The following is a 72089-nucleotide window of genomic DNA, read 5'->3' on the forward strand; positions in this document are numbered from 1 at the left end:
CTTACCTCGCATGGTCACGCGGAGAAAGTCGGTCGGAAGTTCACCTTCCCGATTCGGTGAAGCCATGTCTTTCTTCTTAACCCGTCGCGCTTACCGGACGGTATCGCGTACAGACTCTTGCCTTTGTTAAAACTATATTGGCATCCGAACGCGCAGCAGGTCACGGTCACAGACAATGACGTGAAGCGACGTCGCACTTGCCACAAAACATCCTTCAAGGCGTTCGCAAAATCAAGACAACACAGAATCGGAACGGAAGGAATGGCGCCAAGAAGCACCGCTTCTCGAGAAAAAATGGCACTGAAGCGCGAATGTAAACAAACGAAGCCGGCGCAAGGGGCCACGTCATGCAATTAGGCCAATAGCGGCGCGGCGTTGCCTTCGGCCAGAGCGCTCGAGGGGGAGGTGGCATTCTTCAAAGCGTGGCACTACTTTACGAAGTTTAAGGGGCTTTAAGCATAATCTGGAAGTTAGGAGGGAGGGAGGGAATGCACTTGTACTTATCAGTGGGGATTCAAATATGAAGAGGTACAAAAGAGCTATAATGGAGCGTGCAAAGGGTGATAAGCGGGTAGCATTCAGGACGTTCCCATGCAGGACAATGGACGCAGTACTGAGAGAAACAAAAAGCGAGCTTTCTGAGAATGTTGCAGAGCGTAATTTGGCAGTGGTAGCGACGGCGCTAAACGATGTCTTGAATGGTGAAGCCACAAAAGTAGTGGAAAGATTAGCGGAGGGAGTTGAAGATTTAAGGGCGATAGCAAAGCAAGTCTAGATCGTGGTATGCGCAGCGCCGGAGGTGCAAGGACGGAACGGAGAAATTGCCAAGGACGTTGTGGCTGTTAATCGTGAGATAAGAATGCTAATTAAAACTTCTTTCTGGGCGAGTTGGTGCATACTTGACATAAAACTGTTTACAGCGCAAACACATGCAACCACAAAGTAAGGGACAGGACACAAGCGCTGACTGTCAACTAACATTTATTAACGGAAGACGGGTGCCTTATATAAGGGGAAAGGCAGAAGCGAAAGGGGAAGGGAATGATACAATCGGGGAAAATGATGATGCGCATCGATAAACGAACATGCCAGCAGTAAACGCATTCAGGCGCGAAGAAACAAGAAAACGATGAAACTAGACAAACACTAACAAACGACGAGGGATACTAAGATACAGTGAAATCAGAAAGCAGCCGCTTCCAAAAAATGAAGCTCTGCCGCAAAAAGCGATACAGAAGGGGTGCTTACGCACTTGCTGCCATATTTGTGTATGTAGAACGTTTCCAAACTGACGCGCGCCGTCTCGTCGGCACTCTTCCCGAGAATCTTCGTCTCTCCCAAACGAGCCTCGCAACCTGTGCATCCAATTACATGCACGACCAAATGTGCGTACTTGTCCTTTAAGTTGCTTAAATTTCGGGCATGTTCCCCCAAGCGTTCATTAATGCAGCGGCCGGTTTGGCCGACATAAGCCTTTCCACACTTCAAGGGAATGGCGTAGACCACTCCTGTGGAACACTTGATGAACGGCTTCTGATGTTTTAGCTGGCAACCTCTGTTTTTAGAGTTGCAGATGCGTGGGCATAACTGCGCCAGCTTGTTGGGTGCCGAAAAAACAACGGAAACACCATGCCTGTTGGCTACCTTCTTAAGACTGTGCGAAGTCTTGTGCAGGTACGGCACAACCAAAGGCTTGTCGGTCTTCCGACGGTCATCTTTTACTCGTGTTCCCAGTTTTAGCTTCTGAAGGAGGGTCTCAGACACCGCAATCAAAACCGAATGGGGGAATCCCGCCGCCACAAGTCGGCTGGCCTGATTCTCAAAACTTGTCTGCATCAGGTGCGGGCACGACTTCTGAAGAGACGATTCCAAACAGTGCGATGCTATAGCTCTTTTTACAGTTTTGGAATGCGCTGAATCATATGGCAGCAAGTCCTTTTTTGCGCGAGGGAAGTAGCCCCAGCAAACGTGGTCTTCATCAAAGGTTAGTCTCAGGTCTAAAAACTGTAAGGCATTTGCGTCAGGTAGTTCGTGGGTAAAATTTAGCCCAAGTGCATGCTTGTCAAATGCGTTTAAAACTTCACCTACTGTAGAGAGGTAGGTGAAGGCCGTCTGCTTTTTTAAAAGCACTAAAAAGTCATCTACGTATCTAAAAACCTTTAAAACGAACCCCCCCAAAAACGACCTATCTAAAAATCTATCTACCTTTGCTAAAAAAATATCGCAAAGAATTGGAGCCACGCAGGACCCAATGCAGATACCGTTGCGCTGCAAAAAAGGCAGGTTGTCATAAACAATAAAAGCAGATTTGAGGTAAAACTGCAACAACAATATAAAATTATCTACTGACAAGCCTGTTGAGTTCCGGAATGACACTTCGCCGTTTGCTTCTACGCATTCTCTAACAGCCAACAAAAGCTGATCCTGAGGCACAGAATAAAACAAGTCTTGTACATCTACAGAAAAACCAAAGCCAATGTTGTCTGTGCTCTCAAGAAACAGCGCGACATCCGTAGATTTTTTTGTTAAGAACGGATCATCCAAAGCAAGCGTTTTGAGATGCTTTTGCAAAAACCGGCTAACGTTTATTTGCCACGAACCTTCTTCACTAACGATAGTCCGGAATGGAATATCTGGTTTGTGGGTCTTGGCTGTAAAAAATGCGTTTAGGCTACTACCTCTGCTATTAGCAATATCCCTCGCAAGTTTGTCAAGATTTAATTCGCTGCAGAAGTTAATAAACTTGGTCTTGACCCTAACGGCACTCTTCTTAATAGGCTCAAAATTCTTATTCATTGCCACTTGCGCTTTTTCATTGAACATTCCCTTTGGTAGAACAACAAACCCTGTCTCTTTGTCTGCTTGAACAAGCATACGGTTATTTCTTTTGAACAAAGAAACCACCCCATTTTAACAAATTTCTATGATTCTGCGCGTCAAGAACGTTTGTTGAGCACTTTCGCAGACAGTCTACACCCTCAAGAAGGCAGCGGTCCCGGTCCTCTTCATTTCTCGCTTTCATGGCCAATTTCCTGTTCGTTGCAATCAGCTCATGGGCTGGGACACCAGGCTCCAAACCATATTTTGGGCCCTTCTGCAGGAGACGTGTTTGTCTACGCTTGTGTTTGTCTATGCATGTCTACGCCATTCCCTTGAAGTGTGGAAAGGCTTATGTCGGCCAAACCGGCCGCTGCATTAATGAACGCTTGGGGGAACATGCCCGAAATTTAAGCAACTTAAAGGACAAGTACGCACATTTGGTCGCGCATGTAATTGGATGCACAGGTTGCGAGGCTCGTTTGGGAGAGACGAAGATTCTCGGGAAGAGTGCCAACGAGACGGCGCGCGTCAGTTTGGAAACGTTCTACATACACAAATATGGCAGCAAGTGCGTAAGCACCCCTTCTGTATCGCTTTTTGCGGCAGAGCTTCATTTTTTGGAAGCGGCTGCTTTCTGATTTCACTGTATCTTAGTATCCCTCGTCGTTTGTTAGTATTTGTCTAGTTTCATCGTTTTCTTGTTTCTTCGCGCCTGAATGCGTTGACTGCTGGCATGTTCGTTTATCGATGCGCATCATCATTTTCCCCGATTGTATCATTCCCTTCCCCTTTCGCTTCTGCCTTTCCCCTTATATAAGGCACCCGTCTTCCGTTAATAAATGTTAGTTGACAGTCAGCGCTTGTGTCCTGTCCCTTACTTTGTGGTTGCCTGTGTTTGCGCTGTAAACAGTTTTATGTCAAGAATGCTAAGCCAGGAGAAAGGATTTGAAGTGGCAGACATAAGCAGAGAAGTGCATAGAGCAGGCTTTGGCGGAAGCTTTACACGAGATGGCATCCACTTTAATGGAAGGCTAGGAGCGGAGATCGGCTGGCGCCTGGCAGGTCGGGCAGTAGCTTCTTTAGGGGGTCCACTGTGCCTCAGGGCGTAGGGGTAGATAGAAACAGTGTAGGAAGTGCAACAATAGAGGCTGACGCCAATAATATGGCCACTAGGAGGTCCAGGAAGAAAACTACAAAAAATTGGTTAACACCAGGATCAGGTACATAAACATGTAAGGCGGTAGAAAGAGAGCGAAGTGGTTAGAAATACAACAGAAGTTAAAGGATGAAGAAGTAGGTGTATATGCGCTATGCAAAACACATCTCAGGGATCTAGAAGACCCACCGTTTATTAAAGGCTACGTCTGGAAGGGAGCAATATATAACAACAACGGAGAGGAAGGGAGGAAAAGGAGGTATGCTGATACATCAAGAAACAAATTGGCAAAGAATAAAGTTAACTTGAAAAAAACATGTCTGGGTAACAGGTACAATTGCCGGTAAAAGACATGGCTATGAGTAGTTTATTTAGGGACAGGGGCCAAATGCAGGCAAGAGAACAAGGATCTAGTGAAGTGTCTCGATGCCGATATAAATCAGTTTGGAGACGGTACCGATATTTGTCTGCTGGGTGACATGAATGGCCACATCGAGGATCTGGATGGATACAGATTGTAGAGGGAGGTTGATGCTAGACTTCTGTGAGCCACACAACCTAGTTACAGTAAATAGAGAAACTAAGTGTGAGGGACAAATCACGTGGGAGTCCCGTAACAGACAAACGACCATGGAGTACTGCTTAATGTCGCAAGGGTTGTATCAGGCACGTACCCAGGGGGGGGGCAGGGGCGCCCCCCCCGAAATCAAGTGGCATACCCCCCCCCCCCCCCCTCCCCACCGATGCCACCACTCCTCACACATTCCTAAAGCGCCGCCAGATCAATGTTGAGACTTGGCAGCTGTTCATCGGTCAGCATTATGCTGCATTTTTCACTACTTTTAGATGGCGGTAGTTATCGGCATTTCTTGTAATGTGAAGGACAATTTTCTCATAGATTCCGCAACCGTGCCATTAACTCGAGATGCGTTCAGTTGTCGCCATCTATTCAACCGTCACGCGCATAGCTGTTGCTTTTGTTAGTTCAACCTTTTTTGTTTAGGCGGATCCTGGGACCAGGAGAGGGATGCGGCTGTTACTCAGCTGGTCTGTACTCTCATGGAACGAGTTGCGCCCGGAGAAAACGCCAATAGCGTTTAACTTTTCCCTTTGCTTCATTATTTCCTCGAGTTATGGCTCGCCGCGACGCTGGCAGATGCCCGGAACCATATACACGTGATATGGGTTAGATAAGGTGGGAAATAAAATAATGTGCAAGAGCGTCCATCATGAAACCCTCCAATAACCCTTAAACTCATAAGCAAGATGACTGTCGCCCGTTACCTCGTCTGTTTTTCCCTAATTGTATGGCACTTTTCGTGCAAAATTGGCAACTGGAAACAAAAATCGCAAGGAGTTGAGAAATTAAGCAATCCACTGAGGGAGAGAGCCAAGGCCACAACCAAACTGCAAGCAAAAGCGAATAATAAAAAAAGTTAACCGTTGTTTATGAGAATATTTATGCATCAACATCTTTTTATATAAAAAGGAAGTAGAGAAAACGCTGCCGGAAGTGGAGAACAATTACATGTTTTAAATGACGCTTCTACAGTTATCGGTCGAACCGCCTCACGTAGCCACTTCTCTACTGTGCTTATGTGGGTGTTTTTCTAACCTTTCGCGGTGAGCGCAGTACGTCTAGAATCGCAGAGTCCTGCGCTCTGTGCGGTTGTATGGGACTGGCGGCCGCGCACGTTACGCAATTCGCGGAACTGTCAAAACTGATCAACAAGGCGAAAATAACTGATATTCGAAACTATAACATAAGAAAGACTGAAGAAGCCGTAAAAAATGAACGCAGCCTGAAATCAGTAAAAAAGAAACCTGGCATAGGACAAACCATGATGTATGCACTAAAAGATAAGAAGGATAATATCATCAGCAATCTCGAAGATATAGTAAAAGCAGCGGAAAAATTCTAAGCTGACCTGTATACACTATACCCAGAGGAGTCACGATACCTGACTTAGGAACAGTAATGAACAGGATACAGAAACTCTTCTATAACTAGCCATGAGGTCAGAAGGGCCCTGCAAGACATGAAATGAAGAAGAGCAGGAGGAAAAGGTGGAATAACAGTCGATTTAATCAAAGATGGAGGAAACATAATGCTGGGAAAACTGCCGGCTCTTTATACGAAGTGTCTATCGACGGCAAGGGTCCCAGAAAACTGGAAGAATGCAGACATACTAATGCACAAAAAAGGATACGTTAAATAATTGAAAAATTATAGGACCATTAGCTTGCTCCCAGTATTACATAAAATATTTGCCCAATTAATATCCAACAGAATATGGGCAACACGGGATTTTGTCAACCAAGGGAACAGGCTGGCTTCAGGAACAGATACTTTACAATGGATCACATCCATGTCATCAATCAGGTTATCGCGAAATCTGCAGAATACAATAAGCCTCTCTTTGTGGCTTATATAGATTACGAAAATGCATTTGATTCAGTAGAGATACCAGCAGTCATAGAGGCACTACGTAATCAAGGAGTACAGAACGCTTACGTAAAAAGCTTGGAAAATATTGCTACATGCGTGTGGTATTTGTTTGTTTGAACGATGCGCGTGGGCGCCATCACTCCAGAAAAGAGAAGGAAGAACGAACTGGGCTCGCGCTGTGAATCTAACCGGTCAGCGCTGCAACCGCTGTTGTAAATATAATCTGTAAATATTTTCTCGTCTTACTGACTCGTCCTTCGCGGAAGAGTATCTGCATAGGTTCTACAGCCACCTTAATTCTATACAAGAAAAGCAGGGAGATACCTATAGAGAAAGGAGTCAGACAGGGAGACAATTTCTCCAAAGCTATTCACTGCATGCTTAGAAGAATTCAAGCTGTTAAACTGGGAAGGCTTAGGAGTACAGATCGATGGCAAATATCTCAGCAACCTTCGGTTTGCCGATGACATTGTTCTATTCAACCACAATGCGGACGAGTTACAACAAATGATTGGATACCTTAACAGAGAGAGTGTAAGAGTCGGGTTGAATATTAATATGCAGAAGATTAAGATAATGATAAATAGCCGGGCAAAGGAACAAGAGATCAGGATCTCCACTCGGCCACTAGAGACTGTGAAGGAGTACGTTTACCTAGGTCAATTAATCACAGGGAACCCTGATCATGAGAAGCAAATTCACAGAAGAATAAAAATAGGTTGGATCGCATACGGCAGACATTGCCAGCTCCTGACTGGAAACTTACCAGTATTATTGAAAAGTAAGTTGTGCAATCAGTGCATTTTCCAGTGCTGACATATGGGGCAGAGACTCGAGAGCAAGTTAAGGACAGCGCAAAGAGCGATCGAACGAAGATTGCTAGGCACAACGTTAGGGGAGAGAAAGATGGCGGTTTCGATCAGAGAGCGAACGGGTATAGACGATATTCAAATTGACATCAAGAGGAAAAAATGTAGCTGGGCAGGTCATGTAATGCGCCGGTTAGATAACCGTTGGACCATTAGGGTTACAGAATGGGTTCCAAGAGAAGGGAAACCGCAATCGAAAACGACAAAACACTAGGTCGAGCGTTGAAATTAGGAAATTCGCGGGCGCTAGTTGGAATCAGTTGGCGCAGGACTGGGGTACTTGGAGGTCGCAGGGAGAGGCCTTCGTCCTGCAGTGCACATAAAACAGGCTGCTGCTGCTGATGATGATGATGATGATGATGATGATGATGGTAGTGCCCCCCCCCCCTGAAAAAAAATCCTGAGTACGTGCCTGGGTTGTATAGCAAGCTCGCAATAATGGAAATAGACGAAGAGGGGAAGTACAGCCTTGGAAGTGATCATAAACGTATTAGTCTACAGTTGGGAGCCCTGCTCAAAAGAGAAATGCAGGGAAGTAAAAAAGAGTACGCAAAATTAAAGGACGAACAAATAGCGCAAATAGCGGCCGGCATACAGCAAGCAATAGAGAAACATCCCAGGTGGGATTATAATCAGTTAGAACTACTCATTAGTACAAAAATAAAAGTAAAAGGAGTAAACCGCTGGAGAGGAAAGAGGAAGCCATGAAGTTGGTGGAATAAGGAAATTAGGGAGGCCAAAGAACAACGACGGTGGACATCTCGGGAACACAGAGAAGCAAAGAGGGCGCAGCTATCTGAAGAGGAAATAGACAAAAAATGGGAATATTATCGACAAAAGAAACAAAAAGTACAGGTGCTCGTCCAGGCTAAAGTAAGGCAGTCCTCTTATCGCTGGCTGGCTGAAGTTCGCGATGCAACTAAAGGGGGGGTCAAGAAAATTCTCGAGCCATATAAGCTGGCTGTGTAAAGCGAATCTCACAAAGAAGGAACAGATGCACAATGCCGAAGGAAATTGTTTAGAGGGAGATGACGCTGTGAACTACATTGGTTCAGTTATAGCAGAGTCATTTAGGAAAGACAATAGGGTAATCGCCCCAAATGAGGAAGCAACAGAGGATAGCATAATAGAAAACAGCTTAGAACTGACCAATCTTAACTGGAAAAAGTCGCAAGAAAATGTTCTAAAATGCACGTCCGCGGGGATAGACGAAATTTTAATCAAGTTATTTAATGAACTTGGCTCTAGAAGCAATGAAACGCTGATAAAAGCATTGGAGGCAGTCATAACAAATAAGCAAATTCCGCACAGCTGGAAACAGAGTAAAATGAATTTGATTTATAAAGGGAAAGGGGATGAACATAAAATCCTTCCGACCAATCACGATACCATCAGTTATATATAGGCTGGCGATGCAGGCGGTGAAATTAAATATGCTGTCATGGGTAGAAAGTAATAGAATACTTGGAGAACTTCAGAACGGATTAAGAAGTGGTAGGCGCTTAGATAATAGCCTGTTCGTGCTTACCCAGTGCATAGAAATAGCTAAGGCGGAAAATAGACCTCTGTATTTAGCCTTCCTGGACATAATCGGTGCATACAACGTGAACAGGGAACTCCTCTGGAACATATTAAAATATGAAGGTATCGGTCATGAGGTAATTGATTTTCTACAGGAAATATATCGAGAAAATTATGTTGAAATAGCATGGGAAGGAATTAAGAGTACGACAACTGTCGAGGTACACAAAGTATTAGGGCAAGGTTGTCCGCTATCACCGCTGCTCTTCATGCTTCATATGACAAGCGTGGAAAGAAGGTCACAACGAAGCAATCTAGGGTATCATCTGTCGTACAGATAAGGCGGAAAGGTTGTTGAGCAACGACTACCGGGTTTAATGTATGCGGACGGTATTGTACTGTTAGCAGAGAGGCAGGAAGGTTTGCAAACTCGCAAGCCTAAACAAACTCTCAAACCTAAACAAACTCTCAAACAAACTCTCAAACAGACCGTTTAGATTTCAGTTTTAGTGCAGCTAAATCCGATGGGATGTTTTTCAACGATACAACTGATCAGGAGCTTACAATACAAGGCCATGAAGTACCCCGAGTGGCCGAATACAAATATCTCGGTGTATGGATAAACAAAGGGCAGATGTACACGGAAAAACACAGTCTCTCATAGCAAAAGGGCGAAGAGATGCCGGGATAATGAAACATAGGGCATTGGGAGGGTACAACAGGTATGAGGTACTGAGAGGCATTTGGAAGGGAGTAATGGTGCCGAGGCTTACTTTCGGGAATGCGGTCCTGTGCTTAAGGGCAGAGGTTCAGAGGTGTGGGAAGTTTAGCACTAGGTGCCCACGGGAAAACCACAAACGAAGCAGTACAGGTAGATATGGGATGGGCATCGTTCGAAGAACGGGAAGCTCAGAGTAAAATCCTATACGAAAAACGTCTGAGGAAATTGGACGATAACAGATGGGCAGCTAAGATATTTAAATACGTATACAGAAAGAACGTTGACTCACAATGGCGGAAAAGAACTAGGAAGCTAACCAGTAAGTATGCCAGACACGAGGACGAAGAAAGACAGAGCATTGAACGACAGGTTAAAAACACGGAAGGTAAAAATTGGAAAATTTCAACGGAAAAGAAGCATAGCGTTAAACTATATCGAGACTGGAAACAGGAGATCAGGAAGGAAGCGTTTTATGATTACTCAACAGGCAGTGCCTTTCTCTTTGAAGCTAGGTCAGGATGTCTTAGAACGCGGAGCTATAAAAAGAAATTTAACGAAGAAGAGGACACATGTACTGTGTGTGGTAAATCTGTAGAAACAATGGAACACTTCATACTAAAATGTGATGGTATCAATCCCGATGTCGATGCGACCACACTCACGCTTCCTGAGGCCCTAGGGTTCAGAGATAATCATAGTCATGTAAATAAACATGCAGTGGAAATTAGCAAAAGGCGATTGGAGGATTGGTGGCTCAAAATCAGAGAGGTGACATAAGGTTAAAAGGGTAGGAAGACGAATTTAAAGAAAATCGAGAATTTCAATAACACACAGCACACACAGACAGACAGACAGACAGACAGACAGACAGACAAAGAACTTAATTACAAGGTCCTGAGAAGCTTTGCCCTAGGGCAAAGCTGCGGGCCGCTCCCACGTGGGGACGGGTAGGCCGAGCCTAACCACCACATCGTCAGCTCTCTGGACAGCCCAGGTTTGACGTGAAAGTTCTGAGCTCTGGATTGCAGAGCTCAATTCTTCTTCTGTGATGCGATCGGATCCCTGTAACGAGGGGCATCGTCATAGCATGTGTGCGAGATTGCTAACAGCCCCACAGTCGGGGCAAGTAGAGCTAAAAGCCTCTGGAGTGATCGTGTGGAAAAGGGCCAGGTTTGGATAGCACTTAGTCTGAAGCATGCGTAAAGTGAACGCCAGAGGTCTAGCCAGTTTGCTGTGAGGGGGAGGATAAGTCCTCCTACCCAGGTGATAGTGCGCAGTAATTTTGATGAAAGTAGCGAGAGTGTCCCGAATCTCGAGAACCCCAGAGTCTGAGCTCTATCCTGCTCCCGCGCGGTGGGTTAGTGCGCTCGCTTGGGAGTGGGCGATGTCATTGAGATTGGGAAACGAGTGAAGCTGCGGTTCTAGGTGAGCCGGAAACCCCGTGATGGTGTGCGGAGAGATCATCTTGTTCTTGACAATCTTGTGAGCCTCCACAGCGACGGATCCTGTAGCGAAAGCCCTGACCACCGATCTCGAATCAGTGAAGATTTGTGATCTGCTGTTGTCTAGGAGTGCTATAGCAACTGCGACCAGCTCCGCCCTGGTTGGTGTTAAGCACTTCAGGGAAGCCGCATTCACTATCTGTCCATTGTGGTCAACGAGGGCAATGGTGAAGTTAGACGACTGTCCATATTGGGCGGCGTCGAAAAAACATGCCGAGTAGGGATCGTCCTTGGTACGCTTGAGGAGGGCGAGGGCTCTTGCCCTGTGTCTGCCTACGTTGTGTTGAGGATTAACATTACGGGGAAACGATGCAACTCGTATGTTGTTCCTTTGATCTTCTGAAATTTCATATTTCCACTCTTCCATGAGGATAGGGTTGATCCCAAGAACCGCCAGGATCTTTTTTCCAGCCGGGGTACAGGATAGACGGGCCAGTTGGGCTGACTCCTGAGCTTCGATTATCTCGTCCAATGTGTTGTGCACTCCTAGTTGCATAAGGAGATCCGTAGTCGCCCGTAACGGAATGCCTAGTACTTTTTTATACTTTTTCTGATGAGCATTGTATCGTTTGTAGTGTTGACAGAGTAACAGCCTGGACCAGTTCTCAGCAAACGAAGACACCCCAGCATTTATTCGTGCTTGTTTTATACCCAGTACAGGAAAGGGCACATAAGTGGTGAGCGTGCGCCGAAGATGCTACACGCAGGCACGTATCATTTCGGCTTATCTACCTGATACACCTTCCTTTCTTGGAAGGAAACTAAACAATTTTAACGTTTTAACGAACAAATGCGCTCAGAAGATTACACAGCACCATCACCGATTAAAGTTTGCGTACGCAGTTCAGAAGGTTTAGAGCTCACGAAACTTGCACGAAATTGTCATCATATCTAAACCGCTATGGTTGTCTTCTTTCGCGCTGGGATGTTCTTGGTTGTCGTGTCGGTGGCGTAATGGCGGGAGCACTTTCGTTGTGTGGTTGGACCTGGCAAGGGGACCCGTTCTCGTGGCTGTCGTCTGGTATGTCGTCATCACTAGGCGCAATGCTGAAAGGCTCACCCGTAGCCATGAGATGTCGGTTGCGTCGCAAAGCGACGCCGTCTTAGGTGGCGATCTGGTACGATCTTGGTTGGGCAGTTGCATTAAGAATCTTTTCTTTCAGCGACCACGAGTCTCCTCGTACTCTGACAACCTGGCCTTTTTGTAGCGGTGCAAGACTGCGTCTTGGGGTTCGGCACTGTTCATATTTTTTACCGACTGTCTGTGAGCTTCGTTGAAGTCTGGGAGAGTTGTGCGAAGTCGTCTGCCCTGAAGCAACTCTCCAGGTGGCTGACCGTCTTCCAGCGGAGTGCTCCTGTAAACGAGCAACCCAAGCCACAAATCATCGTTCATCTCCGACGTCTTCTTTAAAATTCGCTATACTATTTGAACGCCTTTTTCTGCGAGGCCATTCGAGCGAGGAAATCGCGGGCTGGACGTAATGTGTTTAAAATCGTACTTCTTGGCAAACAGTGAAAACTCATGACTCGCAAACTGCGGACCATTGTCTGTGCACACTTCAATAGGTATTCCATACCGTGCAAACAGTGCGCTGAGCTTTTTCACAACTGTGGCCGTCGTTGTATAACTTAGAATTTCCACCTCCAGAAAGTTGGATAACGCGTCAAAAACACACAGGTACGATTTTCCGGCCCACTGAAAAATATCAACACCTACTCCGTACCATGCATGTTCAGGTGCTGGGCGGTCCATGAGCGGTTCACTTTGCTGCCGATATGCATACTTCTGACAGAGTGCGCACCTCTTGATGTGTGCTTCAATGTCAGCATTGAGACCAGGCCAAAACAGCAGCTTACGTGCACGAGATTTGCATTTATTTACTCCCAAGTGGCCTTCGTGAATTCTTCGAAGTAGCTCAGGGCGCATGCTTGACGGTATCACCACCTCGCATCCCTTAAGCAACACACCACTGAAGACAACCAATTCACTTTCGAAGGATTTTAGTGTCCCAGGAACTGGACGACTGCTTTCCAAGCAATGAATGACTTGACTCAAGTAGTCGTCCTTGCTAGTTTCTTCTGCCAAGCGCTTCAAAGTTTCCTAGCCGACAAGTGATGACAAAACACTTACCGCGTGAACTTCCACGTCATCGTCGATGTTTGCTTCTGGGTTTTTGACGGACGCTCAAGACAGCATGTCAGCGACCACCAAGTGTTTTCCTGGAACAAATTGGAGTTTGTAGTGGTATCTAAGTAAATGAAGAAAAAATCGCTGCCGTCTGGGTAGCATTTCTCTAATCGGCTTCTCCGAGATAGCTATTAAGGGTCGATGGTCTGTCTCGAGGACAACGTTACGTCCGTACGCAAAATGGTGAAACTTTTCGCACCCGAAGAGAACAGCCATAGCTTCTTTTTCTATCTGGGAATATCTACGTTGCGCTTCGGTTAAGACGCGTGAGGCATAAGCGATGGGCTTCCAAGAACCCTCATGAAGCTGCCAGAGAGCCGAGCCTATTCCATTTTGCGAAGCATCGGATGTTATCTTCGTAATCCGTTTAGGATCGAAAATCGCCAGCACAGGATCTTTGCTCAGACTGTCACAAATCATTTTCCATCCTTTCGCGTGGTTTTCCGTCCACTCAAAGATACGGTCTTTATCAAGTCGCGAAGCAGTTTCGTTCGGTCCGTAATTGATGGCAGGAACTTCGACAAATAGTTTATGACACCGAGCATGTGCTGCACTGCTTGCTTGTCAGTCGGCGGTGGCATACTTAACAGAGACCAGGGTAGGATTTGGGCGTATGCCGTCTGCCGCAATAACTTCGCCAAGAAAAAAAATCTTGCGCACGCCAATGCTGCACTTGTCTGCATTAAACGTTAGACCAGTTTTCTGTGCTGCTTCTAGTACCGCTCATAACCTCTGATCGTGCTCTTTTCTTGTCGCACCCCACACGATGACGTCATCGACGTACACTCGCACTCCTGGCAGTGTCTTGAATATTTCGCTAAGAGCCTTTTGAAACACTTTTGGGGCGGAGGCTATACCAAAGGGCAGCCTCAGAAACCGGTAATGACCGAAGGGAGTCGCGAACGTATAAACTGTTGACGTTTCATCATGCAGCGGTATCTGGTGAAACCCCGAGTTGGCGTCAAGGCGCGAAAAAAAAACGTGCTCCAGCTAGTTCCGATTCAATATCTTCTCGACGCGGCATCTCATAGTGCTCGCGCTTGAGGCTGTCATTAATTTTCCTCGGGTCCATGCATAACCGTAGTTTTCCGTACTTTTTTCTGACTATAACTAGAGGACTCACCCAGTCTGTCGGCTGGTCTTGCTTGGCTATAATGCCGGCTTTGACCATGCGGGCAAGTTCTTCGCGCAGAGGCTCTTTCAAGGAAAGGGGCACATGGCGGGCTGTCTGGACGACTGGCACCGCATCTTCTCGAAGAACCATGCGGTATGGTCGCTTGATACATCCAGTCCCAGAAAAAAGTTGTTGAAACTCTTGGACAACTGCCTCGCTGTTGCTTATTCCGATGTCGGTTACGGTGCGCGGGAACAGTCCAAGCAGTTCGCTGGCTCGCAGTCCAAGTATGGCATGACGGTTCTTCTTCACGATGAAGAAATTAAACTTTGCCGTCTTGCTTTCGACGGCCACCATGGCAGTCATGACTCCGAGATGATTGATGACCCCTCCGTTGTAAGATCGTAGGATACAGTTGCTTCTAGCCAAGGGTACCCTCGGCTGCAGTTTTTTGTAGGCACAGAATGGCACGAGGTTGGCTTGCGATCCTGTGTCAACTTTGAAGTCTATTGTCGTGTCCGCAACTTGCGCTGTGACCACCCAGTCACGGTCACACGATTTTCCAACGCTGTTGACAGATACATCAAGGATGTCAAATTCGTCTTCGCTATCTTCCGTGCTCCTCACTTCCCTAACTTGTCTATTCACCTTGCAACGGACAGCAAAATGATTCTGCCCTTGGCATTTTCTGCACGCTTTGCCAAATGCGGGGCAGCTTCGCGGACCGTGCGTACGTCCACACCTGCGGCACTTGAACATTGCAGGTCGTTCATCGCACTGCTGCTGCTTCGTATGCTGCCGTAGTTTAACAGCGTCAATCTGTCTCTGTTCTCGAGACCAGATTTCGTTTTGCGCGGCAGTCATTTCCGCAGCCTTGCAGACTTCTTCCGTTTCAGCCAAGGTCAACTTCTTATTCTGCAGCAACTTTGGCTATACTTTGTCATCATTTGTACCAAAAACTATTTGGTCACGTATGAACGACTCTACCATGGTGCCATAGTTGCATGAACGAGACATCTTCCGGAGCTCTCTGACAAACTGTTCAACCGGCTCACCTTGAGCTTGGACGCGTTACCTAAAGAGGTAGCGCTCGTGCACTTCATTCAGCTGTTCTGCACAGTAGGTGTCGAACTAGGCCATGACAGTTGCGTAACTTTCCGGGCTCTCATCGTCCCCGAAGGTGAAGTTGTTGTAAATTTCCAGTGCGTCATCGCCTGCCACGGTTAGCAGTAAAGCAATCTTTGAGGCTTCCGGTCGAGACTTCTTGTCGGGCTCGGAGGCAACCAAGAAAAGTTCAAACTTTTGTTTGAAAATCTTCCATTGCTTACTGATTTCGCCGGTGAAATACAGCAGCTCTGGTGGCTTCACAAGTTCCATGCTGCTTTACCGTGCCCGAGCACTATGGGCGTGACTTCTGACACCATGTATCGTTTGTAGTGTCGACAGAGTAACAGCCTGGACCAGTTCTCAGCAAACGAAGACACCCCAGCATTTATTCGTGCTCGTTTTATACACAGTACAGGAAAAGGCCCACAAGTGGCGAGCATGCGCCGAAGATGCTACATGCAGGCACGTATCATTTCGGCTTATCTACCTGATACAAGCATGTTTAATCGTTTCTTCTTGGAGTTATACCAGTTGTGCATGGCTGCCACATAACCTATATGACTCATGAGCAAGGCGTGGAACAACCTGAGGAGGTTGTCTTCCTTTAAGCCTCCGCGCCTATTCGAGACTCTGTTGATAAGTCTGATCATGTTCTCAGTCTTGGCTGTGCGCTTGCTGAGCGTCGTATTGTTACTGCCATTGGATTCGATGAACATGCCAAGCACCCGAATGGTGTCTACTCTGGGGATGGTACAGCCGCTTTTAGTGTGGAGCTTGATGTTTATTTCTGACAATGGTTTCCAGCCTCTAGGTTTGGGACCTCTCCTGACTGGCCTATAGAGGAGGAGCTCAGACTTGCTCGGGGAGCATCTAAGCCCCGTATTTTCCAGGTACATCTCTGTTTGATCTACAGCCTCCTATAAGCCTAATTCAACAGCTCCTTCACTTCCTCCGGTGCACCAGATTGTGATATCATCAGCGTAGAGCTTATGATTGATCCCTTCTATGTTGGAGAGCCTTTGCGATAGTTTCTTCATGGCGATGTTAAAAAGCAGTGGTGAGACTACCGCTCCTTGTGGCGTGCCTCTGGGGCCCAAACTGAAATTGTCGGACTTGAGGGCACCGATTTTGAGCGTGGCCTTGCGATCCCGTAGGAACGAGCTTATGTATCCGTGGAAGGCGTCTCCCAAATTGAGCTCCGAGATGGAGTTGAGAATGTGAGCATAGAATACATTGTCAAAGGCCTTCTGCAGGTCTAAGCCTAAGATGCCTCTTACATCTCTTGTGGTGTTGTCAATGATGTGACACTTGATAAGCTTCATCACGTTTTGCGTTGACAGGGCCGGACGAAAGCCAATCATGTTGTACGGAAACAATCCTTGTTTCTCGATGTGCTTGGAAATTCGATGGTGTATAACATGTTCTGCTACTTTCCCCACGCAGGACGTGAGGGAAATGGGTCTGAGGTTTGAGAGACACGGGGGCCATCCAGGCTTTGGAATGAGGATGACGGAGGCCATTTTCCAGGACTCCGGGACAACCCCTCGTTCCCATATTTCATTAATCTCCTCTGTCAACCATTCTATAGAGCAGTCGTCCAGGTTTCTGAGGGCCCGGTTGGGGAGGCCATCAGGACCAGGGGCCGACCTGCCATTTAGATTCTGGAGAGCTTCCCTTACTTCGCATGCCTTGAAGGGGTTATCTAGCTACGGGCAAGATGAGCCTTTGTATGGGGGATAGTCTTCGTCACTCGAGTTGCCCAGTGGCAGATACTTGCGAGCGAGTCTGTCGAGTATGGTCTGTAATGTCTGTGATTGTGATGCCTGGTGTAGAACCTTCGCTATCACTTGTCTTTGGTTTGACTTGGTGTTGGTATCATCGAGCAGATGCTTGAGGAGGTTCCATTCAGCTCCAACTCTCTTCTGGCCACCCACGGAATTGCAGACGTCATCCCACTGTTGTCTGCTCAAGGTTTGGCAGTGATCTTCTATGGTTTTGTTGAGCTCCGCGATCTTTTTTGGAGCCTTCGGTTGAGTTTCTGCGCTTTCCATCTGTTCAACAGTGACGTTTTAGCTTCTAGAAGATGAGCGAGGCGGCTATCCATCCTGTCTACTTCCAGTTCAGTCTGGATTTTCCTTGTCGCCGCACTGATATCCTCCTTTAATTGTTCAGCCCACTGCTCTAAGCTAAGTGCTGAGTCATGTGTTTGTGCTCGCTCTTCCCTAATCTTGCGAAAGTAATCCCAATCTGTAATAGTGAACTCTTTGAGGTCCCCGCTTCTCACGTTTACGGAGGTGGCCAGGATGTTGTGGTCACTGCCAAGGTCCACTTGGAGGTTGGACCAAGATGCCGATTCCACATTCCGTATGAAAAAGAGGTCAGGTGTGGTATCCCTGGAGCAGGAGTTGGCGATCCTGGTCGGAAAAGCTTGATCTGTTATGAGCATGAGGTTATTATTGACTGTAGTTTGCCATAGGTCAACGCCCTTGCGGTTAGCTTGTTGGTACCCCCATGCTTGATGCGGAGCGTTAAAGTCTCCGGCCACCAGGAGTGGGGTTGCCTTGGCCTTGCTTGTAGCCTTGTTGATAATTGCCGCGAATCTTTGCCTGAGGTCGTTGGGTCTACTGTATATGTTAAGTATAAATATAGTTGTCTTGAACTGTCCGCTGGGGATGATTTCAACAAGCGAGTGTTCAACCTTATTGGATTCGAGATTCAGATCGTGGGCTATGAACGCACATTTGTTGGTGACTAATGTGCTGATTCCCCTCTTCCCATCACCATATTGGGTATGCGATTTATAGCCTGGTAGGCTGACCGTATCCGTGAGCGTGTCTTGTAATAGGATTACATGTGGCTTTTCCGGGTGGGTCCGAATGAACTGTTGGAGGACATTCCTTTTACGATGGAATCCTCTACAGTTCCATTGCCAGATAGTAATTACCCTGTGATGTGCCGCCATGGTGGGACGTAGCAGTTAGCTTGTATTATAAAATGCTGCGGAGCGCAGCCGCTGCCCACCTTTCAGTGTCGGTGTTATTTACTTTGTCCAACGATGTAGTTGTAGCCATTGTAGAAACATGGCGCTCCAGATTGTCGCATCTGATTCCTAGTGATCTGACCACCTCCGCGAGTTTGTCAATAACAATTTGAACTTTTTCGGGGGATTCATCAATTTCATCTATCGTTTTTTCCAATTGACGAACACTGGCGCTCTTGTCTGAGGCATGAACTGCCAGCGCCCTCTTTTTGAGTAGACCATTGGCAGTCGGTTCCGCTACGGGGATCTCCACGGGCGTTTCTACTGCAGGGGCCTGAGTCGGTTGAACTGTCTGTCGCTTGCTGGTTTTTTTAGTTCTGAAATTTCTGCTGTGAGCGGTTCCGCTACGGGGATCTCCATGGGCGTTTCTATTGCAGGGGCCTGAGTGGGTTGAACTGTCTCTCGCTTGCTGGCTTTTTTCAGTTCTGCAATTTCTGCTGCGAGCTGCTTCATTGCGTATTTTAACGAAGCGTTTTCTCTTTCCAATTGTGCAATCTTGTTGTGCTCGGGCGGCTGACCCCCCATTACCTTTTTCCGTGATTCTTTGACCCGGTCAGCCCATGTGACACCACGATCAGCAGGCTCCTGGACCTGACCTGCAGGTCCCCTGGAACGAGAGTGGCCCCTGGAGCGGGTCCTGAGGGCCTTGCGGCCCCTGGAAGACGAGCGTTCCCTCGAGCGACCCCTAGAAGGGGCATGGTCCTGGTAGCCGCCATCCTCGCCACCGGGGTCTCGGGATCGGCTCCTGGATCTGTGCGAGCTGCTGAGGGCCGGCTTTAGAGGGGTTGGCGACCCAGTTAGTTGTTTGGATTGTTCACGGTTGCGCTGTTCTCTTCTCCGTTGTCTAGCTACAAACGGAATTTCAAAACAAGAAAGGGGCTGAGAGATGGAATAGCACACTGTGGTATAAAGTTTGTAAACAGGGATAAGAGGCTTCAGAAAGGCTGGCCAACGTTTCGATAGGAGGACCTATCTTCGTCAAAGGCGGCCTCGTCATCCTCGGCGTGTTAGTTTTAAAGGCTTAGTGCAGTTACGTCACGTGCGGGTGTTGTCGCTGGCGGCTGGTTTTAAAGAGAGAGATTACCAGAGGAAACAAGCGCTGCCGTCCGACGCCTATGAGCTTCATTCCCAAGACGAGGGGACAAGAGCGTGAAAGTGTGCACGCGGGGAGAAAAGAAAAGAAATAGAAGCAGAAAAGAAAAATCAGAGAAAAAAAGGGGGGTGGGGGAAGCCAGGGCGGCACCAAGACAGACAAAAAAAGGGGGGAGCGTGAAAGAAAAACAAAGAGAAAAATGCAATTTTTAAGAAATAGGGGGGCTTGGGAGCGTGTTGGGGGTGTGAAAGGTTAGGAGGTATTCAGGGGGAGTCGTTGGCGGCATTTTTTGAGGCATTAGATTGGCCGGTCAAGCGGTCAGTGCGCGAGTAACACAAGACAAAAAAAGAGAAAAACAAACACACACAAAAAAACCATGAGCTGAAAGTGACTTGAGTAGCATAGCAGCCGTACGTCGACTAATTCTGAAATAGTTAAGATGGCGACGAGGAATCTGCAGTGCAATATGTGGGGTGACTGAAAGGCAGCGGCATGGTCTTTCAAAGGGCACTGCCTCAGTCGCTCATCGTAGGTGTCGTTACGGCGGCATCCAGAAATGGCGATACTCTGGGTTGAGGCGCCGAAAAAGGCATATTGACTTCGGAATGTGTTGATGAGGGGGTTTAAAAAATAGATTTAAAAAAAGGGGGGGAAGGGAAGGGAGAGGGGGAGGGGGGACCAAAACCGGAATAACAAACAGGAGGGTGACGCGCGCAGAAGCGGGCGGGGGCAAGTGTACATGGAAGAAGGGGTCGTACAGTTGGTATAGACGTAAAAACCTGAAAGAGCACAGCAAATTCAGTAGTAGGCCGGAAAATTTTCTTTAGAAATGGAGGAGTAGGTGAGGTGAAGAATTAAAGTTAGCTGGTGGCCTAATGTGTTTTGTGTCTTGGTGGATGATATGAGAGTTTCAGATTTAAGTTACCGCTTTTAAAGATTCTAAGTTGCCGCTTGCCAAATTATTTCCTGTCGGGTGTAGGCAGTTAAACTTGTGTATGAGGTATGATTCCGTATACTTCCTTTCGCGAGGGGAACGGAAATTTGTTTGTAGTATATAGAGCCTTGCTTTGTCAAATATATGACCATGTTCATTAAAGTGGCTGGCTACTGCTTCGGTTAAATTGTGTTTTGTGTCTGCGCGGTGACCATTGAGTCTTGTATTAATTTGTTGTCCAGTTTCACCTATGTATTGTTTGCTACAAGCGGCGCATTCTAGACAGTAAACTACGTTGCTTGATGAGCAGGTGAAAGCCGAAGTTACCTTGTGTGTGTAATTCAACGCTGTACTTTTTACTGTAGTAGTAGATTGAATGTGTTTGCATGTGGAGCACCTGGGGTGGCCACAGGGATTGGTTCCCAACTTCCTCTTTTTCTGTAGTTTGGCGTGCACAAAAGCATCTTTAAAATTAGTGTTGCGTCTGTAAGCTACTCTGGGAGGGTCGGGAAAAATCTTAAGTTTCTGGTTGCAGGTGAGAATTGGGTAGTATTTACTTAGGATGTTATTCACGTTTGGGAGTGCGTTTGAGAATTTAGTAGTAAGAAGAGGCGTTGTTGTTCTTGTGATCCTCGGGCGGGGCTTGAGGACCTCGGCTCGATCAAGTTTGGTTGCAGCTATGTAGGCTGTTTGAAGGTCACTGTTTGGGTGGTTCCTGTTTGATAGCGTTTCGTTAAGGTGATCGAGTCTATTTATGTAGTCTATGTAGTCTATCTATGTAGACTCATAGTCTATCTATGAGTCTTAAAGAAACGCTATCAAACAGGAACCACCCAAACAGTGACCTTCAAACAGCCTACATAGCTGCAACCAAACTTGATCGAGCCGAGGTCCTCAAGCCCCGCCCGAGGATCACAAGAACAACAACGCCTCTTCTTACTACTAAATTCTCAAACACACTCCCAAACGTGAATAACATCCTAAGTAAATACTACCCAATTCTCACCTGCAACCAGAAACTTGAGATTTTTCCCGACCCTCCCAGAGTAGCTTACAGACGCAACACTAATTTTAAAGATGTTTTTGTGCACGCCAAACTACAGAAAAAGAGGAAGTTGGGAACCAATCCCTGTGGCCACCCCAGGTGCTCCACATGCAAACACATTCAATCTACTACTACAGTAAAAAGTACAGCGTCGAATTACACACACAAGGTAACTTCGGCTTTCACCTGCTCATCAAGCAACGTAGTTTACTGTCTAGAATGCGCCGCTTGTAGCAAACAATACATAGGTGAGACTGGACAACAAATTAATACAAGACTCAATGGTCACCGCGCAGACACAAAACACAATTTAACCAAAGCAGTAGCCAGCCACTTTAATGAACATGGTCATATATTTGACAAAGCAAGGCTCTATATACTACAAACAAATTTCCGTTCCCCTCGCGAAAGGAATTATACGGAATCATACCTCATACACAAGTTTAACTGCCTACACCCGACAGGAATTAATTTGGCACACGGCAACTTAGAATCTTTAAAAGCGGTAACTTAAATCTGAAATTATCATATCATCAACCAAGACACAAAACACATTAGGCCACCAGCTAAATTTAATTCTTAACCTCACCTACTCTTCCATTTCTAAAAAAAAATTTTTCCCGCCTACTACTGAATTTGATGTGCTCTTTCAGGTTTTTACGTCTATACCAACTGTACGACCCCTTCGTCCATGTACACTCGCCCCCGAACGCTTCTGCGCGCGTCACCCTCCTGTTTGTTATTCCGGTTTCGGTCCCCCCCCTCTCCCTTCCCTCCCCCCCCTTTTTTTTAATCTATTTTTTAAAACCCCTCATCAACACATTCCGAAGTCAATATGCCTTTTTCGGCGCCTCAACCCAGAGTATCGCCATTTCTGGATGCCGCCGTAACGACACCTACGATGAGCGACTGAGGCAGTGCCCTTTGAAAGACCATGCCGCTGCCTTTCAGTCACCCCACATATTGCACCGCAGATTCCTCGTCGCCATCTTAACTATTTCAGAATTAGTCGACGTACTGCTGCTATGCTACTCAAGTCACTTTCAGCTCATGGTTTTTTTTGTGTGTGTGTGTCTGTTTTTCTCTTTTTTTGTCTTGTGTTACTCGCGCACTGGCCGCTTGACCGGCCGTTCTAATGCCTCGAAAACATGCCGCCAACGACTCCCCCTGAATACCTCCTAACCTTTCGCATCCCCAACACGCTCCCAAGCCCCCGTATTTCTTAAAATTGCATTTTTCTCTTTGTTTTTCTTTCACGCTCCCCCCTTTTTTGTCTGTCTTGGTGCCGCCCTGGCTTCCCCCACTCCCCTTTTTTCTCTTTTTTTTCTTTTCTGCTTCTATTTCTTCTTTTCTCCCCGCGTGCCCACTCTCCCGCTCTTGTCCCCTCGTCTTGGGAATGAAGCTCACAGACGTCGGATGGCAGCGCTTGTTTCCTCTGGTAATCTCTCTCTTTAAAACCAGCCGCCAGCAACAACACCCGCACGTGACGTCACTGCACTAACCCTTTAAAACTAACATGCGGAGGATGACGAGGCCGCCTTTGACGAAGATAGGTCCTCCTATCAAAACGTTGGCCAGCCTTTCTGAGGCATCTTATCCCTGTTTACAAACTATACCACAAACGAAATTTGCAGCCTTTGCTTGCAGGTTCTGTCAGCCGTGGGATGAGGGCCACCGCAGAGGGTGCACTTCGGTGTACATTCGTGTTTATCGTCCGGGTTTCTCGTACCACAGCCGTGGCAGATTGCATTTTCAGGGGCTGGGCAAACGTCAGCTCTTTGGCCAAGCTTTCCACATGCACAGCAAAGGTCAGTTTGTCTGCGATAGAGAGAGCATTTGACAAAACTGGGACCGCATTTTACGTAGTCCGGGACTTTGAGTCCATCAAACAGGATGACTACCGTGCTTGTGTTCTTGATTCGTCTCACTTCGAGGGCGCTTGGATTCTTGGATTGAATGATGAGGCGTTTGAGTTCCTCTCGATCGATGGTGGGATCAATGTCACGAATAACTCCCTTGCATGTGTTTTCGGGGGCTGCGATATATGCACTAACTTCGTAGCTTGCTTGTCCAATATGTATAGCTTCCACATCGGCGTAGGCCATGGCGTTACGCTTTGATGGTGTGCTTGCCACCAATATGTTTTTGATCATGTTCGGACATATGATATCCTCCGCCGTATCCGCCTCCGTAAGTCTAGCAGTGGTAGCGAGGGCTTGGGCAACTCTGAAGTGGCCCATCTTCTTGATGTCCAGTCCTCCACGGGGACGAATTAAGATTCGAACATGCTCTTTCGGTAGCCGAGGCAATCTCGAAGCAGTAGTTAGCCGTGCCTTCCCACTCGGCGGAGCCTGGCTTTTATTCCCGTCACGTCGCGTGTCGGTGACTCGGGCGCCCTGCCCGAGCGGGTCCTGGATGATGGGTTTTCGCTTGTGTAATGCCGTGGTCCACCCAGCGCTTTCACTGACTTCGTCGGGAGAGATATCCTCACCCTCAACGGTGATTTGCATAGCCGTAGACATCGTGCCTTGAGCGTCCGGAACCGCGCTGAGCTCGCCCACCGAGCCTCTGCCGGGCAGAGGTCGCACAGAAAAGTTCTCGAACGATTGGGAAAATGTCCACCCACCATTGAAAATTTGGTATCGGCGGAATCCTTGCAACTTTAGCCGTCAATTGGTGCCAACATCCTCAAGATTGAAGCAAGTACTCGACCTTAATCATTTAGAGAAGTAGGAGAAGCAGATATTGACGCACGCTCTGGTTTCTTCTTCTTCTTACTCACACACATCACAGGTAAATAAAGATAGAAGGCAAAATAAAAAGCTGAGTATGGTGGCAACTGCTATCACCCCGTTTCAAAGGGGACGCTCCTAGCTTGCATCCATCCATCCATTTTATTTTACAAACTTTCTCTTACATTTACGGAAGCATTTTTATTACATAAAAAAGAGCGCAAGATTATCATTGCTAATTAGATATTGCACTGTTTATTAGTAAGTTTATTGTTTCTTTGTCCATATAAACGCAAATAGCGTTCAGCATCATCGATCTTTCACGTGACCTCTGGCCTGGATTGAAAATTGTTACCGGTATTTTCTAGTGCATGGTGACATGGATTCATTCGTTCGTGCACTCAGACTGCTTGCTTCTTTGTTTCTAAAACTAGTTTATTGCTCTTCGATGTCTCGCGTTATTTAACTTGGGGTGAAGTGACGTGTTTGCAAGCGGATATGCAAGCCCGAAAGTTGGGTTTCGGTCGTGAGCCATTCGGAACACGTCTGCATCGCAACGGGAGCTGGATTTGGCTGCGGCTGACAACAGCAATAACTGTGAGTCGTTTAACACCGCTGCTTGAATCGTTATATAATATCCGCCTCATTAACTTACCGGCGGGGACAAGTTAACGACCTATATCCAGCGTTACACATGGGCAGTCAGGATCTCAGTTGCTGTTTTCTAAATAAACCTTTACTTGCGAGGCTGTCATTATACACACAAAATCAGGAAAGAAAGCGATATCGGAATGCGTGTCTCATTTTTCATCCTATTGTAGCCGTAGTCTTAGGTGACTGAGTAGTCTTATCAATGTACATAAAAAATTTTTTTCGAGTCCGCCGGCAACTTCTTTCGTCCACAAAACATGATACTCCTTTGGTAAAATGAAGTTAAACTACGGAATTTAATCTATTGGAACAGTTGCAAGCATGATGATTCACCCATATTTTGCACTTGTTAGTTCCAAGTTTTCTTGCTGTTCAGTTTGGTTTACCGCAGGGCATTTCTTTTTGCAGAAGTGAAGCGGTGCGTTACGTTCATGCAGAAAAATAATGCATCAGTTCTAAGAGCTTCATGACTTTCATGAATTTTCTTGTGGAACCAGCATTGTGATCTCTTCTAGTGTATAAATTGTTATATCGTGCATATTACTCAGTACGACAGCAATGGAGGCATTTCTCATTCTCTGCTTTTATTCCATCCTCTTTTTCCTCCCCCTTGGGCGGCTCCGAGCGCGCGCCTTCTCATGGCGCTGCGGTAGGCAGCGACGCCTTATATAACATATCCCCTCGTGAAAAAAAAATGGTTGTCCGTTACTTTCTGTAGTCCTGCAGTGTCTTTGGTGTCTTCTTGTTGCGGGCGCTTCTCCTCACGCGCTCTTCGCATCTTGGTAAGTTAAATGAAGCTTGTGCACGGCTCAGGGGTGCATTATCTGCGCTTGCTGTGTCAGGTTGGGACGGATGGCTTACAGCCACACTAGTTGAATGATCGGATGCCGGTGACCAATTTATGACAGCATCTCCATCATCTTTCATCATCATCATCACCATCATCATCATCATCAGCCTCGTTACGCCCACTGCAGGACAAAGGCCTCTCCCATACTTCTCCAACAACCCCGGTCATGTACTAATTGTGACCACGTCGTCCCTGCAAACTTCCTAATCTCATCCGCCGACCTAACTTTCTGCCGTGCCCTGCTACGCTTGCCTTCCCTTGGAATCCAGTCCGGAACCCTCTATTACCATCGGTTATCTTTCCTCCTCATTACATGTTGCTAGGAATGGCCTGCTGAGGTGGCAACATGCAAGTTTTCGCAGCCAGCTGCAGCTGCGAGCATGGCGAGCTTCCCCGAACGTACCCTGGAAGCCTTCAACACCCACCACGGTACTTTTTCACGGGCCTTTGAAGACGCCAGAAAATGGACAGTGGTGAAGGCCACTGCGTGGGGTCCGCTCTGGAATTTAGAGGCGCCCGCTGGGGTTAGGCGTGATCATCTGGCTCCGGGGACGCGCTCAACACGGGTTCCGGGAATCCTAAGTGCGTGAGCCCTCCTCCTCTAAGTCGAGAGCCCGCCTCCTCCAAAAAGCGGGTCATCTACGATGACGTCGAATTATGACGTCGAGCGGAGTGTTTATAAGCAACTGTTTGTCGTTGCTACAGGGTGCTTGTGCTCGGGCTCGTCTGTGCTCGTCACTGTACTCGTGGGCTGTACGCTCGGGAGCTGTGTGCTCGTTTGCTGTATGGTTCGTCTTGCGGGCTCCATTTGGGAGTCACGCTAGACTTTGTAAATGTACCCCATGTTCAAATGTAAATACTGTAAATAAATCCTGCTTGCCTAGTTCCTCCCAAGTTCCTCTCTACGACCTTTAACCCTTACAAATGGTGGCAGCGGCGAGATCGTCCGACATCTTCTACAACAGTATGCCAGTGGTGGGATCGTCCGCCAAATCTTACATCTAGTGGCAGCGTTGGGATGAACCTTCGTCCAGAGAAGCCCCAAGGAACTGGGAACAACGAAGAAGAAAGAGCCTTCGACCCGGAGAGTCCTGAGGAACCGGGAAGAGCGAAGAAGAAAGAGCCTTCGTCCAAAGTAGTCCTGAGGAACTTGGAACAGCGAAGAGCGAGCCTTCGACCCAGAGAGTCCTGAGGAACCGGCAACAGCGGACCGATGAACCAGATGGCAGGGTGCTGCAACCGTAAGTGAGCGCGTGGTTTTTTTTCCTTTTGATTAGGCAGACTTTAAATGTTGTTTGTTTATTTTTATAGTTCTAGGAATCGGGAATTTGTTGCATATTGTGTCTTTGCACAAATTAATTAACGAAAACAGTTTTAATCATCAGTCGGGGCAGCTGTCATGGATCTTAGAATGTTGACGAGGTTAGACTTGTTATTGCTGTGCGACGACTTGGGAGTTGAGGCGGACGAACAGATGAAAAAGCCAGCTATCATAAAGGCGATTCAAGATAGTGGCAATGATGATGAAATCATTAAGATTGCTTGGGAGGTGATACAAGAACCATGGAAGCGTGAGCGTCGTGAACGTGAGCGTGAGTATCAAGAACGCAAGCGTGTGCGTGAGCAAAAGCACGAGAAAGAGAAGGCAGCATTGGAAAAACAGATACAATACTTTCAGCAGTTAAAAGAACAAAGACAGCGCCTGTCTGAAAATTCTGTAGGTGGTACAGAGCAAAAGAATAAGGAAGTATCTAGCGGATTTTCGCTAAAAGCTGACGTAAGAAGTATTGCCTGTGAGGTTAGCGGCACATTCATAGGTGAACAGAAAGGGCCAGCTGCTAACGATGCCTTAGGGGGAACAGAGGCCATTAAAGGCCGTAGTGAAAGCGACAAGGTGCTGTGCCAACAGAGCATTGTAGAGACAGCTAGGCCAGCTGTGAATGAATTGGCACAGTCACCACGCGTGTGGGCCGCATGTAACGTTAACGAGGTAGTTAACGAAGCACAGAGTAGTGCTGATCCGACAGACGTATTGGAGCACGGTCGCCCGTGCTCGTCGGACTGGTCACTGCCCGTCACGAGAACGATCGTCCTCGGCGTTCGATCTCCGCCCCGGTGTGTCCAAGCTGGAACTCACTTGGTGGTTTGGCTGAGTTTTGGGTGGATTTGGCCTAGTTATGTTACTTATCTTATTTTTGTAGGACTTATCCGTGATTGAAGCAACGCTAATGTCTAAAACCTCTCCTGGGCAAGGGCCTAGCCCTTGGTCAGCCTCCCTTTCTCCTGATGATTTGCCTTTGCAATCTTTCTTCCGCAGTGGTGTTAGCAGCATCCCTGTCGCGCTGGTGCCCTCGAATGGTGGATTCATCCGGCTGAACAACCCACAAGCTGTTCAGGCCGAGCTCCAGGCCATGACGAGTCATTTCTAAATGATAAGCGATGTCCGACAATTTGGAAGAGGTGGGATAGTCAGATTCGACCTAAAAGCATTGTCCGGGACGTAGACTCTCGACTGAGCCCAACTGAGACTCTGGAGAAACTGTCTGATGCTGGTGTCATAGCTGTATACCGGTGTAACCGACTGGTAAACGGGGAAAAAGTCGCCACAGAATCAGTTATTGCTACGTTTGCTGGCATGTCCTGCCCATCTGAACTGAAAGTGTGGCCACTTATTTTTAGAGTGGAACCTCTCACTTCCCGTCCACTTCAGTGTCGGAATTACTCTTGGCGTTTTGGACATAGTGCACGAGCTTGCAAATCAAATGGACGCTGTCGCGCCTGTGGTGGCGATCATTCTTCCAATGAGTGCACAGCTGAAGCCGAAACGTGCTGCCTATGTGGAGGAAACCATGCGGCTGACTATGGAAACTGCTTGGCTAGAGCTAACGAAATACAGGTACTCGAGGTAATTGACAGGCGACGATGTTCGCGGCGAGAAGCTATTGCAGTCATCAGGGAAAGAGCCTTTGGATACGCTGGCATCACTGCGAGGCAATCTACTTTACAGGAAGACAACTTGTCGAAACTCATTGAATCGGCCGTAGAAAAAGCAATGACAAAGGCTATGCAACATATTGTCACAAGTGTTACCGAATGTATTTCCCAACTGTTTACTGCGCAGATGACACAGCTGTTGCAAACAGCTGCAACACCAATCACCAAATCGATTGCTTGTGCTGCAGAACAGGTAGCCAGTTCAGTCCTAGTGCCGAGTACCACATCGGACCCAACATTTCTTGGATCCGATCCTTGTTCTTCGCGTCAGTCAGGCTCGCAGGTCGAGATGGAAACAGGTCATGATACCAGGCCGCAAAAGCGAACTGGGTCTCCAGTAACTGCTTCTTGTCATTACACCAAAAACAAAAAAGGATAATCCAATTTCTCATCCTGGCATCCAAGAAAGATCATTGCGATGGTAGTCGCTGAAGTAACTATATCAATTAGGTCATCATCATAACTTCTTTAAAAGTGCTGCAGTTGAACTCTCGTTCCTTGTTTTCTGATTCAACAGACTTATATTGCTTAACAACTCATCTTAATCCTGACGTCATAATCTTACAAGAAACCTGGCTTACTCCTGAGAAAAAGTTGCATTTTAAAGATTTTCGATCTTTTCGATTAGATCGCCTTTCACGGGGAGGTGGTTTAATGACTTTGTTGTCATCTAAATTCTGTCAAAAGGCGGAAATAGCTTTCAAGTTAATGTCTCCGGTATGTGAAATATTGGCAGTGCAGCTTAGCACACCAGGCTACCGTTCATTTTCTATTATAGATGCTTATTTCCCTGCGGGCGTGCACAGTACGTACCAATTGGATAGTGCGCTTGCCAGCTGCAAAATTGAAGTCATTCTTACTGGTGACTTCAACTCGCATCACGTGTCATGGGGTTACAAAACAGATTCATGTGGGACACGTCTGTGGAACTGGACCATAGACAAAAATCTTTCATGCCTTAATATCAGATGACCTACATTTGTCCGCGGACAATCTCGCTCAATTTAGATTTGACGTTTTCTAGCACAAGTGTCGCTGTGACATCTTGGACAACGATTGATTTCTGTACAAAGAGTGATCATCTCCCGGCATACTTTGAAATTGCGTGCCCTTTAACATCACTTCAACGACAAGGCAGAATATTTGCGAATTACAAAAAATTTAAAGGCTGCTTGCGGTCCACCATTGCGTCACTAACTAATAGTAATGACGAAGAAATTGCCTTGAATATTTGTTCAGCATTACAGATGTCCCGACAAAAGTCTGAATTTGTAATTCAGACAGCTAAGCGTTCCTCTAGTCCCTGATGGAACAGCGAGTGCACACGAGTTTATAGAAGAAGGAGAGCTGCTGGGAAAAAACTTCTACATAATCAGAGCCCACAAAACTGGAAAGATTATCAATTTATTTCGGCAACCTTCAAACGTACTATTAAACATGCAACAGAAGAGTACGATAAAAGCCATATTGATTATCTATCTAAATACAAAAACAAACGTGCTTTATTTAATTACCTTCGTTTTAGAAAGAAACTCCCAATGAGCATTAACGTAGACGCAATCGTCTATACCTCACAGGAAATGCAGGAGTCCTTAGAAGTACTGGCTAAAGGTCTGGAGAGCCGGTTCGCAACGCGCCTTCAAACTTCTGTTTTTTCTCCTACACTCTCGGGCTACAAGGACATATCCTATCCGGAAGTAGCAAAGGTTATGTTACAGCTGCCAACTACAGCGCCTGGCCCGGACGGCATAACAAATGCAATGTTGAAGATTTTCTTTCAAGAAGCTCCACGTGAGCTTCTGAAGTTGCTAAACAACTCTGTTAGTAATGCATGGATTCCACAAGAATGGAAGATCGCCAAAATTATTCCGTTACTTAGAAAACAAGGGGCAGGGTATACTATCGACAACATCAGACCAATTGCGTTGACATCAAACATAGTGAAACTTATTGAAAGAGTGTTTCTCGGACATATAATAGAGTTTATTGACGACAATTGATTGTTGAGTCCATGCCAAATTGGATTTCGATCTGGCTATTCAATATGGCACGCGCATATAGACCTTGAAAGTCGCATCAACATCGCCAGAAAGAGAAAAACAATACGCAGCTCTAGTTACCTTAGATATATGTAAAGCATATGACAGCGTTGAACATGCAATTTTAATGAATCGGTTACAGAGCCACTGCTTTCCAGGCTATATTGTAGCATGGGTGCATGAATTTTTTAAAGACAGGAAGTTCTATTGTTTTCGAAGCGGCTATTCTTCTAGGGGGCGTGGAACCGGCAGCATGGCGGAAACGCTTACCAGTTTCCTACTGCTTACGCAGGTTGTCTGGGTGCACGGTTTCTCGGCAGCGATGCTTGCAGCAACCCTTCACGGTGGCGGTTCGCAACCAAGGACCCCGGCGGATATTCCTTCAGCGGTGTCTCTAGCACCCATTGACGACGACGTGTGCCTGGTGCGCCCCTCGAGCGGATCACTGCTTGACTTCTGTTTGGAAACACTTCAAGTGCGCATCCCCCCGACCGAATTCGACGTTTTCTCTTCCTCAAGTATGCAACAATGTGCACCCCGTGACACTGACTGTCACCTTTTGCTACAAATAGTCTGCAACGGCATTTCGGCGATGGGGCGTGGAACCGGCAGCATGACGGAAGCGCTTACCAGTTTCCTACTGCTTACGCAGGTTGGTGCTCTCGAAACTTTTTGTAAGACGCCGTGTTCTGTCATGCCGGTTCCGCCCCAAGTGCTGTTTTCTATGTTTGCATCACGGTCGCATTCGAAAAGAAGGCAGCCGACACGGCAGTTTGTTGTTTTTCGTAGTTCAGCACTTTATTTGCTGCTTTTGTTGCTGTGTGGCGGTGATATTGAAGTTAACCCAGGGCCAACTGATGCGCAATTTTCAAAGATCCTAGATGGTCAAAGTAAAATGATGTCGAAGTTACATTCTATCGAAGAAAAACAAAACCAATTGACTCTAGATGTCACAGACTTGAAGGCTCGTATTTTTTTGCTAGAAGTTAAGATTGGCAAAGTCGATGACGTACGCAATGCTGTCGCAACAATGGCAGACAAACAACAGGGTGATCGTGCTACACTGATCGCTCTCACCCAAAAAATTGACGATATTGAAAACAGGCAAAGAAGGAACAATCTGGTCTTCCGCGGGTTGGATGATTCATCCCCGAAAGAGACAGCAGCCGAATCTGAAGAACTTATTGCAGAATTATGCAGAAGCAGGCTTGGCGTCACAGGCCTGAGTATTGAGCGCGCGCATCGTATAGGGACATATGCGACAGGGAAGCCACGTCCAGTCATAGCAAAATTTTGTTCCTACAAATCCCGTCAGTCGGTGCTGTTGAACGCTTACAAACTCAAAGGCACCAGTTATAACATATCTGAAGATTTTTCACAATCTGTCAGGGACAAAAGAAAGAAGCTATGGGACTATGCGAAGTTGAACAAGCGGGAAGGGGACAAGGCTGTTTTGAAGCATGATACGCTTTACCTGCGGGGAAAGTGCTTTCGGCTCGATGGGGCAACAGGAGATGTAGTTCAGTAGTGACCTTCGCAAAAGCGTACAACAGGATTGCCTCTCAGGGTTCTAATCATAAATTGCAGGAGCATAAAGAATAAAATTGACAAATTTCAATGTCTGCTACGTACCCTACAGCCCACGGTAGTGTTGGGCACCGAGTCATGGCTGGATTCTTCGGTTTTAGATTCTAAAATTTTTCCGGCAAGCTACCAGTGTTTTAGGCGTGATAGAAATTATCATGGTGGAGGTGTCTTTGTTTTTGTAAGTAGTAGAATAAATTGCGTTCATGTGGCAAGCCCACTACTTGATATCGAGGCAGTTTTTTGTAAGATTCGGCTCGTAAATGGAAAAAGCATGGTGTTCGGCTCCTACTACCGACCACCAAGCGCGTCGTATGAGCAGTTCATCAAAGTTTCTGACTTTTTGGAGTGTTTGAAAAATGACCGTGTTTTGATCGGAGGGGACTTTAACCTACCTGAAAAATTGACTGGTCATGTGCAGTTTCCAGGAACTCTGTTAGTGGTTGTTTGTACTCCTCGTTTTTTGATCTAATGGACACTCATGCATTTGAACAATATGTCCTCAGTGCGTCACGTGATGATGGTACTGACCATGTCTTGGACTTGCTACTGTGTAATGGGTCTGGTATTGTATCAGACGTTCATGCACTACCTGGATTGAGCGACCATAATATTTTTCTTGCTGACGTTAGTGTTACAAATGTGCCAATAGTGAAAAAACCGCCTTGAAAAGTGTTCTTGTATAGTAAGGCCGATTACTGTTCTATAAATCAGTCGTTCGATTTGTACTTCCCAACGTTTGACACATTGGCGCATGATTTGAGCGTTGAACAGTTGTGGGAAAGCTTTAAAGAAAAGCTCTTCTATCTTCGAGATAAGTTCGTTCCAGCTCGGATGCTTTCACCTAAACGTGATAAAGATAAACCGTGGTTTCGGCAGGAACAGCGCATCTTGCTGCGCAGGGTGCGGAGGGTATACTTAAGGCATAAAAAACACAGGTCCCTGGAAGACTTATCCAAACTAAAGAGGCTAAAGCTTCATTTTGAGAATTCAGCCAAATCGGCTAAGGAATCTTATTTTGCTCGTCTTGGGGAATGGTTGGTAGAAGATCCCAAAGAATTTTGGAAGTATATTCGGCATAGTGGACAGAACGACAATTCTGTCCCTCCTCTTGAATACCTAGGCATGGTACTTGATGATGACAAGCGCAAAGTTGAAGCATTTGGTAGTTATTTTTCTTCTGTGTTTAGTAATCGCCAGTTTCGGGTTGTAAGTCTCGATTTTTCGCTATGCAATGAAGAAATGCCCGAAGTTGACTTTGCTTTGGAAGGTGTACGCAAGCTATTAGAAAATGTTTCTCCCAGAAAGGCGAATGGACCAGACAATATAGCAGCAGCAATGCTTAGTAGTTGTGAATCGTTGTGCATGTATTTACGCCGTCTTTTCCAAAAATGTTTAGACATGGGTGCCGTACCTACCGACTGGAAATTGGCAAATGTCGTGCCTGTACACAAAAGTGGGCCCAAAAACTGCATTGAGAACTACAGACCGGTCTCTTTGACTAGTATTACCTGTAAAATAATGGAACACGTTATATATAGTTGTATTATGTCACTTCTAGTTAAAAATAATCTATTAAATGCAAACCAACATGGATTTCGGCAGGGTTTTTCTTGTACTACGCAGCTTGCAGAATTCACTCACGATTTGGCTCAAACAATAGACAAAAGGCAGATAATTGATTGCATCTTTCTATATTTTCGTAAAGCATTTGACGTTGTGGCTCACGACCTACTTACTAGCAAGTTACACGCCTACCAGTTGCACAAAAAGGTAATTGCATGGATATCTGAATATCTTTCACATAGACAACAGTCTGTGGTTCTCAATGGCATCTCCTCTGATCTTGCTGCAGTGACCTCTGGAGTACCCCAAGGCTCTGTGTTGGGGCCCCTCTTGTTTTTATCATATATATATGATATCACTAGTGGCATTATGTCATCTTTCAGGATGTTTGCAGACGACTGCGTAGTATATAGGGTTTTTGATAGTGATTCCGATTTTTATGCACTTCAGAGTGATTTAGACAAACTTTCAACTTGGTGTGCGAAATGGGAAATGTCACTTAACGTTTCAAAATGTTTAAACATCACCTTTACAAGGAAACATTCACACAAGACATACGAGTACAAATTAAATAGCGTTACTCTAAGCAGGGTTACGGAATGTAAATACTTGGGAGTTTGGTTTACCTCGGATTTAAGGTGGAACAGGCATGTACAGGAGGTAAGAAAGAAGGCGGCACGAAAGTTGGGCTTCCTCCGTCGAAATTTTGGCCAATTACCTAGTAAATTGAAAGAACTGCTGTATTTTACTCACGTACGTTCGGTACTTGAGTACGCTTGCATTTGCTGGGATCCTTATACGTGTTAGTTAGTCGATTTACTGGAAAAAATTCAGAATAGGGCGGTTCGATTCATTCTTGGTAATTACGACAAAAACCTCAGTATTACCGAAGGCAAGCGCAGACTTCATTGGCAAGATCTAAAGTATAGAGGAAAGTGCCTCAGTCTCAAATTTTTTCACAGTGTTTACTATTCTAAAATAGGCATCGACAGGAACAAATATATTAAATTACCATCGTACATTTCCCGTAGAAGAGACCATGCCTTGAAACTCCATGAATTTCCTTTTAAGGGTGACACCTTGCGTTATGAATTTTTTTACAGGACCACGAGGGAGTAGAATGCTCTCCCGTCAAATATTGTTGGTATACAATGTAATGAAACGTTTTACCACGCTTTGTGTGTTGAAATGAGTGTCAACTGATGTAGATATGCATGTACCCCCTTGCTGTAATGCCTTCTAAGGCGATGCAGGTACTCAATAAATGAATAAATAAATAAATAAATAAATAAACATAAGCAAACAAGAGGTGTGCCTCAGAGTTCGCTACTTTCACCAGTATTATTTAATATTTTACTGAGCAGAATTCGCGTTCACCAAGGTGTCAGTACATACGTTTATGCTGATGACATTGCCTTTTTTGGTATGGCTAACGACATATACTCTCTTTACGAAATACTGCAGTCGTATCTAAGAGAACTGGAAGGCTGGCTGGATTGCTTACACTTAAACCTGAATGCTAATAAGTGTGCTATCCTTGTTTTTCCCATTAAAGACCCAGTATACATATCGCTTAACTATCATCTCGAAGATATCCCACAAGTACAGTCACTAAAATACCTTGGAGTTATCTACAACGGTAACCTTAACTGGCGGCCGCATATTGAATATATTGCGACAGAAGGAGCTCGTTCAATGGGCATTTTGCGCAAGTTGAGTAATCGAAGAACAGGTTTGCGAAGAAAAGCCCTCTTGATGGTATGTGAGATGTATGTTCGTCCGGTGTTAGAATTTGGACGCGTTTTATTCTCAGGTGTTCCAGCCTACAAGCTTTGGCCGCTAGTTTTGTTGGAACGAGAGGCGCTATGTCTGTGCTTAGGCCTCCCAAAATACGTTTCGAGTGCCGTATTATACCTGGCGGCAAGAATCCCACCCATATTATGCCGATTTCACCTTCTGAGCGTTCAGACTTTCTTATGGCTATATGAACCCCCATTAAACCGTCTTCAAATTATTTTCCTCTCTGATCCAGAATTATTTTGTCCTATTCATAGACCACAGATTACATTTGTGCAAACATTACTTGAACCACTAAATGTGCAAATTTACGAGGTGCTTCATAATAATACGCATTCAAATTACCCAAAGATCAGGTTCGATTACATTTTCCCAAAGCACGCTAAACTACTCCCTTACAGCATCTTAAACGCCATGTTGCAAGACAACCGAAGCACCCTACAAACAAAGATTATCATTCCAACAGATGCCTCACAGTGCAAGGAAAAAGCTGGCATTGGAATATTTTGTCCTGCACTCGACTGGTCTTTTTCTTTAAGACTGCCTGGTTTTGTGCCTATTTTTCTGGCCGAGTTGTTAGCAATAATCTTAGCTTTACGTAAATTGAACCCAATGATTACAACGGCTGCCATTCTGACTCCCTTTCTGTATGCTCTTGCCTTACCGCCACTAATGAGTCACCCATGCACTCTTCCACTTACTAGTTCCTGCCCATGTGCAATGTGTTCATTTGATTTGGGTGCCTGGCCATAAGGGTTTGTTTTTTAATGAAACTGCTGATTCACTGGCAAATGCATCACTATCCGGCCCTGTTCTTCCTATTCTACCAGTGACAGCACAGATCACGGTGGCAAGATTTCGGATGCGATCAATAAGATTAGCCTTATCAAACCCACATTTGACTGCTTCTCCAGAGTGTAAGCACCTGGCATTTCCCTGGCATAGCGAATCCTGTGACACAAAGATGCTTGAGGTCTGCGTCACTAAATTACGCTGCCACATTCCCTCGCTGAATTCCTATTTACTCAGGTCGGATTTGGTTCCCTCCCCCCTCTGTTCTTTTTGTAATGAGGAAGAGATGATACACCACTTTCTTCTATCTCGTCGGCGCTTTGCTGCGGCAAGACAACGGTGGTTGGAAATACTTTTTTAAGAATTGTCCTGGACTTGCCAGAACCTGTAATTCTTTCGTTCGGAGCGTCCACCTTAGGATTCAGTCACCGGGATGCATGCTTCGCTGTCCAAAAATTCCTTACAGAATCTAAACGAATGCCCTGCTAAATTCTTTTCGTTTTGTTTTCACTTTTAAATTAATTATTACTCAGTCAATATGACCTTTCTGATTTTATTTAAAAGGTAATTCTGCGCTATTCAGTGCTATTTCAATAGCTATTAGGAAATTTATGCTCCGTAATAATTTCGAATAATCCACCCATTTCTTGGGCAATCCCCCATCGTGGGTAGGAGTCACACGCATCACAGGCTACAACAACAACAACAGACGCGAGCACCCATGTCAGGTCAGATCTGCGTGCCGAAGCGCTGTGCCAGCTGGACGATGCACTTGAGGGCAGTACGCGGATTGCGAGCTGCGTACCTCAAGGGAAGACCACTGCATGGTTCAGGGATCGGTGCAACTCTCCCCCAGTCTAGGTTGCCAAGAGAGCGATGATTTAGTTATTAATCACTCAGACTGTGCAGGTAGGAGACCGATCCGGGCCGACGAGATGTGCACCGGCCAGCACGAGGCACCAGAGGACGGCATGAAAATGAGTGCGAGGAAAAAGCACCGTAAAAAGAAGCGCCATAAAGATCAGAATGCGGTGAGTAGCGTAGCGCAGCCAAAGACGGCGAAACACGCAGAAAGGCAGGATGCGAAGAAAGGTGCGGTCGTCGTTGACGATGTTGGTGCATCAAACACGTTCGAGCCACAAGTGAAAAAGAGACCAAGAAGCATGTTCTCCACGGACGCGCTCAAAGGGCACGGGGCAGTTCCTCGTTGTTTCACCGTTCTTTTCCGAGTGCAACATGTAGTGCGAAGGAGCGCAAGGTGGCAAGACGAGACGAGGTGGTAGGGAGTCGCGACGCGGTAAGTCGAGTTCGTGATGAAAGCGTGGCGCCAGGACGCAAATTGGCAGGAGACTGTACGTCTTGAAGGAACTGATAGTGTGTCAGCCCTTTTGTTGCTCCTCGGTAGCCAGAGTAGCTTTCGAACCGCGACCACCTCGAGTACGGCTCAAAAGTATGAGTCAGAGGTAAACGTTTGCAAGGGGAGGCCAAGAGAGCTTCCGTAGAAGGAAAACGTGTTGTGATTTTTTTTAGAATTTGAAAATTTCGCGATTTATGATTAGAGTTTCTTTCAGTATGTAACGTTAGGATGGATAGTTGGGCGTGTAGGTTAAGCGTGATCTGAAGTGAAGGCCACATCGAGCTGCGGCGAGTTTTCTTAAGCAGATTGACCGCCTGGAAGAGGCAGGCTGCCTGCAACCTGTTTTAGTGTCCGTAGCGGAAACAATCCTGAAGAAGTCGCGAACCCGCCAACGGGACCAGGAGTCACGCCGCGAAAAAGAAAAAGCTGCTGTCATACCCTACATACACCACATGTCGCACAATTTGAAAAAGATTCCAAAGCGAGCTAACGTAGATGTCGTGTTTTCTGCCCCGTGCAAGCTCTCTAAGCTCTGTAGAATGACCAACCCTTATTCCCGCAAGGCACCGGCCTGTGCTACTAAACACGATAGCAAATACGTAGAACGTCAGGCAGGAGTTGTTTATGAGATTCCTTTAGATTGTGGTAAAACGTACGTGGGCCAAACCGAGCAGTGCCTGAATGGCAGGCTGAGGCAACACAATAACAAAGTGAAAAATCGGAGGGAGGGCCACCTGGCAATTCATTGTAGAAATTTCAAATGTAAGCCAGACTTCCACGCCTGCGCTGTGGTTGCCAGAAGTCATGACAATTGGGTTAGATTAATAATTGAGGCCAAAAGAATCATTGAAGCAGCTGATAACTATGTAAGTGTTGCATCCATATCACTGTCACGCAAAGAACTGTTTTACCTGAACGCGAATGTACCCTGAGAAACTGTGATAGCGCTCCTAGTATAAATCAGTGGCGTTTTTTCCTGATTAAACATTGTTGGAAGTGGCGCCCTGTGTGTGTGTGTTTCTTCTTTGTCCTCCGTCATTTTAGCGCCTTCACTTCCGTTCAGTATGTAAGGTATGAGCTCTGTTTGTGTTTTGTTCGAGAAGCTCCGAGATTGGAAGAAGAAGAACAAGAAGAAGAAAAAACTTTAGTAAAGAATAGTCCGGCAGTTCTTGATGTGGCGGCTCAGGTGACGGCTCGAAAAGATGCGTTTTATGTAAGCATCTAATTTCGCGAGGTGTTCAAGAATGAGTAGATAGGCTTTCTTTTGTGTGTGTGTGTGTGTGTGTGTGTGAGTAACCTGAAGGTCAAGGTTATCGTTGAGAGGCCTATGGAAACGCGCGTGTGTATTAGTTAACCTTCTTTTTTGTAAGTGTTTTTGAATTTTCAAAGGTTAAGTGCGTAGGTTTTCAGTAAGTGCGTAGTTTCCACTGAAGAGCGTTCTTAGTTCCATTAGCACGTGTCCTGTGCGGACGGAAGGACGCAGGTTTATGACTGGGTTGCTCGTGTGTTGAGGGCGGCCGTATTCTGACTTCTCTAGTAAGCGTGCGTGGAGCTTGTTATTAGAAGACACATTTGTTTAAAGTTTCCTCTGAGTTGCGTAAGTTACGCAAGTTGGTTGTTCGTTTAAGGAACGTGTCCTGTGTGGACTAAATGAGCAAATGTGAGTAAGCGTGATGAAAACTTTGAGTATGACGCAAGTGCGCGTTCTGAAAAGGGACCACAAAGCTAGCGCGATTGGGATTACGTACCTGTGGAGCTGGCCAGACTGTTCAGCGGCAACAGTACGGGAGATAAGGACGCCACTGCGATAGGGTAAAAACTGACTGTTCATGAAGCTAGGCTGCTTAAGTTATGTTCGGGTATTGGTGGTTGAGACCCTTCAGTTTAATTCTGCGTAAACCTTTACTCTTGTACAGCGCGATGGTAAGATTTGGTCGAACTCAAAGGGAACGTGAACGCTCGCTTTGGCGGCACAAAATTTTGAGGCAAAATTTGGGGTTCCCAGTTGAGTGGCTTGCATTGAAATTTCAATGGGAAGCCTGGTAGATTAACAGCTGATTCCGGGCGTTTGAACGCTGAGCGGTATTGCGTTGCTGAGATCGACTCTTCTGTGCCCATTGTTGTGAGATGGTTGCAGGAATTCCAAGTCCGCAGGGGTTGCAGAGACCAAAGCCATCTTCTTGCTCGCCAGCCATTATCTTCCTGCCCAGCGGTTGTCAGCACTGGCCAGTCGAGATTTTTCGGGCCATGAAGGAGCTGTTAGGAATGGCCTGCTGAAGTGGCAACAAGCAAGTTTTCGCAGCCAGCTGCAGCTGCTAGTGTGGCGACCTTCCCCGAAGATATCATGGAAGCCTTCAACACCCGCCTTGGTGCCTGTTCACGGGCCTTTGAAGACGCCAGACAATGGACAGCGGCGGAGGCCACTGTGCGAGGTCTGCTCTGCAATTTAGAGGTGCCGACTGGGGTTAGGCGTCACCACCTGGTTACGGTGAGGCGCTCAACACGGGTTCTGGGAATCCAAAGTGCGTGAGCCCTCCTCCTTCAAGTCGAGAGCCCGCTTCCTCCAAAAAGGCGGGTCATCTACGATGACGTCGAACTATGACGTTGAGCGGAGTGTTTATAAGCAGCTGTTTGTCGTTGCTACAGGGTGCTCGTGCTCGGGCTCGTCTGTGCTCGTCAATCTACTAGTGAGCTGTGTGCTCGTGAGCTGTATGCTCGTTTGCTGTATGCTTCGTCTTGCGGGCTCCATTTGGCAGTCACGCTAGACTTTGTAAATGTGTCCCATGTTTAAATGTAAATACTGTAAATGAATCCTGCTCGCCTAGTTCCTCCCAAGTTCCTCTCTACGACCTTCAGCTCTTACAAATGGTGGCAGCGGTGAGATCGTCCGACAACTCCTACAACTGTACGCCAGCGGTGGGCTCGTCCGCCAAACCTTACAATGTCCTGCCCATGCCCATTTCTTTTTCTTGATTTCGACTAAGATGTCATTACCTCGCGTTTGTTCCCTCACCCAATCTGCTCTTTTCTTATCCATTAACGTTACACCTATAATTCTTCTTTCCATAGCTCGTTGCGTCGTCGTCAATTTAAGTAGGACCCTTTTCGTAAGCCTCCAGGTTTCTGCCCCGTACGTGCGTACTGGTAAGACACAGCTGTTATACACTTTTCTCTTGAGGGATAATGGCAACCTGCTGTTCATGATCTGAGAATGCCTGCCAAAGGCACCCCAGCCTGTTCTTATTCTTCTGATTATTTCCGTCTCGTGATCCGGATCCGCCGTCACTACCTGCCCTAAGTAGATGTATTCCCTTACCACTTCCAGTGCCTCGCTACCTATTGTAAATTGCTGTTCTCTTCCGAGACTGTTAAACATTACTTTAGTTTTTTGCAGACTAATTTATGGACCCACTCTTCAGCTTTCTCTCCAGGTCAGTAAGCATGCATTGCAATTGGTCCCCTGAGTTACTAAGCAAGGAAATATCATCAGTGAATCGCAAGTTATTAAGGTATTCTCCATTAACTCTTATCCCCAATTCTTCCAAATCCAGGTCTCTCAATACCTCCTGTAAACACGCTGTGAATAGCATTGGAGAGATAGTATCTCCCTGCATGACGCCTTTCTTTATAGGGATTTTGTTGGTTTCTTTATAGAGGACTACAGTGGCTGTGGAGCCGTTATAGATATCTTTCAGTATTTTTACATACGGCTCGTCTACACCCTGATTCCGTAATGCCTCCATGACTGCTGAGATTTCGACAGAATCAAACGCTTTCTCGTAATGACGGCAGTGGTACCTCATTTTATTCTACTGATAGCTTCAGGGTGAATGGCCGCTAATTTGGAAGCATTCCACACCCGCCCATCTTCCAAGAGGTAAGAGGCGGTAATTTCTTGGGCGCAGAAAACTGTGAAGACAACTTCCCATGAGCTGCGGGTAATTTAACCCGCACGTAGTCACAAACGGCGAAGTTGAGTTGCTTGGCACCGCGTTTTTTATCTGTGTAGCGCTTCGACGTCATTTGCTTGTTCTTGATGCGCTCTCTCAATCGCTGTAGTGGCTTTGAAGGGTCATTGGTGAAACATTTGTCAGGCAATCCCACAATGTCAAGTCTGGTGTGAGGTTGGCGTCCATGAAGAACAGCGATATGTTTGCAGGTAATCAAACATCGCTGTTCTTATCTCACAACGTTCTAACAAGGCTAAATGAATATAGGGCTTTAATACCCTGTTAAATCTTTCCACTAAACCCTTAGCTTGCTGACAGGCGGCCATTGGAATATGAACCTGGCGACGTTTACAGCTAGAAGGTTATCTAGTGCGGCGAGTCTAGCAGTGCTATTGGAGGAATTAGAGGGCAGTAAATGGGATATAATAGGGCACAGTAAAGTTAGGAGGCCAAAAGAAGCATATACAGTGCTGAAAACTGACACGTCCTGCTACCGGGGCTTAGTGGGGAGACGAGAACTAAGAGTCGGATTCCAGATTAATAAGGATATAGTTGGTAACATACAGAAATTGTATAGCATTAACGAGAGGGTGGCAGGTCTTGTTGTGAAACTTAATAAGAGGTACAAAATGAAGGTTGTACAGGTCCACGCCCCTACACCCAGTCATGATGACCAGGAAGCCGAAACCTTCTATGAAGGCGTGGAATCGGCGATGGGTAGAGTGAAAACGAAATACACTATACCGATGGGCGACTTCAATGCCAAGGTAGGCAAGAAGCAGGCTTGAGACAAGGCAGTGGGGGAATATGGAATATGCACTACGAATAGCAGGGGAGAGTTATTAGCAGAGATTGCGGAACAGAATAATGTGCGGATGATGAATACCTTCTTCTGCAAGCGGGACAGCCGAAAGTGGACGTGGAGGAGCCCGAAAGGCGAGGCTAGAAATGAAATAGACTTCATATTCTGCGCTAACCCTGGCATCATACAAGATGTGGAAGTGCTCAGCAAGGTGCGCTGCAGTGACCATAGGATGGTAAGAACTCGAATTAGCCTAGACCTGAGGAGGGAACGGAAGAAACTGGCACATAAGAAGCCGATCAATGAGTTAGTGGTAAGAGGGAAAATAGAGGACTTCCATTTCAAGCTACAGAACACGTATTCGGCTTCAACTCAGGAAGAGGACCTTAGTGTTGAAGCAATGAACAACAATCTTGTGGGCATCATTAAGGAGTGTGCAATGGAAGTCGGTGGTAACTCCGTTAGGCAGGATACCAGCAAACTCTCGCAGGAGAGGCAATATCTGATCAAGAAACGCCAATGTATGAAAGCCTCAAACCCTACAGATAGAATAGAACTGGCAGAACTTTCGAAGCTAATCAACAAGCGTAAGACAGCTGACATAAGGAAGTATAATTTGGATAGAATTGAACTGCTCTCAGAAACGGAGGAAGCCTAAACGCTGTGAAGAAGAAACTAGGAATTGGCAAGAATCAGATGTATGCGTTAAGAGACAAAGTCGGAAATATTACTAATGTGGATGAGACAGTTCAAGTGGCTGAGGCGTTCTATAGCGATTTATGCAGTACCAGTGGCACCCACGACGATAATGAATGAATGTTTGGTTTTTGTTGGCGCAAGGGCCAGGTATGGCCAAAGAGCGCCAAGCCAGTGTTGATGAATTCGCAATGTAGTTATGAGTTCAATGAGGTTGATGTGACGTGGCTGTAAAGAGGCCTTGAAAATAGTCGCTCTAGAGTGCGTAAAATCTATCTGTTATAAGATTATGTGGATGATAATGACATGTTCTATGAGCAATAAAATCCATCGTGAAAGAATGATGCATTATAAAAGGTATGTGAGATGGCAAATTACCTGGAGCACTACTGCCTCGCCAGAGCCCTCGAAACACAAGGGCCTGGAGGCATGTGCTATACAGTATGCTTTTCTTTCGAGGAACCCATATGGGTTTCCTTTGTAGGAATTGCTACGAACGGGTGAATGTCTGATTTTTCCTTTATTCATTATTTCTCTCCACCTTGCGGGTTTCCGCAGAACTACTACGTCAAACACTTGCCTTTGCTTCGTGTTGTCGACAAATTCGACTTCGCCCTGCCATCTGCTAGCCGCCTGGTTAGCTTGGATGGTAGAGCGGCTGCCCCGGAAAGGCGGTGGTCCCGGGTTCGAGTCCCGGACCAGGACGAATTTTTCTTCAACTATAAGGCTTTTCTTTCGAGGAACCCGTTTGGGTTTTCTTTGTAGCAATTGCTACGAACGGGTGGATGTCTTATTTTTCCTTTATTCAGTATGACTTTCACAGCGGCATCCTCTCAAGAGAGGAAGCGCTACGAATGTATGGGACTAATAACGTGTAGGATAACATCTCTGAGGAAACCTAGGACTGTAGCAGAAGCTTGATGTGGGTGAGTTGGTTATGCATACTTGATGAAATGAGCGCTACGAAGACGCGGACGAAAGCGCCTTGTCTGTCGTACATGTGTTCTTTCGTCCGCGTCTTCGTAGCGCTCATTTCATCACCTAGGACTGTGCTTGTATTAAAAAGCGGTTCTGGACCGAGAAACATTAGAGGATGAAGAGGAATGTGTTGACGGTATGCTAAGGAAAAATGTCTCCTTCTCTCAGATTCGGCTTTCCGACACTCCAGGAGGACCTGGAGCACGGTCAGCCTCTCCACGCATCTGCCACAGGTTCGAGGGTGGTTTCCAGTGAGTAAAAAGTTATGTGTGCCAAATGTGTGTCCTATACTTAGACGACAGAATAGGACATCTGTCCGGCGTGATTTTGTTACAGGAGGCCAGAAACCTAATTGTGGCTTTATTACATGCAGCTTATTACTTGTTTCCAGGTTCCACAAGCGTTGCCAGTAGTTTCGCAGTTCCCTGCGCAAGAAGGGCCTCAGATCTGTGACAGGGACTGCAGCAGTAGGATGAACAGAATACGGTGCAATTGACGTTGCCATCTGGTCCGCCAGAACATTACCTTCGATGCCCCTATGACCCGGCACCCAGCATATTATGACATGCTGGTTACATATATATGCTTCACATAGGACGGAATACAGTTCATAGATTACTGGATTTTTGTGCTTACAAAATGATATCAAAGCCTTCACAGCGCTTAGGGAGCCCGTATATATAACAGATTTTTTAAGTTTTGTTTTCCTTATAAGCTTTACAGCCGGCAGCAGGGCGTAGGCCTCAGCCGTAAAGATGCTTGTTTCCGGATGCAGTACATCGGATTCCGAGAAGGATGGGCCGACGGCTGCATAGGACACCCCCTCGCGTGACTTCGATGCGTCTGTGTAGAACTCCGTGCAGCAGAGTTTGTATTGGAGTTCCCGGAAATGCATTTGGATTTCAATGTCTGGAGCGTGTTTTGTAACTTGCATGAAAGATATATACTTGGCAGCAGCGGGGGCAGCGAAGAGCACGCCTGAAACATCTTTCTTGTCGCCGCAGGTTGGATATCACTCCCATATATACTTTCTTTTGTTGTTTTAGTTTTTCAGTATTTTGCAGTTGTACCTGTATTTTGCAGCTTGCCAACTGCAAAATACAGGTATTTACCTTGGTGGCACCGCTAAATGAATGTTGCCCAAAAACCAGCTGCCGGATTTTATATGGCGTATAGCTGTATTTCTGCTCGGCTTACTGAATTTGGAAGCTGAGGTGGTATGCTAAGATTCCGGATCGCGGCCTCTCGCAACTGCCCCGGTCACCGATGCCTGTGTGACCCGCTGGCCTTTTCTAACGCGGGACTCGGGCGTGAAACAGGGTGCATCAGGTCATTCGATGCCGCCTGATATCGGCCTGTCATATCTGACTTCGGCGGACTTTGGAGTAATGAAACTTGCCAGCTGCGAAATAGAGGTATTTACCGTGGCGGCACCGCTAGGTCAATGTTGTCCTAAAACCAGCTGTCGGAATTTGTACGGGGTACACCTGTATTTCTGCTCGGCTTACTGAATTTTGAAGCCGAGGTGGGATGCTAAGATTCCGGATCACGGCCTCTCGCAACTGTCGCGGTCACCAATGCCTGCGTTACACGCTGGCCTTTTCTAACGCGGAATGTGGGCGTGAAACAGGTTCGACCAGTTCATTCGATGCCACCTGATATTAGCCTGCGATCTGTGACTTCATCGGACGTGGGAGTACTGAAGCTTGCGAAATGCAAAATACAGGTATTTACCATGGTGGCAACACTAGATGAATGTTGCCATAAAACCAGCCATCGGAATTTCTACGGGCTTTACCTGTGTTTCTGCTGGCCTTACTGAATTTGGAAGCAGAGGTGGGCTAAGATTCCGGATCGCGGCCTCTCGCAACTGTCCCGCTCACCAATGCCTGCGTTACACCCTGGCCTTTTCTAACGCGGAACGTGGGCGTGAAACAGGTTCGACCAGATCATTCGATGCCACCTGATATTAGCCTGCGATCTCTGACTTCACCGGACTTGGGAGCATTGAGGCTTGCCAACTGCAAGATACAGGTAACAACCGCGGCGGCACCGCAAGATGAATCTTGCCTTAAAACCAGCTGTAGTATTTTATACGGGCTATACCTCAATTTCTGCTCGGCTTACTGAATTTGGAAGCCGAGGTGGGATGCTAAGATTCCGGATCGCGGCCTCTCGGAAATGTTCCGGCCACCCATGTCTGCGTGACCCGCTGGCCTTTTCTAACGCGGGACTCGGGCGTGAAAGAGTTTCCATCATGCCATTCGATGCGGCCTGATATCGGCCTGTGATCTGTGACTCCGTTGGACTGTGGAGTATTGAAGCTTGCCCACTGCAAAATAGAGCTAATTACCGTGGAGTTACCGGTAGATGAATGTTGCCCTAAAACCAGCTGTGGTATACAGGCTATACCTGTATTTCTGCTCGGCCTACTGAATTTGGAAGCCGAGCTGGGGTGTTAAGATTCCGGGTCATGGCTTTTCGGAAATGTTCCGGCCACCCATGCTTGTGTTACACGTCTACCTTTTCTAACGCGGGACTCTGGCGTGAAACAGGTTCCACCAGTTCATTCCATGCTGCCTCAAATTGGCCTGCCACCTGTGACTTCATCGGAGTTTGGAGTTGTGAAGCTTGCCAACTGCAAGATACAGGTAACAACCGCGGCGGCGCCGCAAGATGAATCTTGCGTTAAAAGCAGCTGTGGTATTTTAAACGGGCTATACCTGTATTTCTACTCGGTTTACTCAATTTGAAGCCGAGGTGAGATGCTAAGATTTCTGATCGCGGCCTCTAGGTAATGTCACGGTCACCAATGACTGCGTTACACGCCGGCCGTTTTGCACGTGGGACGCGGGCGTGAACCAGGTTCCACCAGTTCATTCGATGCCACCTGATATTAGCCTGCGATCTGTGACTTCATCGGACGTGGGAGCATTGAGACTTGCCAACTGCAAAATACAGGTAACAACCGCGGCGGCACCGCAAGATGAATCTTGCGTTAAAACCAGCTGTGGTATGTTATACGGGCTATACCTGTATTTCTGCTCGGCTTACTGAATTTGGAAACCGAGGTGGGATGCTAATGTTCCGGATTGTGGCCTCTCGCAACATTCCCGGTCACGAATGCCTGCGTGACCCGCTGGCATTTTCTAACGCGGGACTCGGGCGTGAAACAGGTTGCATCAGGTCATTCGATGCCGCCTGATATCGGCCTGTGATCTGTGACTCCGTCGGACTTTGGAGTATTGAATTTTGTCAACTGCGAAATAAAGGTATTTACCGTGGCGGCACCACTAGATGAATGTTGCCCTAAAACCAGTTGTCGGATTTTATGTGGAGTATACCTGTGTTTCTGCTCGGCTTACTGAATTTGGAAGCCGAGGTGGGATGCTAAGATTCCGGATCGCGGCCTCTCTCAACTGCCCCGGTCAGCGATGCCTGCGTTACACGCCGGCCTTTTCTAACACGGGACTCGGGCATTAAACAGGTTGCATCAGGTCATTCGATGCCGACAAATATCGGCCTGTGATCTGTGACTCCGTCGGACTTTGGAGTATTGAAGCTTGGCCACTGCAAGATAGAGGTAATTACCGTGGCGTCACCGTTAGATGAATGTTGCCAATAAACCAGCTGTCGGATTTCATACGGGCTATACCTGTATTTATGCTCGGCTTACTGAATTTGGAAGCCGAGGTGGGATGTTAAGATTCTGGGACGCGGCCTCTCGCAAAAGTCCCGCGCAGCAACGCCTGCGTAGCACGCCGGCCTTTGATAACGCGGGACGCGGGCGTGAAGCAGGTTCCGCCATTTCATTCGATGTCACCTGATATTAGCCTGCGATCTGTGACTTCATCGGAAGTGGCAGTATTGAAGCTTGCCAAGTGCAAAATAGAGGTATTTACCGTGGCGGCACTGCTAGTTGAATGTTGCCCAAAACCAGCTGTCGGATTTTATATGGTGTATACCTGTATTTCGGCTCGGTTTACTGAATTTGAAGCCGAGGTGAGATGCTAAGATTTCTGATCACGGCCTCTACGTAATGTCCCGGTCACCAATGCCTGCGTTACACGCCGGCCTTTTTGAACGCGGGACGCGGGCGTGAAACAGGTTCCACTAGTTCATTCGATGCCGCCTGAAATTGGCCTGCCATCTGTGCCTTCATCAGACTTTGGGGTATTGAAGCTTGCCAACTGCAAAATACAGGTATTTACCGTGGTTACACTGCTAGTTGAATGTTGCCCAAAGCCAGCTGTCGGATTTTATACAGGCTATACTTGTATTTCTGCTCGGCTTATTGAATTCGGAAGCCGAGGTGGGATCCTAAGATTCCGGATCGCAGCCTCTCGCAACTGTCCCGCTCACCAATGCCCGCGTAACTCGCCGCCATTTTCGAACGCGAGACGCGGGCGTGAAAGAGGTTCCAGCAGTTCATTCGATACCGCCAGATATCGGCCTGCGATCGGTGACTTCGTCGGACTTTGGGGTATTGAAGCCGGCCGACTGCCAAATAGAGCTATATACCGCTGCGGCACTTCTAGTTGAATGTTGCCCAAAACAAGCTGTAGGATTTTATGCTGGCTATACTTGTATTTCTGCTCGGCTTACTGAATTTGGAAGCCGAGGTGAGATTCTAAGATTCCGGATCGCGACCTCTCACAACTGTCCCGGACACCAATGCTTGCGTTACACGCCGGCCTTTTCGAACGCGGGACGCGGGCGTAAAACAGGTTCCACCTGTTCATTCGATGCCACCTGATATTGACCTGCGATCTGTGACTTCATCGGACGTGGGAGTATTGAAGCTTTCCAACTGCAAAATAGAGGTAATTGCCGTGGCCGCACCGCTAGATGAATGCTGCCCAAAAACCAGCTGTCGGTTTTTATACGGGCTATGCCTGCTTGGGATGTCATGTCTGCCGAAGGACGAATCCCAACAATAAAAACGCAACGCTTCTTTATTCGACTAACGATGGCAGCGGACGGGCATACGAATGCTACGTTCGTCCCAGTAGCGGAAGGTAGACGGCGGTCTTTCTCAGTCAGGCAGCCTGTTTTTATAGCCACCGTCGGTGACGCATACATCGGGTGAAGTGGCGGTGGCGCTATGTTTTATCGACCATGCAGTCCAGCGTGCAGCTATGTTTTGCTGTGCCAGATGATAAGAAGACAGAGGGTGCGCAGAAATATGCGCGGAGTGTGTCGCCACATCACACCCCGCGGAGTGGAGAGCCCTCAGGGCTTGAAAAAATTTGGGCAGCGTACGCGACGTCCGCTGTGTGTAGTGACAGAAGCAGACTGCGATGTCGGCGGTCGTGGTTGGACGTCTGTGGATTGCACTGGTATTCCCTGGTTCGGAGGAATCGGTGTAGGCCAGTCGATAGAGACGTGGATGGTGTTCCCTTTAATGCGCAAGGTGAAGGTTTTGTCGGTGTGACGGAGAACTGGGTAGGGTCCGCTGTAAGGTGGCTGTAAAGGCCGGTGGACGGTGTCGTCGCGGAGAAAAGTGTGCGAGCACGTTGCCAGATCCTTGAAGACGAAGGGGGCGGTCTTACAGTGGTGAGCTGCAGGTGACGGGTGGAGGGCAGCGATGGCGCGTTGGAGCTGGGCGACGAAATCGGTGGGATCTGACGTCGCGGTTGTGGATGGCGGATCAGCGAGAAATTCACCTGGGAGACGGAGGGGTTCCCCGTTGACGAGCTCTGCGGGTGTAGCCTGAATTTCAGGCTTGAAGGTGGCGCGAAGACCTAGGGTGACGGCTGGGACGGCTTCAGGCCAGGTTGAGTCCGGGTGGCACATGATGGCTGCTTTGAACTGTCGGTGGAAACGGTCGATCATCCCGTTGGCGCTTGGGTGGTAGCTGGTGGTCCGCGAGCGTTCGAACCTAATGGTCAGCCCGAGCAGCCGGAAAAGGTGCGATTCCAACTGTCGTCCTTGGTCGGTGGTGACGCGGCGAGGGGGCCCGAAGCGGGCAATCCAGCCGGCGAAGAAGGCTGAGGCGACGTCTTCCGCAGTGATTCCCTCGAGGGGCCATGCCTCAGGCCATCGAGTGTACCGATCGATGGCGGTGAGGCAGTAGCGATAGCGTCCAGCTGGAGGCAAGGGCCCTATGATATCAAGGTGGACGTGTTGAAGCCGACCAGAGGTCTGGGTGAATGCGCCGAGTGGTGAAGTGACATGCCTGGTGACTTTAGCGCGTTGGCATTGAATGCAGGAGCGCGCCCAGGTGTGGCAATCCCGCTGCATGGAGGGCCAGACATAGCGGCCGGCCACGAGGCGTGCCGAGGCACGTATGCCGGGATGGCTGAGATTATGTAGCTGGTTAAAGAGGCCACGGCGATGCGAAAGAGGCACGTAAGGCCTGCTTCGTGCTGTTGATATGTTGCAGTAGGTAGTCTTTGTCGATTCAGGTATGGGGACTTGCTGCAGCTGTAGCGAGGACCCACCCTTAAGAAGCTCCTGCAGTTCAGCGTCCGTAGTCTGAGCCTCGGCGAGGACATCAGTTGTTATCTGCGAAGGGCTGATAGCTGCCACACGTGAAAACGCCTCGGCGACCACGTTGTCCTTCCCGCTGACATGTTGGATGTCGGTGGTAAACTGGGCGATGAATGATTGCTAGTTCTGCTGGACCGGCAGGAGTTTGTCGCGGCGTTGAGAGAAGGCGTAGGTCAGAGGTTTATGGTCGGTGTAGATAGTGCAGTGCTTTGCTTCGAGAATGTGGCGAAAGTGGTGAACTGCTTCGTATATCACCAGAAGTTCTCTGTAGTAAGCTGGCGAACTCGACGGCGCGGGGGTCGTGGTTTCGTCGGTGAGACTGGCCGCAGAAGGGATAGTTTTGCGAGCTGAGAGTTTCTTGGAGAAGAACTCTAAGGGATGCCAGGTGTTGTCTACGTGCTGCATAAGGGGGCGCCTACGGCGATGCTAGAGGCGTCCATGAAGAGCACCAAAGGAGCGTCTGGCACAGGGTGGGAGAGAAGTGCGGCGGTGCAAAGAGCAGCTTTGTATTTTTCGAAAAGTTCCGCTATAGCCGGTGTCCACGTGACGGGTTGGCTTCCTCGTAGACCAGCCAAGGCATCATGGAGGGGAGCCTGGTAGTCGGCCGCGTGTGGCAAGAAACGCCTGTAAAAGTTCAGCATGCCGAGGAAACGTCGAAGGTCTTTAGCGGTGGTTGGCTGAGTGTAATTTTGCATGTCTGAGATGCGTTGAGGTAAGGGTTGAGTTCCCTCTGATGAGACTTCATGGCCGCGGAATTGGACGACTGAAGCGCCTAGCGTGCTCTTTGGGACATTGACGAATAAGCCGTGGTCATCGAGGCGTTGGAAAAGCAGACGAATGTGCCTTTGGTGTTCGTCGATGTTGCCGCAAAATACCAATATGTTGTCAAGATAGACGAAGCAGATGTCGAGGTCACGGACGCCTTCGTCGATGAAGCATTGAAAGGTTTGTCCAGCGTTCCTCAGGCCAAAGCTCATGAAGGGAAACTCGAACAAGCCGAAAGGAGTAATAATTGCAGTTTTCGGGACGTCGTCCGGATTGACGGGTATCTGCGTCTAGGCCTTGACCAAATCTAGCACGCAAAAAACGTGGCAGCCGGAAATGCAATGGGCGAAGTCCTGTATGCGGTGAACGGGGTACCTGTCCGGAATTGTGCGGGCGTTGAGGGCACGGTAGTCCCCACAGGGCCGCCAGCCTTCGTTCTTCTTAGGGATGTGGTGAAGTGGCGAGGCCCATGGGCAGTCGGAGGGGCGGGCGATTACCTCCCGGAGCATGGCTTCGAAATCTGCTTTGGCTATGCGCATGCGGTCCGGGACAAGGCGACGGGCACGACCGAAAACCGGGGGGCTTGGGTGGTCCGGATGTAGTGCAACGTGGTGTGCTGCACGTCGCGTGGCAACCCGCTGGGGCGTCAAACCGGGAAATTCGGCTAGGATGGCGTGGTACGGTGAATTATGTTCGACACTGAGTACTTTGATGCTTGGCTGGTGCGTAGTCGTTCGCTGTCCTGGCGCAGAATGTCCCGTCGTCGCGTCGATGAGACGGTCGTGGCGGCAGTCCGGAAGGAGGATGCAGTGCGCCAAAAAGTCTGAGCCGATGATTGGCTCTGAGACGTCGGCGATGACAAAATTCCAATTAAGGTCACGGCATAGGTTTTTAAGCTGGACGTGCAGGCGGAGCGAGCCGTAAGTTTTGATAGTGGACCGGTTTGCCGCGCTGAGCTCGAAGGACATAGAAGGACGGAACATTGAAGGTGGGCTCGCGGGTAGCAGCAAATGTCGGAACCGCTGTGGACAAGGAACCGCTGCTTTGTAATTTGGTCGGTGACGAAGATGCGATGGCCTCCAGGTTGACACCTCGCAGCCGTGGCTACGAGCTGCCGTTGGCGTTTCCCTGATTTCTAGCCGAGCAGGGTGGTCGACATTGCCGTGCTCTAACCCCGAAGCGTCTATAATAGTAACACCGGTCGTCATAACCAGGCTGCTGCGACGGGGTAGTGTTCTGGCCACCGCTTTGCGAGTGGCGCGTCGGCAGGTGTCGATTCAGGCGTCGTTGAATGGAGCTGAGCTGTCGGTTGATATCGTCGATACGACGCGCAAGCTCTATGGTGTTCAGTGGTGCGGCGACAGCCTGGACGGTGGGCGACAACGGCGGCAAAGAGACCTCGGTGACGCGACCAGTGATCCCGGCGAGTTGGTCGAGAGGTAGCGTAAGCTGAGCTTGCAGAATTGCCTGGACGTGAGGTGGAAGTCGTTGAAGCCAAAGTGCTCACAGTAAGGAATCCTGGACTTCCATGTTGCCCGCGAGAGCACGCATGTGGCGGAGGAGCTGCAAAGGCTTGCGCTCGGCAAGTTCTGCGGACTGAAGTTGTCGCACCTTCTGGTCGTCCGAGAGTGACAGGCGGCGAATGAGTTCCGTCTTGAGGTGTTCGTAAAGGTTGGCCGTTGGCGGGTTGGCAAGGATATCCCGGACCTCGCTGGCATAGCGGGCATCGAGGTGGGCGACGACATAATCGTAGCGGGTCTGGTCTTGTGTGATGTGCGCGAGGGAGAACTGGGCCTCGACTTGGGCGAACCATACCTCGAGCGAGTCGGCCCAAAACGGCAGAAGCTTGACAGCGACACGCCAGACGCCGTGCGTGGCAGCGTGCGGGATGCCATTTGCCGGGGTTCTGACGTCCTCGGCGGAGCCGGCAGGATGCTGCTGCACGGAACCATCGGGTTGGTCGTGCCGTTCCTGAAGCTGTTGCTCTTGTTTCTGGATCACCTCTTGCTGCGCGTGAAGCTGTCTGTTGAGAAGTTCCAGCTGTCGTTGAAGGGCGTCTTGTACGTCCATGGCGATGCGTTCTTGTTCATTGTCCGGGTCACCAGATGTGGGATGTTGTGTCTGCCGAAGGACGAATCCCAACAATAAAAGCGTAACGCTTTTTAATTCGACTAACGATGGCAGTGGACGGGCATACCAACGCTACGTTCGTCCCAGTAGCGGAAGGTAGAAGGCGGTCTTTCTCAGCCGGGCAGCCTGTTTTATAGCCAACGTCAGTGACGCATACCTCGGGTGACGCGGCGGTGGCGCTATGTTTTATCGACCATGCAGTCCAGCGTGCAGCTGTGTTATGCTGGGCCAGATGATAAGAAGACGGAGGGTGCGCAGAAATATGCGCGGAGTGTGTCGCCGCACCTGTATTTCTGCTCTGCTTACTGAATTTGGATGTCCAGGAGAGATTCTAAGATTCCAGATCGCGGCCTCTATGTAATGTCCCGGTCACCAATGCCTGCGTTACACGCCGGCCTTTTATAACGCGGGACGCGGGAGAGAAACAGGTTCCACCAGTTGATTCGATGCCGACTGAAATTGGCCTGCGATCTGTGACTACATCGGACGTGAGAGTATTGAAGCTTCCTAACTGCAAAATAGAGGTATTTACCGTGGCGCCACCGCTAGATGAATGTTGCCCAAAAACCACCTGTCGGATTTTATACGGGCTATACCTGCATTTCTGCTCGGCTTACTTTATTTGGAAGCGGAGGTGGGCTGCTAAGATTCCGGATCGCGGCCTCAAGCTAATGTCCCGGTCACCAACGCCTGCGTTACACGCCTGCCTTTTATAACGCGGGACGCGGGCTTAAAACAGGTTCCACCAGTTCATTCGATTCCGCCTGATATCGGCCTGCGATCGGTGACTTCGTCGGACTTTGGAGTATTGAAGCTTGCCAACTGCCAAATAGAGCTTTTTACCGTTGCGGCACCGCTAGATGAATATTGCCCAAAACCAGCTGTCGGATTTTATACGTGCTATACCTGTATTTCTGCTCGGCTTACTGAAAATGGAAGCCGAGGTGGGATGTTAAGATTCGGGGTGGCGGCCTCTCGAAAATGTCCCGATCACCAATGCCTGCGTTACACGCCGGCCTTTTATTACGCGGGACGCGGGCGTGAAACAGGTTCCACCAGTTCATTCGATGCCGCCTGAAATTGGCGTGCCATCTGTGACTTCATCGGAATTTGGAGTATTGAAGCTTGCCAACTGTAAAATAGAGGTATTTACCATGGCGGCACTGCTGTCGGTCGTCCCATTCTTTAAACATTTGTGCGTGTGCTTCTAAGCTGTGCGATTTGTCACCGAGAACGTATAGCAGCGCAGATTGTTCTTGGTGGCCGAGCGGATTCCCAACACATTCGCCAGCACCCTATCTAAGTAACAGAAAAGAATTTGGCCTCCATGTGAAAAATGAGCCGCATGTCGGCCAAGCTTTTCGTTTCGTTCTGTAGCGCGCTAACGAATAACACCTAAGCGAAGCGCACTCTGTCAAAACGATGTTTACTCCTTTCTTTGCCGCATCCGCCGTGGTGGCATAGTGGCTGAGGTGTTGCGCTACTAATTGCAGTGCTTGGGATCTAATGCCGGCCGCGGCGGCTGCATTTCGATGGGGGTGAAATGGAAGAACGCCCGTGTACTGTGCGTTCGGTGTAGGTTAAACGACCCCAGATGGTCAAAATATATATGGAGTTTCTTACTACGGTGCGGCTCATAATCAAAGCGTGGTTTTGGCACGTAGAGCCCCAGACTTGAATTTTGTTAGCGTTCTCCGCCACCTTGGCCACATTTAACATGGAGGCATGCAATGCCGTTTCCTAACACACAGCCAGGGCACTGCCCCTTATAATGGACGCCGATGGAAATGCAGGACCAATCATTGGTTGTTTGTCACTGCTTGTAGGGACTATATATATATATATATATATATATATATATATATATATATATATTGATATATATATATATATATATATATATATATATATGCAGGGTGTTTCTGCTAACTGTAGGCCGACTGTAAACTCTATGCACTATATTACGACGCGACTAATGCATGTTGCTCCCTTTGGTGTATCGCTTGTCGCGCTATTTCTGTATTTTGCTTAATTAGCTAATTAGTCAAGCATAATTAACTAACCTCAGAAGCAAGGAAGTTAGTAAAGAAATTCCAATTACAAAGTTGTAGAGCAGTTGGCAACACGTCCGAATAAACAGTTTCCGTCTTTCTATCTGTTAAGTATTTGTGTTTTCGGCTTACTGCGGATGCTCGCGAAATACAAAAAAAAACGCCACGTGACATGCCCGCCTGCGAGTCGTGATTGCACTGCTCCTAAGCCTTCCGCGCACAAATGAAAACATCACATTTAACCGGTGTGAACACCCTTCTGCTTATTTCCATCGTCAATACCACAGCCTACGCCTTTGTCACTGCCCTGTCGCCTTTTAAGCGGCAATACACCCTGCTCGATGGTATGCTCGTTTGGGAGCGCTGCAAGCACGGCGCGCAAGCGGGTATGTCAGGCGATACTTTTTTTTTGTATTTCGCGGGCATCAACAGTAAGCTGAAAAACACTAACACTTAACAGATAGAAAGTTAGAAATTGCCCAATCGGACGTTTCATAAAGTGCTCTACAACTTTCTAATTGGAATTTTTTGCCTAACTTTGTTGCTTGAGAATGGCTAATTTTCTTGACTAATTAACTACTTAGGAAAAATACAATAGCGTGACACATGCAAGAGGGAGCAGCATGCATTTGGTCGCATCGTCTTATGGTGCATCGGCACATTTTTAAACATTGAGTAAATGTAGCTGAAACACGTGCAGATACGTCTATGGTTCAAGTAACGTGAAACAACAAGTTGTATATATGCAATGGTGATCAAGTGACCAGTAAAGCAACATATATGTGCGAAAGACGCACACGTGCATATGTGCGTGTGTTTTTCACATATACTTCGAAACTCTATATGGCTCCTCACTCAATGTTATTCAACAATAAGTTAACAGCATTTAGTCAACGACTTCATTGTCGGAAACTGCTCAACAATGGTTCAATTATACTCAGTACTATTCAACAATATGTCAAGAGAATTTGGTCAACGACTTTACTGTTGGAAACTACTCAACATTGGCTCAACATAACTCAATACTACTCAACAATATATCAACAGAATTTAGTCATCGACTTTATTGTGGGAAACTACTCAACAATGGCTGAATAATACTCAATACTATTCAACATTATATCAAGAGAATTTAGTCAACGACTTTATTGTTGGAAATTACTTGAATTGAATTGAATTGAATTTTATTTCTCATTCATTCAAACGAGGGTAGACTGAGACTAAAGGCATAAAGCCTGACAAAGGTCTCAGCCCCCGCGAACGACAGGTTTGACAGCAGGTCACACACACATGCACAATTTTGCGCGTTACAACAGCGTTGGTTACTGTGAAAATTCATGGTGATTCGATTCTTCAAATATAGGGTACAATGTACAACAACGGCTAGGTGCAAGTATTTGAGATGGCAATGGTATGCTAAAATTATACAATTATACATAAAATAAACGTCAGCTAATTTATGGAGCAATATAGAGCAACAACATGCGCAAAAAAAGAAAAGAAACATCATAATTGTGTTCCAAAAGTAATAAAACACTGGGAACAATACGTGGATGCAAACATATTTGTGTTAATACAAAAGCCATAATAAATGAAATATGTGAATCCTGAAAAGAAAAAATATGCAATTCATGGTAGAAACATTTTTCATTTTATTACACGCATTCATTCAATTTTAAAGTATATGTCTTCCATATCTAACCAATCTCTTATTCTTTTTTTAAATGTATGTAAAGAAGTGTTTAAGGATACAGATGCACTGAAACTGTTCATTATTTTTGTGGACTGATAGAGAAATGTTTGTTTCCCGTAATTGGTCCTTGCTTTTGGTGTGTGTCGTGAGCTGTCGTGTGCCCTACGCTTCCACTAGCGCCGCCTGCTACGAGCGTGATCAGCCCTACCACCAGGGAGCTGCCTGCGTCAGCAACATCTGGCAGATCGCCTACAAAAGACCAACGCCTTCACGCGCCAACCTGTGGGCTCGGTGGCTGTGCCACGATACAGTCCACTAAACTGCTGCTGTTTAACATGCAGGTGCTCATCATCGCACTGATCGGCGCAGCTCTGCCCGCTACCATCTCGGCTGCCCCACAAGCAACTTCAATCTGCCTGGAACCGTACCTTGGCCGTGCCCCTGCTATCTATCGCCGAGTCACGCTAGCGCCCCCTACGCTTCCACTAGCGCCGCCTGCTACGAGCGTGATCAGCCCTACCACCAGGGAGCTGCCTGCGTCAGCAACATCTGGCAGATCGCCTACAAAAGACCAACGCCTTCACGCGCCAACCTGTGGGCTCGGTGGCTGTGCCACGATACAGTCCACTAAACTGCTGCTGTTTAACATGCAGGTTAGTCAGTCTTATAGTCTCTACGCTAAGAAATCAAGCAACTATGTTTTGGTACTGCTGCCGAGCCCCCAGTGTCTGTTTGCGATCGCAATGAATTGTATTCATGTTTTGCGCTCTTTGCTGCTACTGTCGGGCGACATAGAAACTAACCCCGGCCCTGACTCTAACGCTATACTAACTGAACTAAAGAAGCTATCCGCTGGGCAATCACAGTTAATTAACGAGATTCAAGGTTTAAAAAGCGGACTAGTCGAGACTAACAATTCTATTTCTGAACTAAACAGAAGAATGCATGCCGTCGAGAGCCACTGTCAACACAACGAGGACCTGCAGCGACAGGTTGAAACATTTAAGACTTCTGTGGCCGTGACGACACGGGCAATCTTCGATATAGAAGCGCGCATCGATGACGCAGAAAACCGAGCCCGCCGCAACAACCTTGTCTTCTTCGGTATCCCCGACCCAAGTGCGTCTACATCCGCCGCTCAGGCAGAGGAAGAAATCATTCGGCTTTGCGCCGACCAATTAAACATAACCGTGCATCCTGAGGCGATTGAACGTGCGCATCGTCTCGGCCGCCATTCTGATAACCGAAACCGTCCTATAATCGTAAAATTCCTTTTTTATAAAACAAAAGAAAAAATTCTGTCTAACGGCCGCAAGTTGAAAGGGAATAACTATAGCATTCGCGAAGACTACTCTCGTACTGTGCAGAATGCCCGGAAACATCTTTTGGCTTTTGCAAGGACCAAGTCAGCTGCATTTTCATTACGCTACAAAACTCTGTTTATAGGATCTGCTAAGTACATGTACGACGAAACTACAAAATGTGTAAAAGAAATCCAATAGCAATCGCTGCATCACCGTCATCCAACACACCGTTCGATAACGACAACCCGCCCTAACAGTACTATTTCAGCAATATATTCTAACATACGTAGTTTCCTTTCCAAACGTGACGTTGTATCTAATCTGGTCTTATCATCTGGATGTAACTTGTTGATACTTACCGAAACCTGGCTAACGGCTGACGTATCCGACGCGGAGGTCATGGATGACCTACCCGGTTTCCATGTCTTCCGTAACGATCGCCAGCACTCTAGAGGCGGCGGGGTGCTCATCGCCGTTAGTAATACGATACCCTGCTCCATTGTTCACAACCCAAGTGACCTTGAAATATTATGGCTACTCTTTCGTGCAACCCCGCAAACTATTTTACTTGGCGTTTGCTACCGCCCCCCGCGAGCAGACACTAGCTTCACTGACAAGCTCAACCGCGTCCTAGATGTACTAATGAAAAAGTACACTAACGCTCAGATTTTGCTCTTTGGAGACTTTAATTTCCCTAATATCAGTTGGGATAACTATTCACCTTCGTCACATATTACAAGCGAAAATGATTTCCTCGAAGTCTGCTTTAATTTCAACTTGACCCAGCTAGTGTTAGAACCAACCCGCGTGGTGAATGACTCGGCCAACATTTTAGATCTCATATTAACTAACAATCCGTCTAGCCTATCTTCGATATCCTATCTCCCGGCAATTAGCGACCATAAAGTAATCCACACTGTCTTTAACTTTAGCTTCCCAAAACGAGAATCATGGAATAAAATAATACGCCTATACGATAAAGGCAACTACGAAGCCATTAACAACGAACTAATGTCCTTCTACCCCACTTTCAGTGATGAATTCCACAACCACACACTTCAAGCAAATTGGTCGATCTTCCAACAAAAAATCACCGACCTTGCTAATAATCACATTCCAGTTGTTTCAGTACCGACTAACAGCAATAAACCTTGGTTCACAAAAAAATTATCAACTCTAGAAAACAGGAAGAAACGATTTTTTCTGTCGGCAAATCAAACCAATTGTGCTGTGGCCTGGGACAAATATAACGAGGCAGAGAAAGTTTATCTCTCGGCTGTACGCCGCGAAAAACACTCCTTTTTCCATGACAGGTTGCCTCGTGTACTAAGCACTAACCCCCAGAAATTCTGGCAACTACTAAACCCCAAGCCACCGAATGCTATCACTATCGCCGACCATAACGATATAGTAATCCCCGAAGAAGAGTGTGCCGAAGCATTTAACCGCGCGTTTTCATCAGTATTCACCACTGAACCTGATGCTCTGTTACCTATACCACCGTCAACTGTGCAATCTGTTATGTCACCCATCGAATTCACTGAACATGGCATAACGGCAATAATTGAAAAGCTAAAGCTCTCATCGTCATCGGGGGCGGATGGCATCAACTCTAAACTGTTAAAAAATACTAAACTCATCTGCGCATCGTACTTTAGATTAATCTTCTCACAGTCTTTGTCCTCCTGTAGCATCCCCGTCACCTGGAAGGAAGGGCAGGTCGTTCCAATCTACAAATCAGGTAATAAAAAATGGCTGTGGCTTAGGTAAGGTTAAGCCCAGGATGCGAAGCATACTAGCCTTTATTTTAGTTGTTGAACCACTGTTTAGCCTGGTGAACTGCTGTTGCTTGGCTATATTTGGTTCGGCTAGACGAAGAAACAACTCATGCATTACTTCTTCGCCTTCAAGAGTGGAACGCGACAGCGTTCCCGTCGACCCGCCAAGGGGTGTAAGCCAATGGGCTACAGGGCAGCGACTACGCGCCCCGCATTGGACGCGGTGAGCGTCGAGCAAAGCAGCGTTCGGCGCGGCAACGAAATGTGCGCCTGAGCAAGAGACGCACGCCTTAGAAACAGCTCGTTTCTAAGGCAACACCGCATTCACTAGAGGCGCTTTTGTACCGCTTTGAAGCATCGGACCATGTAATACTCACATTGTACCTTCTTTTGCCAAGCCGGTAATAAAAAAAAAAAAATACTCGTGGCTCAGTGGTAGCGTCTCCGTCCCACACTCCGGAGACCCTGGTTCGATTCCCACCCAGCCCGTCTTGCAAGAGTTGAGCCAAAGCCATTTCTCCTCTGTCGTGACGTCACGGTGTCACGTGATTTCATGGCAACACCGCCGCGCCTGAGGAGCTGGGTTGAGCTCTCGTAATATGCTTCGCATAAAAAACTCGCCTCTTAACTACAGACCGATTTCCCTAACCAGCGTACCCTGCAAGATAATGGAGCACGTCATCTTCACCCAAATTATGCACTTCCTTGACACTAACAACTACTTTCACCCATCCCAACATGGTTTTCGTAAAGGTCTCTCGTGCGAAACGCAACTTGCTATGTTCATCCATGACTTACACGTTAATCTTGATGCTAACACCCAAATCGATGCCATTTTTCTGGATTATGCTAAAGCATTTGATAAGTTACCTCACCAACGCCTAATACTCAAGCTCTCCCAACTGAACCTGCACCCTGACGTCTTAAATTGGGTTATTGAATTTCTCACTAACCGATCACAGTCAGTGCATGTCAACAATAGCACCTCCGCACCCCTACCTGTAACTTCTGGCGTCCCACGAGGTAGTGTTCTAGGCCCCCTACTTTTTCTTATTTATATTAACGACCTTCCCCTTAATGTTTCCTCACAAATCCGTATGTTCGCTGATGATTGCGTCATCTACCGCACAATTACTAATGACTCTGACCACAGTATTTTACAAAATGACCTTAACAAAGTGCAAGGCTGGTGCAACGACTGGTTAATGACCCTTAACGCCAATAAATGTAAAGTAATGTGCTTCACTCGCCGCCATCAGCCCTTATACTCACCGTATAATATTACTAATACTACCTTAGAAAAAGTGGACACATTTAAATACCTCGGCGTCACCCTTTCATACGACTTAGACTGGTCTGCTCATGTAACGCGCATTACTGCATCCGCTAACCAAACACTGGGATTCCTAAAACGTCATCTGCGTCATGCACCGCAACACGTCAAACTACTAGCATTCAAGACGCTCGTACGTCCAAAAATTGAATACGCATCTCCCATCTGGTCACCACATCAAACTTACCTTATCAATGCACTTGAAAGAATTCAGAATCATGCGGCAAGATTCATTCATTCTTCGTATTCTTATAACACTAGCGTATCACTACTTAAAGCACAGTCCGCCTTAAACACGCTATCATCCCGGCGTCGCATTGATTCGTTAATCCTCTTTCACAAGTTCTATTACAGTTCGCTCCATCATGCACCATATGTACTGGCCCCACCCCCTCGCCATTCCCTGCGTACAGGGCATTCCTTGCAAGTAACCCGTCCACGCAGCCGAACTACAACCTTCTCTGCACCCTTCTTTTGCCGATCATCAAGCGACTGGAACGGCCTGCCCCGTCACATAACCGAAATCACCTGTTCAACGACGTTTGCTGATAAGCTTAATGCTAATATTCTTCATTGAACTCATGTGGCCACCAATTAAAATGCACATTTGTAAACCCCACCCCTTATGTAATACCCCCACTGAGGGGTCTTTAAGGAAATAAAAGTGAAGTGAAGTGAAGTGAAGCTGTGTCGCAAGGAGTATCCGGAGAGGTTACATTCACTACATTGAGCGCTTGGATTTCTTTTTCGGATTTCCAGAAGAATTTGCATATAATAAATCCTGTCCGCACGTAGAATACCATATTTTTGGAATAGTGGACCGGTTCTTAGATCTGAAAAACGGCCATAGTAATTTGCATATAAACGGATAACTCTTCTTTGTAAGTTAATCAATTTCGTGTAATTTGTTCTGGTGGTTGTACCCCAAACCAATATACCGTAGCAAAGCCTTGAATAAATAAGTGCATTATACAGTTGTTTTTTCAGCCATAGAGGGATCAGGTGTGCAATGTTACAGATTACACCAATGTTTTTTGATAATTCACCGCAAAGGGAATTTACATGTGTATTCCATGACAATTCCTCACTGAAATGTATTCCCAGAAACTTATCTTGTTTCACGTGTTTAATGAGGTAGTTGTTATATTTTACTTGTATTCTACCATCAATTCTTCATATGACTCTGCATATCTGACTTCTGCCTCCGTAATAGGGGTATCAGGATCTGGATTCTCGTTACCTAGGTAATCCGGAAGTACTTCTCTCTCCGAATCTCCAACGTACATCTTTTGGAGCTCTTGAAAGAGCTCTTCTTCTGTGCCGTTGTAGCTGTGTATAACCTTCTGTAGATTGTGTCTTTGTATGGTTTTTGTACTTCCGGGGTCCAAGAGGCATCGGAGAATGTTCCAGGTCTTGGACATGCCTATTGTATCGCGTTTGAAGTAATAGACCGAGGCGACTTGTTGCTGAACAAAGAATGACCAACTGGTCGTTTATTCATACGCTTATGTACTTGCGTAGGCACCGAGGGAAAGGAGAGCCAGGGAAAGAAGTGGCAAACGATATCGGCGCACATGCGCGATAGCCCATTCTGATACATCTTTTCTTCATACAATTGGAAGACTTGCTTGTCTTCACACAAAAACACACACACAAAAAAAAAACAATTAGGCTAGCAGACTTGACGAAAGTTTTCGTCGTAGCAAAGACGCTTCGGCTCCCTCCGGGATCTGGTAGACCGACGAATTGTTGGCAGTGCGGATGGGTTTCCTGGTGTGTCTTCTTGCCCGGCTGAGTCAGGAACCCCGGTCATTTGCCGGCTTGAGCAGCGGTCGGCTGCCGCAGTGTCACCTGCGTCGTTTACCGGTTCAAAATCTTCGACCGGTTGTAATACGTTATTCGGTTCCGGCTCAGTGTCTTCCCGGCTACTCTCGTAGTCGTTCACGTTTGCGAAGTGCTCGTCTGTTCGCCGCAAATGTTGTCGATTGCGCCTCAGCTGCTGGTCGTTCTCAGTTTGGACCATATACGAACGTGGCGCTGCTTCTTTAAGCACCGTTGCTTTTCGTGACCAGTTCCCATTTTTTATCCGAACGACGTTTCCTGCTTCAAGAGGCGATAGCGGCTTGCCCCGCAATGATTGCCGATGTTTTGATACAGGGCATGCCCCATCAGTGTTGAACTCGGGAACAGTTGTCCGAAGACGACGACCTTGCAGCAACTCTCCGGGAGACCGTCCATCTTCTAAGGGGGACGATCGATAAGCCAAAAGGCCCAACCAGAAATCCTCACGGCACTCCGTAGCTTTCTTGAGAATTCTTTTAACAATCTGTACCCCCTTTTCGGCTAGGCCGTTTGAGCGCGGAAAATTAGGGCTGGATGTTATATGTTCGAAGTCGTACCGTCTTGCGAAAGCCGCGAAGTCACTTGAAGCGAACTGGGGCCCGTTGTCAGTGCAGACTTGCGCAGGAATGCCATAGCGAGAGAATATGGCAGATATCTTAGAAATGGTTTCCATCGCTGTTGTGCCCACCAACCTTTCAACCTCTGGGAAGTTCGAGTGGTCGTCATACACTACCACGTACGAGTGCCCTGCGTATTGGAACAGGTCAATTCCAACACGGTGCCATGGTCGTTCCGGTGTAGGCCGTAGCAGCAGGGGCTCGCTCGGTTGGCTGTAGGCGTATTTCTGACACACATGGCACGTTCGTACCAGGTTCTCAATATCACTGCTGAGTCCTGGCCAAAAAACTAGCCTACGTGCCCTGGCCTTGCATTTGTTCTGTCCCAAGTGACCCTCGTGTATCCGCCGCAGAATTTCGGCCCTCATGGTTTTTGGTATGACAATCTTGCTTCCTTTTAGCAGTATGCCATCCACTGCCGCCAACTCGGATGTGAACGGCTTAAGTTCCCCTTGAATGGTCGCACCAGTGTTTAGTTGTTCTATAACGCTGCTTAAATACGGATCCGTGCGAGTTTCTTCTTCCAGTCGTTGCTTTGTTCTTGTGCTTACAAGGCTTGAGACCACTTGAACTGCGTGGATATCCACGTCTTCCGTTTCTTCAGCGCACCCAGGCAGCGTGGCAGCACGGGACAGCATATCTGCGAGCAGCAAGTCTTTCCCAGGGATGAATTGCAAGACATAGTCATATTTGAAGAGACGGATGAAAAATCGCTGCAGCCTTGGTGGCATGTCCACAACACTTTTTTGAGCGATAGCAATCAGTGGCCTGTGATCAGTTTCGACCAGGATCCTGCGACCATACACAAACTGATGAAACTTTTCGCACGCAAAAACTATAGCGAGCGCCTCCTTTTCGATTTGAGCATACCGCGTTTCACTCTCACTCAGAACCCGCGATGCGTACGTGACTGGACGCCAGTCGTTTCCGTGCTTTTGCAATAAGGCGGCACCAATGCCGGTTCCCGAGGCGTCTGCCGTTACCTTCGTTTCTTTCTTTGAATCGAAGAGTGCTAGAAGCGGTGGGTGTATCAGTGCTTCGCAGATCTGAGCCCATTCCTGCGCGTGCGCTGATGTCCATTCAAACACCACGCTTTCCTTCATAAGGCCACGAAGTAATGACGTCTTTTCACTGAGTGAGGGTACATATTTGCGAAAGTAATTCACGACGCCCAACATTCTTCGAACCGCCTGCTTATCCTTCGGAGGTGGTATGGCATGTATGCTCTCAATTAAGTCTGGGCTGGGACGGACACCATTTTTGCTGATCACGTCACCAAGAAATGTCACCTGTGTCACGCAAAATACACATTTTTTTTCATTAAACGTCAGCCCAGCTTGCTCCGCTCGCTTTAGTACGGCTCGAAGCCTTTCATTATGCTGCTCTGTCGAGTCACCCCAGACCAGAATGTCGTCAATGTATACGCGTACTCCTGTCAGGCCTTCGAATATTTCTGTTAACGTCTTCTGGAAGACCTCGCTCGCGGAAGAGATTCCAAACGGCAGCCTTAAAAACCTGTAGCGCCCAAAGGGCGTTGCGAAAGTGCACACGCGTGACGTAGCATCGTCCAATGGTATCTGATGGAAGCCAGCGTTTGCGTCAAGCCGAGAAAAGTACTTTGCGCCCGATATTTCGCTTTCAATGTCTTCCCGGGATGGCATCGGGTAATGTTCCCGCATTATGCTTTTGTTTATGGCCCTTGGATCCAAACATATGCGAAGCCGGCCATCCTTCTTTCTTACTACAACTAAAGGGCTTACCCAGTCTGTAGGCTCGTCCACTTTCGCAATGATAGAGGCCCCTTCCATGCGGTTCAGTTCTTCGCGAAGCGGTTCCTTCATCGCCAACGGTACCCTTCGGGCAGGCTGCACCACTGGAACGGCATCCCGTCGCAGTACCATCTTGTACAGTCGCTTTACGCAGCCGGTTCCGCGAAATAGGTGGGGAAAAGCCAGCTGGGGAGCGCCTTCTTCGCTCGAGTCTACTGCATTCACTGTTTGAATCAGTCCGAATTCCCGACATGCTTTGAGACCAATGATGGCATGGCGACCTTTCTTCACAATAAAAAATGTAACGTCACGTTCTTGGCCGTTTATGCTCAGGACTTCTGTTGAGACTCCCACATGCTTGATAATGCTTCCGTTATATGCCGTTAAAACTGCTGTGCTTTTTCTTAGCTCCATTGCTCGATTGGCACGCCTGAACACAGACAGAGGTAGTAGGTTGGCTTGCGAGCCAGTGTCTACTTTAAATCGCAGTTCTTGGCCGGCTATCTTGCCGCGAACTGTCCAATCTGCTCCCGCGCCGTCAGTTATGCCGCACACGCCGATATTCAAGATATCGAAGTTATCATCGGCCTTTTGTGCTTCGTCGACTTGGTTTATCTGGCGTCTTCTGCAATATGCCGCGAAGTGGTTCTTTTTCTTGCATGCGTAGCAAAACTTTCCGCGAGCCGGACATTCTTCTGGCGCATGAGTTCTTCCGCATTGACGGCATCGATATTGTTTTTTGCTGTCTCGTTCAGTTTCCCTCGTGTACTCTACTTGCAGCCTTTCCTTCGACCATGATGCATTTTGCTGCGCAGAAACTTCGGCTGCTTTGCACATTTGCTCAGCTTTCTGCAAGCTAAGGTCCTTCTCGCCAAGTAACCTCTGCCTGAGCTTTTTGTCGTTGATGCCAAAGACCACTTGGTCCCTTATCATGGATGGTTCAAGCTCTCCAAAGTTGCAGAGTTTCGCTTGCTTCTTGAGATCCCGCAAAAAGCTTTCAAATGGTTCTGCCTCGTCCTGCACTCGAAGGCGGAAAACGTGCCTTTCATAAACCTCATTTCCTTCGGGGAGACAGTACTCTTCAAACTTCCTGACCAAAGTTTGATAATCTTCTTTGTCCTCACCTTCTGCAAACACGAAGTTGGTGTACACGTCCAAGGCATCGTCACCTGCGGTGCTGAGAAGTATTGCCGCTTTTACAGCTTCCTTCCTCGGCTTGTCTGACGACGTCGCTGTGATGTAGAGTTCCAACTTCTGCTTAAACAGTAGCCAGTTTCTTCTCAAGTTTCCAGAAAGCTGCAACGGCTCCGGGGGCTTGACGGCATCCATTCTGCTGCCGCGACAAACGCTTCTGACACCATGTATCGCGTTTGAAGTAATAGACCGAGGCGACTTGTTGCTGAACAAAGAATGACAAACTGGTCGTTTATTCATACGCTTATGTACTTGCGTAGGCACCGAGGGAAAGGAGAGCCAGGGAAAGAAGTGGCAAACGATATCGGCGCACATGCGCGATAGCCCATTCTGATACACCTATCTGCCTTTCCATCAAGTCGCACGTGGCTTCCCACTTCTGTTGGGTTAACCTATTTGCATATATTTCGATTTCCTTGTTTAATTCCACAATTCTCTTCCTTAATTTCCGATTATGTTTTTGCTCTTTCCATCTTTTCAGCATGCTACCTTTGGCTTCCCACATGTGCAATAATCTGCTATCCATCTCCTCTATACCTGCCTCCTATGGAACAGTTTTGGTAGCTCGTTTAATGTTTTCTTGCAGTTTCTCTGCCCATTTCTCAATGTCCGTTATAGTGTCTTCCGCAGCATCTTGTCGGATTTTGCGGAAAGAGTCCCATTCTACTAGCTTCAGTTCTCTCCCCCTCTTTTTCCTTGGACCTGCTTGTACCGTTGTGACGATGATGTAGTGGTCACTACCTAAGCTTTCCTGCATGTTTGTCCATTGAGAAACTGCTACATTCTTCGTAAATGTGAGATCTGGTGTCGTGTCGTTGGTTACGCTGTTTCCTATTCTGGTTGGTGCCTCAGGGTCAGTTATGAGCGTTAGCCCTTCGTGCTGAGTATCTGCCCATAGGCTTCGGCCCTTAATGTTCTCTATGCTGTATCCCCAAGCCGCGTGTGGCGCGTTAAAATCGCCGACCACGACTAGTGCATGCTTGTGCGCTAAGCTCAACACTTTGCGGAAGAGTGTGCCGAATTTGGGCTTGTGCCGGGGTGGACTATATATGTTCAGAATAAATAGACTTCCCTGTTCTTTACGGGAGGGGATTATTTCAATCAGGACGTGGTCTATGCCACGCACACCAGTATCGTGCTCGACAGCCGAGTGGTTTCTCCGTATCAGCGTCGTGACGGTTGCCTTCTCGCCGGAAGCACTGTACGATTTATACCCCGATAATTTTGCGATCCCTCCGGTTTCCTGCAGGGCGATGACATCTGGCGCCTCCTTACTTGTTACGAACTGCTGCAGGTTTCCTCGCTTGCGACGATACCCGCGGCAGTTCCATTGCCAAATCGCGTATTGGTTACGCGGCGCCATGTTGATTTATCTGTTCTTCCCCGGTGGCCTTGCTATCTTCTACCGCATTCGGCCTGCTATACGGCTTGATTTTAACCGGTCCTGCGCCTGCCGGCCTAATATCCTTTGGCGTGCTTTCTAGTGCCGCTACTCTATTCTCTAATCCATCGAATCGTTGTTTAATCTCTACATACATGTTTGTGATTTGTTGCTGTAACCCATCGAACATTCCTTTAAACGTTCCCATAACCTCGCTGATTTTAAAGACACTCTTTTCTTCAGCCGTTTCTTGCGCCCTCCTTTTGTGTGGAGGTGCTTCTCCGTTCGCTTGCGTGGGAATGGGCGTTGGAGCCCGACTACGCGTCGACGTCGTACTGGCGGAGGGTGCGTTGCCATTCTTTTGTTGCTCAAGCTTCGCGATTTCTGCCCTAAGCTGCTTGATCTCATCTTTAAGCGTTGCATTCTCTCGTGTAATCTGTTCTAACATCTTTCTAATCTGTGTCATTTCCTGTTCTAGGGCGGACCCTTTAACTTTAGGCGATTGAGTAGCAGTGCGGAGACCGCGCTTCTCCTTCCTTCTTCTTCTATTGAGCTCTAGATTAATGAATTTCGCGGAGTCAGCGCAGAAGTGTTTTGCCGTGGCCTTACCGAGCATGTAAACACGAAAGAATGCCGGAAAACATACAAGCAAATGAACAGAAAACTACGCTTTGTTTTTCCTTGACTTTGTTATTTACATTCACACTGGGCAGCGCCGAGCGATGGCTTCTAAAATTTTGTGGACCCCAGCACGGACGCTCACAAGCAAAAAAAAAAAAAAGATCCGCCGTTGTTGCTGAGTGGCTATGGTGTTGAGCTGCTAAGGACGAAGTGGCGGGATCAAATCCCGGCCACGGCCAGGAGGGCGAGAATTTAAGTTTGAAATTTAGCGTTAAAAAATATTATGTCATGCTAATAAATTAAAACAGTGAACGCACAGTGGCAATACAGGGCCAGGAAAAATACCTTGGGTTGAAAAATATAAATACCTTGATATATCGATAAACCAAAGGAATAAATATGGGGAAACAAAGGAAAAAAACAATTACAGTAAAGGAGAAGAGAAATGGGGCCATAATGAAAGACAGAGTGCTATGGGGGTACAATAGGTACGATGTGCTCCGGAGTATGTGGAAAGGTGTAATAGTTCGTGGATCAGATTTGGAAACGCGGTTGTTTGCTTGAAATCAGGGGTACAATCAGCACTCGATGGCAAACAAGGGTCAGTGGGACGCCTCGTATTTGGCGCTCACGGGAAGACTACAAATGAAGCTGTGCAGGGTGATATTGGCCGGAGAAATCTTGAAGTGAGGGAAGCTCCCAGTAAAATTGATTATGTAGAGCGACTGAGGAATATGGAAGAACGTAAATGGGGTGGCAGAGTAATGAGGTATTTGTACAGGAAAAGCATTGATTCACAGTGGAGGGAAAGGACTAGGAGACTTACCAGCAAGTATGCGGCCTGTAGGGTGTGCAACACAGCAGCATAGCACGGCAAGCGGAAAGTCAGAGAGGCTGAATTAATCTCATGGGTGGCGGCAATGGAAAAGATACCTGCCATGAGTAACTACCTAAGAGGAAAAAACGAAATCGGGAGAATATAAAGCGAGATATAAAAAGGAAGAAGAAGGAAGTGCTTGCTGCGGTAAAGATAGAGAAATGATAGAGCATGTTTTATTAGAATGTGAAGATATCTGCCCAGGGGTCGATTTAGGCATCACTGGCCTCCTTGAAGCCCTTGGGTTCAGCGAGAACAGGGGGAAAGTAAACATGTCTGCAATAGAGATTACTAAGAGGCGATTGGAAGATTGGTGGAAGAAAAGTAGCGAAACGACAAAAAACGGATAAACAAAGTTCAAAATATGGGGTCAGAAAATCTGGTTATGGGATTTCACTCTTTTTCTTTTTCTTTCATTTTAACTAGGTAGGACCTTACGCAGCATAATAGCAGGAGCTTGGGGACGAAACCCACGGCCCCGTTCCAAAGGGGACGCTCATAATATCTACCCACCCATCCACGGAGCCACACATCGATGGAAACGAAATGGGAAAACACCCGTGTACTTAAATTTAGGTGCACGTTAAAGAACACCAGGTGGTCCAAATTTTCAGAGTCCCCCACTGCGGCGTGTCGCATAATCAGATCGTGCTTTTGGCACGTAAAACTCTATAATTATTTTTTTATTGAAAGTAATTGGCAAAAGTGAAGCGCCACCTCAACACCTCCTCTGCACCGCTGCTGCAGTCGCACCTGACGTGGCGGCAGGCTATTAAAGGCCACGCGCGCTTCGATGACTCTTTTCTACGTTTGTTCGATTAGCGGCCACCAGCTCCCACGGCTAAGTTCTGTCTTTCTCTATTCTAGATACCATCACCTCGTGCCGCCGATTGCTGTCTGGCCGCTCTCGTCACCGAAGATCGGAGCCGTGTGCTTCCGTTCCTACACCAGTCATCATTCGTGTGACACGACCGACGGACGTCACGACGAATACGGCGCCGCTGCCTGCTACAGAAAGGAGCTCCCTCCATCAAGTGTGTCGAATTAGCGGCCACCGGCTTCCATGGTTAAATTTTGTCTTTCGCTATTTTAGGTTGGAATGTAGTTATGCACGAAGTGCTGTTTTGTAACACTTCCACGTTTTTATGGCTGCTGATCCCACTTTAGTGTATATTTTTCGTGATAAGTGTGATGGGTGTTGACGTGTACACTTACCGCGTGAGGATAGGTTCATTTATTTCCTGCCGGCAGCCGAGGAGCTCCCACAGTGCACTCTTAGGGCTCGCGTCCGCCTTTGTTCGATCTCAGTGCTCGAGACCCACCTTCCTGCTGCTAGGTTCAGTTATTTCCCTCATCCTGCTTTGTGCTGGTGACGTGAAATCTAACCCCGGCCCTAAGATCGATGATGTTCTAGCTTTAATGAAACAGTTCCATCAAGAAACCACAGCCAGTCTAAAAGCAATTAAACAGGGCATTTGTAGTCCTAATTCAAAAATATGTGCTAGTGAAGGCACTGTAAGCAAAATGCCACCAATCCAAACCAAGTGAGAGAATGTACGCGACTCTGTCCGCGAAGTTAAATGAAGTATCGCAAAAGTCAAGGAGCAAGTATTCGATGTTGTGGATGGTACGAACAACAGGATGAGGAGAAATAATATTACTGTCAAAGGCATTGCTGAGAAAGAAAAGGAGGGCTGCGAAGAGTCCGAAAAAAATCGTTAAAGAATTCTTCGCCACTCACCTCGATATACATCGATATGCATCGATATACACCTCGATATACTTGCGCTACCTACACCCACGTCCTGTCCTTCACTTAATATCGTCACTGTAAAACTAAGCGCAATATAACCATGATCGATATACAGGCTGGCGACATTAAACGTGCTCACCGA

This window comes from Dermacentor albipictus, unplaced genomic scaffold, assembly GCF_038994185.2.
Source record: "Dermacentor albipictus isolate Rhodes 1998 colony unplaced genomic scaffold, USDA_Dalb.pri_finalv2 scaffold_31, whole genome shotgun sequence".
Lineage (NCBI taxonomy): Eukaryota > Metazoa > Arthropoda > Arachnida > Ixodida > Ixodidae > Dermacentor > Dermacentor albipictus.